Genomic DNA, 70,382 nt, shown 5'->3' with positions numbered 1-70,382 from the left:
CAAAATGGACTCACAGCAGAAGTGGTATCAGAGGATCCTGTGGGTACAGGCTTTGATGCCCTGCAGCTGAGGGAGCTGAGTTCACCCATTTCTGTCTTCTAGCTTGGTAATCCCCCATGCCAAAATGTAGGTAGGTTCATGTTGGCATCACTGGACTGTGAGTGGATACACTGCTACTGAGTTTATGGCCTTGCATTGAGCTCCAGAGTTTTGTGACCAGCCAACAGTAATTTTCATCAAGGCATTTTAGTTCTACAGATGGAACTTGTAGTCAAGAGCTAAAAGCCACAGAGCACCAATAAAATACTCCTATTATAAAATAAAATATAATTATATATATTTATATATATACATATATTATACCATATAGACATGTGGTCTGTGTCCTGAGGCTCACATTGCAGGAAATCTGTAGCCCTTAACTTTCATGTGAACATTACTGTACTGAAACAAGACATACCGGAAAAGAGTTTCTGTTTGGGCAATGGCTTTGTTGGACAGAATACTTTTTGGAAAAATGTGATGCAAACACAATGGATAAATAAGCATGTGGCTCCTTGGGCTCCTAAAATGAGTCTGGGATTCCTTTCTTGCTGCTGTGCTGTGCTACGTGGCAGTCATCTTGGTCATCCTGGCAGAGGCTGGATGAGGTCCCTACAGCTTGGTATCCAAGCCAATCCAATTTACTTTCATGTACTTCAGCCTTCCATTTTGAAATTAATATTACACAAGAAGCAAAGAGTATGTTTCTTGTGGTTGGTGGTATATTGTGTATTATGATTAATAAAGGCCTTAAATAGTCCTACAGAATTAAGAACAAAAATAATGGGTGTAGTATTGAAGTTTCAGTTCCTCTTTACAATTACTGAATTAGAATGATGAATTATAATTTTATTCTATTTTCACATGGATAGAATTGGTACATTCATTAAATAGGAAACTACATCCCTCCAAAATTACGGAAGGTAAGCATTATGTGCCCAGGCAGAAATACTTTTACAATAGCTGGTAGCTGTTAATAGTTCTTTTTTGTGTGCTCCCCATTACAGAATTTCATGATCACTGACACCAGAATTTTGTATTTGGCAATTGTTTCTCTTTCACCCACATAGTCACGCTTACCTTCAGGAATACTACTTTTTTTTTTACTCAGCCCTTCTAGTTGGTGATTTGTTATTCTTGAATTTGGCTTGAATTTGGCTTACAGCTTCAATGAGATTCTTTTTCTTTTCTAGTTTGGTAGCTTCAATCACAAGAACAACTTCATGGACAGCATCTCCAGGTTGTTCGTGCATCTTTATGAAATGCTTAAGTGCTTGAAAGTCTATTTAGTCAAACACAAGTATTACTGGAATCTAGTTTTGATAGAAAGGTTGATTTAACCTAAAAATATCAAGATTATCCTGTGCAGGGTATTTAGAACAGTTAACCCAGGCACCTGCTTATGTATGGTAATTTGGCCTTCTGCAACATCTTTTGAACTCCTTCATTTAGGGAGAAGAGCAGAGCAGGATTGTCTCTTTTCTCATGAAGCTGTCTAGAGGCAAAGTTGCTTTCAGTAGTTCCACCTGTCTTCCTACACTCCATCAGTGTCCATGGGCACTTCTTTGCTGAAGACCATAACCACCTCTGCCTTCGTCAGTGTAAAGTACCCTGTTGTAAACTGGCTCTGTCAACTGATCCAGGTTCAAAACATACACATGATACTTTTAACACAAATCTTCCATTAGGGGACCTCAGTAGGAATGTTTATTTTTGTCTTCAGATGGTCAAACCCTTGATAATCCTTTTCAGTGTATGTAGAATCCTACACAGTTGATGCTCCCTTTCTTTCCGAGTAGGTTTCTTCTGTGTAAAATTACACTGTAAGGCTGCTTGTGGTAGTAAATCTGAATTATGTAATCAGAATTTGGGAACCTCTTCTCTCCCAAGTCTAGATTTCAGGAGGTCATTAATAATGAAAGCAAAGAGAAACCTGTCCTTTTAATCCGTGTGCCCTTCTCAAGAGCCTATTTCCCAAATTGTGGGAATCCACATACAGAATTTTCCAGTTACCATTCCTTAAGGAATTCCTTGGAGCATTCTTAGGACTCTTTTTCTAAACTGTGTCATTACAGACCATTGCTAGGCAAGGTAAAAGACTTGCCTCTTCTTTATTAGAAGCTGATTGCGAGCTGTGGAGGAAATGGAAGTAGCTTTGGCATTTATTGTTGGCCAAAACAAAACCAAAAGCAACCACTTCATGCCAGCAGAGTTTGCAGAGGCTGACTATGGCTTAATTGCTCCCTTGAATGAGGTAAGTGGAAATGATATGTTGAAACTTAACTTACCCGTATAACGCTATACAAAGGAACAGATACTGGGACCATGCCAGGGACATATATTACAATGTTCTTCCTTAGTGGGCTTTCTAGTCAAACTAAACCCAGCAGCTCCTGAGTAAGTCAAGACCATCAGGGAAGAAGCATCCACCTCAGCAGCTTTTAGTGACAGGTAATATTTTTGATACAAAGGCCAAGGGTAGAAAAAAGTAAAAATGTCTCTTCTAGAAAATGATTGGAAAAGTCAGTGCAAGATCTGGGGAAAATCTGTTTTAAAAAATCTCATATCAGTTTGGTTTTACCCACTCACATTCCTGCCATAAAGGAGTGGCATGTGTGGTAGGCTATTTGTTTCTGACGTCTCCAGTTCTGCTCTATCCTTTTCAATGCAGTGGAATGTAAACAGCACATAAGATTTAACAGCACACATGCAGGAACAGTGAGGGGTTTCTTGAAATAATGCTTTCTGAAGTCCGTCTTTCTGTTTCTTCTCTAATGATTTCTAACATTTGAATTCCTCAACAACAGGCTGGTGTTTCATGGGTAATCATCATCATTGGGAAGTAATGAACACTAGACCCTACTACATTATTTTTTTCTTTCCTTTAACAAGACATTTCATCTGCCAAGTACAGTCAAGTTTTGTGAAGGTCTTCTGTAGTGTTTTATTACCATCCTTTGTTTTTCACAGGCTGGAAAAGCTTACTCAACAGGGGTTTTTTGCTGCTGGTGCTGTTTCACTGGTCAGTCCCTATCAATGTTAGATGAGGATGTTGAACACCTCAAGGGTGTCTCTCCACAGCACTGGTGTTACACACATGCCATGCTGGGTCTGGGCTGACCAGTACAAGGCATGGACATACTGAACAAGTCCAGCAAAGGGCCTCACCAGTCATTGAGAGACTGGGAATACAAGGAGTCATCTGAAATACAAGGAGAGGGTGAGAGCTGGGACTGTTCAGCATGCAGTAAAGATGACTTGGTGGGGGAGGGAGGGAAGAAGCAAAAGAAGTCCCCATACAGTGCTGGCAATTGAGTATACATTACAGACCTCAAAGTTAATGTATGAAAATGCTATCCAGTGAATACATGTACACAAAAATTATCTGAAAAGAAGCCCAGAAGCCAAAAATAAATGCTCACTCAGCACTCAGCATGGATATACAGAAAGAACATTTGATATGTATCAAATGTTTGAGAGATGTATATGTTTAGACAGAACTCATGCATATAGAAAAACATTTTGCCAGTTACAAAAGTTCAGCAAAATTTGAATATCACCTGATTCAGTATTTTCAGTATTTTGATTAAAATATACTGTCCATAATACATTTTAATATGCACAACTATAGAACAAGCTTTAAAGACTTGAAACGCAGCAACATGAGGAGCTGCTGTGTTACTTCATGCTTGGGATAAACTCAAAATTAAATAATCATGTTTTGTTTTCACATTTTTAATGTTTAGAAAGCCTCACCCACTGCAAATTCTCATTCCACCCAAGATTCCCACAAATGACATTATTTGAAAAGACAACTCCCAAGGAACTCCAGGAAATAAAAGTTCACTTATGAGGAAGGAGGCCCTGATATGTACTTTCCCTGCCATGTGCAATGTCTTTGAGTGTTAATGGGTACTGTGAGCAAGACCTTCTCAAGCAGTGAACTTTTAGTGTATTGCCTTTGATTCCAGCTACAGGAAGAAAATACCTGAAAAAAGATATCATTAAAAAACTATGACATTACAACACACCTTGCACAAGAGCATATTTAGAGTATGTGACCTCTGATGTATCCTGAGTGGACAATGGGGACTGAGGCATTATTTATTTTTCAGAGAATCAGATGCTGTAGGATTGCAGTTTCTCAATTGCTTTTCTAGCCTAATTCTTCCAGCTATTTATAATATTACACATAGCCAAAGACCCAGTCTGTAATATAATTAATGAGAACATTTTCAGCTCTAGAAAGCTGAAAAACACATGGAGATCTCTAAAGAAGTAATTTGGTCTGTGATCCATCCTGACAGCCAAAGGGACAGCAGGCATTCAAGCTACTTCCCTCTGCTAGGATCAAATGGGAAGAGTGAATGCTCAGACTCCCACAGTCTAACAAAGGCACAGACAGTGTCTAAACACAGGCACCACCATACTAATCAAGAAATTATAGATATAGATAATTAGAACAACTTCAATACAGCTAAGAAAAAAAAAAAATGTACACATTTGTCTGTATCCAAAATACCAGTTCTTAAAAATAGTTTTCTAAATAGTTTTTTATTTGTCACCTTGAAACTGAGCTTTATAAGTGACCTTTCTTGAAAAAATACGCTCTGTCTGTTGTTAAACATTGTTTTCTGTCTTGGAAGAGGACACAAGCTCTATCTTGCTTCATGTTTTGAAACATCACTATCATCCATCATCACCACATCTTTGGTAAAATGTTTTATTGTTTTGCCTGTGCTGCCACTATTAGATCTTTCACAAACATCTATGAGGGCATTTATAATTTTCCATCAAGAATGCAGATCATTAATATCAAGACAATAAAATCAGAAAACATTTTAGCCTGAAATACTAGCGAGCGCTATTTTGTGGACATTCACAAAACCAAACACATCCACAGGAAAGAAAAGCAAAGTACAGAGAAGAACATGATAAAAATTGGATGTGACAAGTAATTTTGTCCCTGGTTATACAGTCCCAGCCAGAATAGAATCACTGATAATGCTAAGTGTTTTGAACAAATGAAGTTTCCTAAACTCTGAACAATTTCTTCTTAACTGTAAATGAGAAGAAACCTCTACAAAATCACATTACATGTTTTTTTAATTATTTGAGTGAGTCGTTACAATAACATAGTCTCTTTTCTCAGGGTCAGAACAGTATCTTGTTTACAACACTTTGAATTCCATTACAATCTACAGAAAAAGAAACTTGGTCTTTAAAAACATGAACTGTTCTTCATAAAATAGTCATGGAGTTTCTCTGCATTTTGTTAGAGTGCCCAAATTATAAAATCAGCTCTTGTTGTCATAGTTGGACCCACCTGGGTCACAAGACTGAAAATCCGAAGAGAGAAAACTGTACAAGTACTTCAATGCTGAGAACATATGCTGCTTGCAAAATAATAAGGAAAGCCGGAAAATCTGAGATCAGTGTTATTGATGCCTGCTTATTAGTTTCTGTAATGCAGCTTTTAATTTTTCAACTGTTAACTGGAAAGGGTGACTTTCTTTATCAGTCACCTACAGAAAAAAAATATCAGCAAGAATAAAGACTGAATTTTCAAAGAGGGAGCTAATGTTACACAACTTATGTGACAAATACATCTTGCAGTGCTTGAGGGGAAACATTTGCAAACCAAATTTACTTGTAGTATGACAGACTGAGAGCTGACAAATGTCAGTGCGGAACAGTGCCTGCACAGAACGAGTGCAATCCTACACATCTTATGACACCCCCCCTGCTGCCACTCTGCAGTCTGAGAAAATGATGGGCTGTCTCAAAAAGCACTGCACAGGTCTCATCTCTTCCCTTGGCCTTGGGTTGCAATTTCAGGTTTTTTTGATTGTTCCTTGTAAATGTCTGTTAGTGTATATGAATGGTTCAAGTTCCATCACACCAAAGAAGGGCCTGTGAAGAGGCTATTCCACCCTATAGCCTTTCTTATTCCTTAGGAATTCCTTAGGGAGCTGGAATAAGATACCCATCTAAAACCACTAAGAAGTGAAATTAACATTTCTCATAAGCATTTCTCCCTCCACCTGCCTGCCTGCTCCAGCTGCTTGGGGAAGAAGGAGCACCCTGGGAAGGCTCAGCAGTGGCTCCCAACTATGGCCCCTTAGAACAGATCAACTCTTCCTTGTGCTCCATGGTACAGGGGCCCCGCATCCCTTATGGACCCTGTGTGCGGATGCCACCCCAGCACTCTGCCCGCTCCCCACTGCAAGAGTTCTGCTTTAGACCCACTGTCCTCACCAAGACATGGCTCAGTCAGCAGGACCTGTGGTGCTGGATATCTGCTGGGGAGGGACAAAGAGATCCAATCACCTGAACATGGGAAGAAGGACGGGGATCAGTGAAGAGGCAGATGCTGATATGAGGGAAACCAAGACCTTTTTCTCTCCAGGATCTGTAGAAAAAACAAGTTTCAATATGATGACTTCAAGTGGGTTTTTTCCTACATCTATGTTTTAAACCTGTCCTTAATGTAGGACATTTTGATCTTTTCAAAGAAAAAAAATGTCTTTTAGACATTTAGAAAATGAGCAGATTTTTAACTACTGGAAAAATGGCCATTAGAAAATGGGATAAGACTTAGTTCTCAGCAAACACTAAAACAGTAAACCACCAAATAGCTCCTGTTGTAGCCTTTAAGTATCTAAACAAGGTGACAATGCTCTGGTTATAAAATTACTTCAGCAGTGCTTTGGCAATATACAAGCATCATATTAAAGTAATACATATTATTAAGAAACAATTTTATTATTATTTCCTGAAACTTGGCAATAATTAAGGAAGTGGAGATTAGCAATGAATCTGTAATTAGTTCATCTGAAGGACCCACTTACCTTCCCAACAGAAAAAGGGGCATAAAACCATGTGGATGGTTTTAATCCTCCCGGTGCTAATGCTGTAATTATATAACTTGGCATTGACAGCATTTTGTGGGTGGCTCCAAACATTTTGACATTTTGATTTTTATTCTTTGCTTTTTATTCTACAAAGCTTCTGATCTCTGGAAATAAGGGAAATTGCCCAACACCTGCATGACCTTATTAATTTTTGATGGACCAAAATCCAGTGTCAAAGTCCACACTGTATCTACAAGCTCTGTACTGTGCTACGTGACTACAAAGAGTAGTAATCATTCCTGCAGAATCCTAAGAGCTGGTTTTGTGTAAACAGTGAAGAGGTCATCTTTTTGTACCCAGGAGTCCCAGACTGAGTTTGTCCCTGAGATATCAGTCTTCACTGAATAATTTCAACTCATTCAAGCTATTAAAGACTTCTGGAGGTTGGTGTGGGACAGCCCTACTGAGAGATGCACAATCTGCCCTGGTTACCTAATAGCATCTGACATGACTGCTGCTGCAGAACATTACAGGAAAGCCACATACATGGAAGTCTTACAAAAGCCCTGGCAGCTGTTAGAGGATAGAGAGGATTGATTTTTCCCACTTCTTTGCTGTTCATCTGACTTATGCTTGTGACCTGAACACCAGCAAACTGATTTAGCATTTCTACTACTGCCTGAGCATCTGAAAATATTTAATCCTAGATCTCTTTGCTGCATCACTGCAACAGCAGGCTAAACCTTAGTCAACAGATTTCCATTTCACTGTGCCTAAAACAGATTGTTACTGTTGTTTGGGCTATTCCAGAAATGGGAAAACTCAAGCAATTGAACCTTAAAGCCAAATTCTCAAGTGGTGGCTGTAAATGGGTTATTCCCAAATGATGCCTGAGAGAGAAATGAATCCTTACCTGCCAACTGACATTGATAAATTGTAATCCAGTCTCCTAACTTCATTCCACGGGATTAACTCTGCAAATGTCTGCTGAACTCATGCAAGAAACTCTGTTCTGCCTCTGGTCTCTTCAAAGTTCCTCCACAACTTACGGATTTATGATTGTTATCTTAACTTCTTGGAAAGTAGGCTTCACTCCCACCCTACTGCATGAGCTTAGGAGCTATTAAATAATAAACAAGGAGTCAGATCCTCATGCAATGATACAGCATGCATGGTTTTTACTGTTTTCACAATGACTGGGAGTTATTAAATAAATTAGGCAAAAACTCAAATCATAAATTATATTAGTAAGATTAAAAAGTCAATTACACATTTTAATAATTTTTAAATATATGTATACACACACACAGAGTTAATTTGAGTAAAATAGCCTGTGAAAAAATCAGGTTTATACAATGCTTTTGTTTTGAAGTTGTATTTTAAAACATTTGTTTGCTTTTAGGCTGGAGAAATTGACTGTTTCCTTAATGCCATAAGAGAGGGATGGAGAAACTCCCTGTATGACATTAAATGCATATATTGGTCCACACAAAAGTTAGACTCATTTGGTGAACTAAAAGCTGAAGTACATTTCAAATCTAATATAAATTATAAAATTAATGTGTTTTAACCAGGCTGTTAACTGTCATGCTTAAAATATTGTCAAGCAGACTTCTAGCTGGCGACATCTTCTATGAAACATAAGGCTAAGTAATTTAAGCCTCCACAGATGTTGCTTATCTTTTAACTTCAAATGGGTTAAGAAATCTTTTCCATTTTTCTCTTTGAAAATGAAACAAAGTTTGATTCCTTAAGAAATTAGACAGTCAATGACATTGTGAAATTTTTACTAAACATCAGAAATACTGTTTCCAAAAGAATAAATGTGATTTATGGAAGAATACTATTAAAAGGGCACAACATATTGGATGGGATTTAATGTGTCCCAATGTCCCCAATTCTTGGAAAACCAAGTCTGTAAGATCTTCATCATTAAGAATTACCATATGTCCTCAACATTCACACATACAAGCCTCTCAGTAGTGTTAATTGCACCAATTAAACCAGGATTTAAAAGAATTGACCTGCTACCTCACTTTTTTTTCTTCCCCAAACTCATTCCAGTCAATACTCAGTCTATAATGCCAGATCACTTTCCAATCAGGTACATTTTTCCAAAGCATTGTTTGAAAAAAAATACCAGCTAACCAGCTGAAAGAAAATAGCTTCAAACATAAAATCCATTTTAAGAAAAATTATTGAATACTAGTGGAAAACAAGTTCCTATAAACAAATTTAAAGAACCTGTAGCACAACAGAAACAGGGTTATTGCTTATATCATTTATGTTTAGCACTTGTTTCTTCAGAAGTCCTTCAACTATGGAGAAAGACTGGTAGGCAGTGGAAGAAAGAGCAGTGACAGCTGACAGTGTTGGTGACAGCAGAAATGAAAGAGAAAAGCTATCCCAGGTTATCAAACCTTTATAAGGGCTGTAGAAAAATGGGACATCATTATCCCTTAAGAGAGGTAGGAGTAACATGAGAACTAGTGGGGAGGCAGAGGATTTGTTCATCTCTAGGCTGCTGCTTCACAGAGCTTGTTTAATTCTTGACTTGATAGAGGAGACATATTTGAACCTTGAAAACAGGTTCAAACATGACACACACTGATTGTCTGCCTGGGCTATCATCATGAGCCACTGCGGCTAAATCCTACTGCCCTACAGCATGTGAAACAAATGTCATCAGTCCCTTTTCTCTTGGAGTGTCTCTCCCTCCCAGGCCTCATGCAAGAGTCTCCACAGACCAGCTGATCCTCACTGCACAACACTTGAATAGAAGGGATTATCCTCCTCTGAGCTACTTGCTACTTAATGCTCCTTGTACATCAGACTTATAACAGATCTTAGCTAGGCTTCATTTACATTCTCTACCACCTTCCAAGGTGAGATGTCAATGTAACTCAGAATGCAGCCAAAGATCTCTTAACAGCAAGTAGTTATTCACTGACCTCCTTCTTGGATCACATGAACTTGCCCTCAGCATCATCCAGGTTACACATGAAGGGGAATGTCTGAACTAACACTGAGCTTGTTCACTGGTGAAATTCCTTACATGGAGGAAGGAGGAAAAACAAAGATTTGGAACCTAGGCTTCCTGGGTTTTAAGAACATTTTCCATGACAATATAATACAAAATTTTGGTTGAGGACTGATAAGACCCTGGCATACAGCAAACCTTCCTTTTTAACTCTGCAATACTTTGCACTGAATACAGTATTCCAATTAAATTATTCCCAGTGTGAGGGACAGTACAATAATCTATGGAATTGTCTTTGCTACAATCACAATTAGCCTGTGACTGGTCCTTTCAGATTTAAGTATCAGTGCATTATGAGATAATCAGTACTAGGAAGGTTAAATAATTTCCATTCTTAATGAATTGTGTACAATCATTATCTAGACCCAAACTGAAGAACAGATGCTGCTGCTAATTTTGGCTAATCTGGATGCTTTTGTAATATGTGAAGATTTCTATACCAAGTGAAGAAGATATTAAAAAAACACAGTGTTCTTTAAACAATTTTGACAAGGACAGAGCTGGAAGGCCACCTTCTTATAGAGGCTCTGGGTGTAGGAAAGAACCCTCGACTGATAAATCTTTAAGTCAGTACATGAAAAAGTGAAAACTTCTATGGGTACCTGAGAAACTGCAGGAACTAATTAAGAAAATTAACTGGGCTGAAGTTTCAAATGCAAGTATTTGAACTGGTGATAATATAGTATTTCCTTGGCTTAGAGATGAAGACTATTTTGAAGGGAAAGCAAAATGCTGTGCAAGGATTGAACAGACTCATGGGAAACATCTTTAGTTTTCTTTCCCGCCTCCTCCTTCCTTCTGCCTCATGTTAAGATCTGGTTATCTATGTATCAGTTAAGGAACACAGCTCTTTAACAATCTCCATGTAAGACAACAGTTGTGAATAATTTCAGGATGTAACATTAGAGAGCTTCCATGCATCCGAAAGATTTTTAAGCGGGAAGAAAAGGTGGGGAAGAAAAGGTGGGGTAAGAAGGTGCAGTTGTTGTGAAATGCAATTTGGTATTCTTCTGATTAACAAACAGTGGCAGAAAAGATGCAAGTATCTTGGTCTTGTTTTTCCTGCTATAGCTGGAAAAGTGTATTCTGGAAGTATTAATCTAATTGTCTGAGAATATACATATGAAGTACCACACTCCTCTAAGCCCTCCAAAGGCCATTAGAGAATAGCTTTATAGCGTATTTTAAAAACATATCCCCCATTAATATTACAGTCTATTTGTTGCAAGGGAGTAAGCAGGGACAGGAAATCATTGTTGGATTTTGGCAAGTAAATTGTTAAAACCCAAAATTTAAAAGTTTATACGATAAACAACTGGACAGAACGTAACCAATGTTCTCTCAAAAAATTTAATATCAATCTAAAGGAGGACAATTTTCTTCAAAATAAAATGTGACATAATTTTACAGCATGTAAGTTTAAAAGAAACTTATCTTCACTGCTGCATTAATAAATCAATATGAATATAAATAATCTGATTTCATCATATCTGTAATTTCCAGTTACAGTTCAGCAATTACAAGCAAACACAAGTTACTAAGCTAGAGTAATTTTTTGTCCTGGTCTGAATGTTGCACCAATCTGTACTTTCCTCTTCTTGGGATTCTGAAAATTATCATACCTGGAAACAAAAAAAAGACATTAGCAAATTCTTACAAAATGTGGTTTTTGTGTCTGCCTCTTCAGATGCATATTAATGCAGCACAGAACTCCAAATGTTTAAGTAAATGTTTTTGGAAATGAAGAGTGCCCATCTCCTCAGGCCTGGGGACCCAGAGGAGTTATCACCCGTAAACCTAACTCAGAGAGCTCTCTGCCCTGCTTTCTTTTTTTTTTTTCCAGCATTTTGATCTCATTCTCAAGACACATTATCCTTTTCAGTATGTTTATACCTCTACAGATTATTGCCTTTCCCAAATATAGCAGCTACGAAGACCACTAAGATCACTATAAAGGGCCACACTCCAGCATTTTGAAAATACAAGGAGTTACTAAGTGGAAGCAGGAAGGACCTAGAACTTAAAGAGCCTCTTTGTACTGTTATAGCTCTTAACATACTGGTCTGTTATGGGGGTTCTGGTCTGTTATTTCTAGGTCCTACATGAATAAGACAATTCATTGGTAAAACAGTTTCCCACTATGTAACTTAATATTTCTTTAAAAACTGCTGTCAAAACCTATCAGCTATCTGCTGCCCATCCCCACATTTAATTAAAATCATTGTGCTTCTGATGTATAAGAAATGTGGTAAGACCACATCTCCACTGAATTCAAAATTACAAAAAAAATACTTACAGTTCAGTGAAATGCTTCCAGTCATCCTGACTAATGGATGGTCTCATACCCTCAAGAGCAGTCATCAGATGAGACTGGGTAATAGTTAAAGTGGTCTTGGGAAGCATTGATTGATTAAAGGTGCTGTCCTCCTTGAAAAGAGAGCCATGAAGAGACAATGAAAAGTTTCTACAGAAACACAGTGCCATCAGTAAAATTAACTATGGAACCTCCCCATCAAATGTACAGACAAATGTATTAAAAATACAGCCACAACTTTCCCCCCTCCATATTAATAAATAACAGAAATAACTGTTGAATGATATAAATGCTAACATCTGGCTTATTTTCATCAAACTAAGTTTCATTTATCTTTGCTACTTTTGTTACATAGTATTTAATATTATTGCAGAAATTATTTACTGAAATACCAATAAGTGCGGAAAAACAACAGGGAAGTGTTAAGACTAAATAATAATTTTAGAAAGTGCCATACTCCATTCTTGCTTCTGTAATTGGCCTTGCTAGCATTGATTTCTGTCCTCGGGTGCTCTGCTTGCTGCTCCTGGTTCTCCAGGGATCCTTCTTGAGAAGCTTCTCTAAGCATTGCAGGTTGTGAGGATACAACATCTCTCTGAGTGATGCTGGTAAGGTCATAAGTTATGGAGTTTGGACCGGACAAACACAGAGAGCTCTAAATTGATCACAAGAGGAAATACATTAATTCATTATGGATCCAATGGAACAACTCCATCATTAGGAATTATACAATTCAATATAAGCTTACCTCCAATGGCTAAGAGAGTACTTCCTGTTTACAATATATGTAATATGTAATTTTTTGAACAGAAAGTTTTAAGTTAATATGCCAAAGTGTTTGGGCAAAAGGCCAAATTAGAAAATCAAGTGTTTCATGTCTGGAAAATACGTAAGTATTTTTGTAATGGCCCATCTAAAAAAGAATAAAGGTCTCCTAAGTCCATTGCTTTAATTACTTAGAAAAATCAGTGGTTCTGAAATCTAGACAAGTTTATGTAGTTAGCTTTGGAACTTAAATGTTCATCACCTCCAAATTCTCTCTGTACTTGATAAGTAAGCACCTTTCCAATTCAACAACTTTAAGAGATCAAAGTCCTCGTAGAATCCTTGCTGAAGAATTTTCATAGTCAGAGGAAAACTAAGTCTTTGAAGTTAGATTAATCAAACACTATCACCCATAATGCAAGATAAAATATACCAAAGCACCTTAGCAGTCAGTAGTTACTTCTTTAATGTCAAAGTTATTTTTGGCTTTAAGAATCAATGCAAACCGGTTTTGAAAACATGAATCTAAGAACTTTGATTACTACTTGTAGTAACAGTTCTACAACAGACTGAAATTAATTTTGAAAATTAGTTTCCCACAGATCACACACAAATTCTGAAATCATGTGTTCACTGTAAGGAGCTCAGAGGCAGCATACTCTGTTCTGCTGACCTGCCAGCCAAGAGAGATCAGCTGATCACTGTGCAGGTGCTGGGCAGCCAACCTGCACATCCCTACCTGCAAACTGGCCAGAGAACATGCTGCTTTCTGTGCAACATGATGCATCAGGAATTCTCCTTCTTAAAGACAATGATGGAAGTTAAGGTTTAGTTCTGTCCTTTTTCAAAATTCCATGGTCTGATTATTCTATTAATGCACATTTTATTGGGAATTGAGGAAGGTTCACTGATTCTTGAAACTTAATTCTTGAAAGCTGGGTTGTCACTCTTTAGTAATAAAACTAAGTTAAAGAAAAAACAACAAACAAACCAACCACCAAGAAGTCGAGTACTATTTTAGTGTTGAACTTTGTAAGGGAACAAGCCTTTTGACCAGAGAGTAAAATCTAATATGAATGCAATTTGCTTAATTATAAAGTATTAAGCAGTATTTTGGGATTTTGATTTTAAACTCCTGCAAGGTTGCAGAGAAGTCTGTATTTTATTTTCTCAGATCACATCCTTCCACCCCCTTCCTGACTGTTGACTACTAAGTATAATGAAGGTCAAAGGAGACATAACTGTATTTTTAACTGAACCAGGAAAATTACATGTTTATTTCTGCTACTCAACTAATAATATTTAAAAAACTCAAAACATTAAGTGAATAATTTACCAGCTCTGAAGGAGTTCCATTTCCCAGCTCTGATTCATAAGAGCTTCCAAAATAAAGGCGATATATGTTGGACCTTGGATCTTCAGGAAGCAAGTCAGACATGTCTAAAGAAATAAGAGAGTGCTCTAGCCCCGCTTCTCCATCTATTGCTGAATCATCTGAGCCACTGCTGTGGTTAAGAAGAACCATGGAAGAGAGACTGAAGTCACTATCAGAACTAGATCCAAAATCCTGTAACAAAGAACAGAACATTACTAGAGTTAACTTGTAACAAACTACAATTAGAAATACATGAAAGGATTTGATATACAGTGCAAATGAGAATATCAATTTACATTTGATTCCAGTAGTAATCTGTCTTTCTCTAGGAGTGTATTTCCATATATTTTGTTAAGAAAATTTAATACGTTTAAGAACTTTCTGTCTTCATGCTAGAAAAATAATTTCAGTAGATAATTTTAAGGTTTTGTTGCTCTCACTGCCTCACACTTTCACTAATAGCAAGTATTGGGAAAGTTCACGTATGTGTTGTGTTGTAGAACTGTACTACTTCTGTCTCAACTTTACCCACCAAACAAATTAGTATTTTGTGCAAAATGCTCTAGGAGGCTGAAGTGAGTCTACTTTTATAGTGCCTAACTGCTGTACTTGTTTTAAGTCATAGCCACTACACTTTAAATGCTGATGTGGAAATCAGAATTGCTGCTTTAGACTGGTGTCTGCAAACCTCTTTACACCTCTATCAGTCAAAAATTTCTGAGTGCACTCTACCAAGCATATGGATATTGTAAATTATATACATGTACTGCTGAAGTTCTAATATTTTCTTCCTTCACATCAATGGACTGCCTTGTGCTCTCTCTGGGGTGGGTGCATACCACTCTGGAGACCACTGCTTCAGACAACAATCTCTTCCTACGATGGATAATCATGAGGTATCAATCAACTACTTACTTACTGATGTTACAAGTGAAGGCAGTGTTAGGGAAGACATGTTGGAAATCCCTCTCAATACTAAGAGTAACGTCCTTAGAACCCAATTCCTTGGTAACAGCTGGGGCAAAAAGAATTCAAGAGTGTCTCCTTCATTTTGCACCCCTGACCCAACCCGTCCCCTTTGGCCACCGAGTAGTGGAAGCCATGGCAGCTCCCTTCCAGCTAGAACCAGAGGACAGGGGACAGGCATTAAAAATATGAAGAGAGGTGTCTGAGCAGAGGCTAGAAGAGGAAGGATCTGTCAGTTACATGAGGGGTACAAACCAAGGGTAGAGTCCTGCACTTGGGAAGTTCAAGTACTAGCTGGTGCCTGGAAGATACGGCAGAGCTGGCCATTTCAGGTATTGCCACTTCTCTCCTGACTTCAGTCATACCCAATCTACTGGAACAATTCCCCAAAACCCACCAATTTCTTGTTTCCTCCATCATCCAAAAATCTGTCATCTCAAAATTGAATCTGCTATCTGCTCCTAAGAAATTCAGTGTGGGATCCTTCCTGTCAATCTGTTAGTTATTCCTCACAACTGTGATAAACACATTTGGGCTTACATATATCTATTTAACAATAAATACCTATTGTTAAATGAGAAAAACCTGATGTTTAGGAAGTATTTAAACCAATCGATTATTCTTGTATTTTTCTACAAACATTTTAAAATGTTAATCCTCTGTATAAAAATGTAAGAAAACAAAATTTTGCTAAAAAACTAAGGATTTATACAATTAACTCTTTCAAACATATCAACATAAAAATAAATAGGAAAGACTTATTCTATACCAGTTTTATTTACCTGTGTTAAACCTAAATTTAAATTAGTATGGATTGCTTCTAATTGGGCATTGTATAATAAAGCTTTTAGGTCAGCCCCTGTGAACTGTTCTGTTTTTGATGCCAAATCCTGAAAGTCCACATCATTTGCCAAAGACAGGGAATGACTGAGAGCTTTTAAGATTTCATAGCGTGAGTTCTGGAAAAAAGGAAAAAAAAAAGTGTCAGTAAAGCAACCTGTTATTTTCCTTGTCCTGACTGCTAGATGGTGCTTTGGCCCTGTCACCAGCCACTTCCTCTCTGAGGAAGGATGGATCTTTTTTCAAGAAAATACTGCCCTAATACTAGAATGATACTACCCTAACCAAATGTAGTATACAGAGAATATATTTCTCTAATATACTGAGCCAGTATCTGGGATTTTTATACATAAAAATATGAAGGTGAGCTCTGCTCCTCATATGTCCTTTTGTAAAGAAAAGTATGATGGAAGTTAAATGCTTCTGTTTACCTGAATAATCTTACTCTAAACCAGAAGTTTAAAATAGGAAAAAAAAAAAAAGAAAGAAAGAAAAAAAAAGAAAAAAAGAAAAAAGAGAGTACATCTATGTTTTTAAGGCACAGGATCATCATATGTGTTTCGGAATGAAATGATGTGGTAGTATTTGTAAAATGTGTGAACTAATCTGAAAATAAGCAGTGCTAATGTTTTCTCATGAAATGGGTAATCAGGGACACACACTGTAGAAACATGAAGGATGGGCTATGGCTTAAGGAAACGGCAAATCCACTGGACTCATATTTCAAAGAAAGATGGAGAACATTATACATACTACATTGCACCCAATTTCTTTCTGCAGACTAGTTCCCTGCTTTTTAGATTTTTTTCTTTTAAGTCAGCTAGATCCACAGAATATGACTTGATCCAGAAGACTGTGGTAAATAGCCTTTTCTTTCTCCAGTTTTATGTGAACACATTGACATTAAAATCAGTGAAATTATCCTGGCTATAACTGGAGCTGGGAAGTCAAGTCCACTATTTTCAAGTTTGAAATGCCACTACATATAAAGAAAAGGAGAATAAAACTCTTTAGTCTGTTTTTTTTCCTTGCCTCTCATGTGAAATTAATTGTTTCCTCACCTGATCAGGAGGTGGACAGTACAGGCATTTATCCAGTCGACCAGGCCTTAACAAAGCAGGGTCAATCAAATCTGGGCGACTGGTAGCAGCTAGCACATAAACTCCTTAGGAGAGTGAAGAAAAATGCCATTAACATCTGCCAAACTTCTGCATAAAAAGGAGCACACAGGTAGATTAGTACCTTGCAGGCCTTCCACACCATCTAACTGAGTCAACAGCTGGTTAACCACTCGGTCAGTAACTCCTGTGTTGTCGTGACCTCGGCGAGGTGCAATAGAATCAAACTCATCAAAGAAAACAATACAAGGCTTAGCTGCCTGAGCTCTAAAAGGGGAAAAAAAAACCCAAAAAAACAATACTTATTTTTCTGTTTAAGTTTCATTCACAGATATAATTGCTTAGAAATATTGAAAGTAATTGCTTTTTGCTTCAGAGAACAGTTGTATTTAATGATAGAACAGAAAATCTGCTTTCTGTGGAATTTAAAAGGTTCTGAAAACTGGACTGCAATAGAATCACGGCTCATTTTTAGGACATACTTTGCACTCACTTTATCATTTCTAAGTGCTCAACTGTCATATTAATATACATGAAAGCTCTAAAATCCAATCACTGCAGATGAGTTCTTGGCTGACAGACAGCTAACAAAAAGACTGCCTACATGGTAAGTTGAGAAGCAAAGGTGTGTAGGATATGTTGGCAATATTGAGCACTGAGGGCCAGTAGGAGCAGATTTGTAAAAAAAGAACTACTGGCATTGAGGACTTCAATACCAAGTTTAACATGACCCTGGGTACTGAGTGTGCATTACTACTTGGAGTACAGTCAACTGTCTTTGGAATCATCTGAAAAGAATTCAGGATGTGTTTTCCAAGATATTTCTATGATGTGAACCAATGCACTGTAGCTGGAGAGAACTGGGAGTTCAGCTTCAAAAGCAAATTCCTCATTGGAGCCAAAATGTGCAGTTCTTTAACAATGATGGCCAGGTTGATCCTGCCAAGATACACCCATCTGGTTCAGCACAACTGATTATTTCAGATAATCAAGTTTTTATGATCTGATGCCATATCTCTCCTCAGACAACAAAATTATTTATTTGTGCTTCAATCAGTGAAATTTATTGATAACATCACAAATCTCTACAAAACACACCTGTTAAATATATCTCGAACTGCTTGTTCACTTGCTCCAATGTACTTGCTGAGCAGCTCTGGTCCCTAAAAAGATATAATCAGAAAACAGTACTCATAACATGTTTCTTAGTTTTAATGTGTAATTCAACATCAGCATACATTTTGCATACTAGACTGAATTTTCTTGTAACCAAAACAGTTTCATCTCTGAACAGAAGAGCCAAGGGGTCTAGATAAGCCAGCAGTTTTTTTCAAGCATTCCAACTTGTTTAAAAGTAATCATTTCCATTTTTGTACCATAACTGAACATGTGTTACATTATCTCAATGCAAAGGTTTGCACTGTATTTTAAAAATGTTTAAATATATTGCTCAATTGTCCAGTGGAATAAAAAATGGTGTCTTTTTACAAAAAAATGAGAAAGTAAGAACACCTAATTAAATTTTATAATTCTGCCTAATGAATAAGCATACCAAAAAAAGAAATCTCAGTACTAAGAAGTTCCAGGAATCAGATGTCCAGAGGGATATCCAGAGAGAGACAAGCAAAATTTTACATGTGAGTTTCTTACTTTAGTACTTTGCCCTCACCAGCACATGGTTTCAGGTATTATGTAAAGTTATTTCATATAGTTAATACAATTAATTAATTAAGCTTAAACTCTTGCTACCTTAATGCTGATGAAATTCATTCCACTCTCTCTCGCAACCACTCCTGCCAGCAATGTTTTTCCTGTTCCAGGTGCTCCATACAGCAAAACTCCTGATCTTTGTCGTATGGGCAGGCTTGCAAATAATTCTGGATACTGGAAAAGAGTTTCAATGTGATATATTCTAAAATAAGCAAGTATTCTGTAATGTACTGTAACTTCACTGACTAGTGATGATTTCTGTCTAAACAGAATACATCTAATTTATTATATCCCCAATATTATCCCAACAGCTCATATGGACTGTTTTTAGTTTACCTGGGGCTGAACTAGATTCCCAGGTTTCACAGGCACCTAAAATACAAACAAGTGGGATTTTCTACCAAGAGAAAACAGGCCAGAATAGGGATGGACTAGAGCTTTATATTCTCCATCCTGGTAGTTCTAAATTCCTATTTTAATCACTGAATGATATGATCAAATACATCATTCAGTCATTTTTTTGAAGAGTCAATGCTCAATGGCTCACCTCAACATTCAAGTTTTAAGCAAGGCAGAACGGCCAAAGTAAAATAAAGTGAGATAGATGGATTATCATTCATCTGAGAGAAAACACTCCCCTAGCAAAAGCATTGCAGAGAACAGCTGGAAATGTTGTCTTTACAGAGCCTAATCAGAAGCCCTGCAAACAAGTGTGGCAATACTCAAATACTGTAGAGAAACACTTGCTCTGTAGTAAAGCTGAGCCATTGCCTTTTGTATTTGGAAGAGAGAAGGAGAAGGAGAAAGTGTTTTCCAGTAGCTGAAAACAGTTGAAGATTGGAAAGTTAGAAAATCATTCCTGTCATCTTTCTATCCAACACTTTCCAAACCTTAAAAAAATAATTCTTCCCTACTAATATTATGTACAAAATTCAAATAACTAATTTAAAGGAACTTAGTACCTTTGCAGGTAACATGATGGTATCCCTGAGCATTTGCTTCACATCTTTTAAGCCACCAATCCTATCCCAGCCAAGGTCTTTGGGTTTATGAAGACTGACATTTCTCAGAGCTAATGGAGTAAAATCCTTTAGAGCCCTTTGAAAATCCACAGTTGACAGGTTCAAATCTGCTAAAAAAAAAAAAAAAATCCTGAAAAAACCCAAATGACACAGACTGCCAGTAACAAACTCCTTACAATATGTAACAATTAAAGATATTTTAAACATAAAACATAAAAACTGTGGGTTTCTTTCTGTATTATTCCACCAGTTCTGGATAACAGAAGTAAGACTACAAAAGAAGAGATTTTGTTGTCAACATACCACCATCATCTGATGCATTCTGGTTAGAAGCACAGGTATGAATGGCACGATCAACCAGCATAGTGAAATCTCCAGCAACAAAACCTTCTGTTTCCTTTGCAATACACTGGAGGTCAAGATCAGAGAAGTCCTTTGGATCAGATTTCAGTTTTTTCTTTATTATGGAATACAGCATTTCACATCTTTGGTTCTGAAAAACAGAATTTTAAGTCAAACTCAAGTGTGTGTTGAGTTTACTATTTATATGGAGTTCAGGAATTCAGAGAGTAAATAGGTATGACTTACTAAAATTTCCCTAAATATTTGCATAACACCAACCCTTTAAATAACAAAACCTAAGCAATATAAACAAATGCTAGTTCTTCAGGTGAACTTCAATAAATTCACCAGTTTTATGATTTTAAATATTCACCTCACCAGAGTTCCTTTAAATTCAACATTAGTAACTAAACATCCCTCCTTCCCCAGATTCTACTGTTTTACATCTATTTTTAATGTTTCACAGGAAAAAGGACATATTTCATTTTGTCAGTATGAGCAGAGAATACGTTTGAGATGCAATACATCGCGCTAGATAACAACACTTCAAATAATTTGGTATCTTTTGAGACCGTGACCTTTCCAGTGATATCTCATCCTTACTTTAGTATTAGTATTAAAAACAACAAAACAGACTTGCAGGAAGTGGGAGAAAGTTAAACTGCACCTAAGACAGCATCCCCTCCTCAGTGGCTTTTAATTGCTGGCTTGTGACTGAAGACACAGACAGGAACAACTCATGTTAAATACAAATGAGTCATCAAGGTACAAGGGTTTCAAAGTATCTGCTTTCTCCTGCATCAGTTAATACTGTTCATTCTTCTCTTTATTCATTTCTCTTTTCAAATTGAACTATGTTCAAAAGTAGAGGGACAATATTAATATGGAAAAAAAATCTGAAACTGTCCTATAAAATTGACATTTAATTTTAATAACATTTTTAAATACATGTTCTAGGGACACTCTTACTTCACTGAACTGTGTAAAAACACACATTTGATTTCATTTCTCTACCTTGATGACTTGTATGTTCTACAAAGCTGCTCCTTCAGCATCCCCTTAGAGATAATAAGGAGACATGCATATCTCACCTGTGGTAGACAACTGACTTACGTTGAACTAAAATGTCCTCTGAACACACCCTTCTCTTACCACTGAAGAGTGAGGCCAACTGTGAGTTTTCACTGGATTACTTTTATATTTTTTTAACTTTATAATGACTGATATAAGTTCTGAGGTACTTAAGTATCAAAAAAGAACTCTTAAGATTTCCGGATTTTTTTCTCATCTTCAAATGTAACCTATTATTTTTTCAGCTGTTACAGCATCATATTTGAGGCTGCTGGGAAGGCAAACAACATTTTAACCATTTTTATTTGAATTTACCTGATCTGGAGTTCTAATACATTTGAAGCACTGAAATACATGAGTTCCTTGTGCTGAAACCAGGGAAGCATGAAGGGAATGTTCAGACTGACTCGTAGCAATTAATGCAATCAAACTCCCCATGGAAATAACTTCTTTCATCAGATCTTTCAAAACTAAACACAGAAGATATTGCTGAATGAATTGCAAAAGAACAAAAATAACACTAACCCAGAGAGCAACATTAGTGCACACAAAATATAACAGCTTTGTAACACGTTATTTTTATTCCCATGTTTACAGTTGTTTTTTTTAAACTAGGAAAAAAAAGGTATAGTGATTCTCTCCAGGGCAGGACATTCCATTAAGAAAATCCCAGCAGAAGTGCTTTTTAAAAACTGATTTTGTAACGTCACTGATGATATCTACTTTTGTGTGCTATTACTCCCTCCATGCAAACAAAAAAAGGTTATAGGAAAAAAATCAGATCTTAAGCCTAGAAAATAAGCACTCCAGGAGAAAGGTAACATATAAAAATAAAAAAAAAAATAAGGATGCAAAGTAGATTTTCAAGGAAAAAAAAATCTTTAAAACTCTAAAGTTCAGTTGTATGCATTATACCTTAAGTAAAAGCAATAGAAAACCAAACAATTCTGCATGTAACTTAGCACACTTTTTCAGGAAGAAACTATAGTAAGATTTTTCTGAATTTCAAAACTATTTCAGTAAAAATTATGCTAACTCCCTGAAACTGAGCTAAGAAATGGAAGGTATTTTTTGCCATGGCTGTATCACTCTTGGTGATTTAGATGTAATTTGCAATTTAGCATTGTCTAGACTTTCAGGAATAAAAAGGAACCATATACAGGAATACAAACTACAACTGATCATCTTATTTTTAACAGTTTTGGATTGTTACATTGTAAAACAAAACAGAAGTTCTACAACATATACCAAGTAGGATGATAGAGAAGTTGGTACGCATCTAAAAGAAGCTGGTTCTCAACATCAGTAAATATCAAACTGATGTATCACTGTAGTTATAAATATTAATTATGGAAAACAAAACATCAATTTATTAGTAATTATCAGTTAAAGATTTATCTAGATTCATCTGCAGTTTGTAATCAATTGCAACATATTTGAATGTATGAGTAACTTAAAAAAGAATGGAGAAACCTCAAACACTGGCAGTGGTACTGACAACAGGCACTACCAAGCAGCAGCAGTGGTGGATGCACACTGAATCCAGAGTGCATTATTTTGATTCAACTAGGGGTCCACAAAGGCCTACATACCATAATTTGTGAGTCTCTGCCTGAATATCACATGGTCCAGAGGCAAAAATGATACAGACAGAATTGTTCAGGTAGGACAGTACAACTCAGGTGTAAGAAATTCTAAGTTGCAAAGGCAGAACAGTATTACCATAAGCAAGTCTATTGCTTTGAACAGTTTCAGGGCTGTTCTCATGCTCTGGTGTAGAAGGTACTCCAACAATGTGATCAAGATCATCCATCAGAAGAATGGATGGCTGTCTCCATGCTGCCTCTAAAAAAGCTTCTTCCACATGTTTCCTTATGTTTACTAATCTTTTTCCTAAAACAAAATACTATTAGAATGACACAAAATATCAGGAAATAAATCAGACTGAGTGCATCTTGATCATAATGTTTTGTCTATTTTGACTTCACATCTATAAATCCAGATACCAAGATTAAACCAGAGTCAAAAATCACTAAAGAGTTCAGATCTTCAATCAAAAAAGTACTAGAAGATTCCACATGTTCTAAAATGAGATTAATCATCTTTTACTAACCACTATAGAAGCCTACAAGTCTAATTTCCAGACAGTTAAAACCAGAGAAATATGAGCCACATTCTAAAATAGCTACTAAAGAATTCTGCAATTGGAAGAATTTTCCAGAGCAAAGGACCTAGCTCATTATCAATCTTTCCCCTTTTCTCTGGTGCAAGGAGCTCCAGCTTAAGCAGTGGTTTAAGCAAAAGAAATACAGTGAGGAAATATAAGGGCTCCAGAAGAAAACAATTGAGTATTTTCTGCCCTTGTGACAGCAAGACTATTTAGGAAGCCAGTGAAATGCAAGAGCAGAAAAATGCCTCCTTTGTGCTCTTCCGTCTTTGTGCAAAATCATTATTTTGAACTCACAAAGACTAAGGAGTCATCTCATTATCTATAATCATGAGTGTTAGACGCCTATTGCCAAATACACTAGATTAGTAAATATGCCACCATAAATCAGGTTTCAGTTAGTCATTTGATCCTTCTTTGGTGCCCGTGTTATCCTTTCACTGAATGTACATATTCTTTAACACTTACGGTTTGTTAACAAAATATTTGTTTCAGCTAGCAGAGCTGAAAAAACACACAGTTCAATTTTTGCAACTTCTTCCTATTTTGTAAGAATTAGAAATTAGCATGGCAAGTATGGTTTGAATTGGTGGAGGTATGTGGGACAGAAACTGATAAGAGTGTGAAATAAACTTACAGTAGCTGTATTTTCATCAGACTGTTGAAGATACTAACTGTCAGGCATCAAACATCCTTGCAAAAACAGCAAAAATGCTAGAAAAATTATTCAGACCAAATATAGTAACTTCATAACTGCGCCTCTTTATTGTACAGCAAACATTCAAGATTAAAAGAAACTATTATCATACCTCTTAAAGTTTTACAATCGATTATTTCTATATGAGCATCCAGTTCAGTGAAAGCTTCTTTGCAGATGGCCTTTGCTAATGTTGACTTTCCACTTCCCTACAAAAATAAATGTGAGCTAAAGTAAATTGACAGAGCCAATGTGTTTCTGTGTTTTTGTCACAGTATGCACCAGTCAACAAGCTAGGGAAGCTGTACACACACTGGGTTTATTCCTCAGTTAAACTATATATGTATTCTGCATCTGTATCACCTGGCAGGGACCAAAGCTCTAGAGTGAAAAAACAATAAATTCAGAGTGGATACATCCAGTACAGTGTTCTGATTCCATTGAGTTCAATGTTAAGACATCTACTAGGTTCAGTGACATATGGTATTAAATGGATCACTCTAAGAGGCAACAGGAAAATAACAGTATCAACTCCAAATTTTATGTTAGAACACAAGAGAAAAGATATGCTTTATTTTCATTTAAATACTTCAAAGACAAGAGGTGCTTATTATAATATAAACAAAAAGTAGATTAATCCCCTATTGAAATGGCATTGGTAATCTTCAAAATGTGTCTGTGTGTGTGTGATAATATTTTACTGAATTATCTCTGTTCAATTAACAGCTCTTTTTTTCAGCTTGTTCTTTATTCTTTGGAATGCGCATAGTACCAAAGAAAACTAACATCAACCAGTTTGTAACTATGGAAAACAATGTGCAAGGGTTTGCAGGTGAAAGCAGAAGTGAGTACCTTTCCTCCTGTGAGAAGCACCCCTCCACTTCGCAGTCCCACAGCATTAGCAGCCAGCTTTTGAGATAAAGGACGCCCCAGAAGACTGTGGCTTATGTGTTCAAATAAAGATGTTCCTAATTTGCCCACTCCTCTAGAGGGGAAAGGAAACATTAAATGGCATAGGGTAGTATCAGTGCACACTCTGTAAGCAGTAAAGCTTGCACTATGGGGAAGTTAGAATGCTGACAGACTGTATTCTTAGCTGCCTTTCCCAGCACTGACAGCTCACTATCATAACACTCCAAGCTGCTCACATCTCCTCTGCCCCATCCCTTCACATCTGCTACACAGTACCACTGCTTTCCCTTGGACTTAAGACCACAGCACTCTGCATTTCTCTCCTCAGCTGATGACTGTGACAAAACTTTTAGGAACTACAGTTCTTTGAGAATCTTAGTTGAACAAGTAAATAGGTAAAGTTACTGGGGAGTATGGATTGGCAGGCTGCAACTTACAAATTTTGTTTCATTTGAACAACCCAGCTAAAATCACACAACTGTCCCTTGCAGCAATGTAGAAGTCTGTTCATACTACTTAGAACAGCAAAAATGGCTGAACTATCAGTATTTCTTCTAAAGCTCAGTTCTGAGTTTCCATGCTGAGGCAGTCTCAGTTCTGAGACCCGCTATTCTATTGGCAGACATGGTGAAACTTTCAGTATATGAGTACCTTTAGACACATGAAGTTTTCTATTCACTGTAGTAAGACCATTCAAGGACAAAACTAACCATCTGCATAAACTAGGATAAAGTCTGAACCTGACACAAGCCAAAAGATGCACAGTTTTGCTTAGAGCTGGCATAGCTTCCAAAAAGTCTGCATTTCCACCAATGTAATTTTTTTTCTAATTCTCATTCCCATTCCCTCACATGTTTTTTTCTATGAAATGTCTCACCCTAAATCATTTAGTTTGTGGTATGGAAGGTTCTTGTCTCCATCAGTCATAGGTGGTTGGTTGTCATCATCAGCTTTTCTACTTACAGGATGTAAAAGAACCTACAACAAAGGAGAGTAAAGGCTTCAGATGAAATATAACTATAGAAAAAGGCTATGGAGTGATCAGGCTATGGAATTGTGCAAAGACAGCATTGCATCATGTATGCTTTGCTGTGCTTTAAAAAAGGTCCATTGGTGAAATGGAAGAGATACAACTATATCCAAAATACAATTTACTGTTGACAGTAATTTAATAATGTAAGATTAGATTCTGGGGCAGCCCACTATGCCTTCCCCTACCTGCAGCTTATTCCTTCTCCTGTGCCTCCTGCTAGCAGGAGAGCTCATGAGGCAGAACAGTGAAACTGATCAGGAGTCTGGGTGAAAAGTAACTTCACAAAACATCTGTCATGAATTTTTCCATCTTGTTCACTAGCTAGTATGCTAAACTAGCTAGTATGGAAAGCTGGGCAAACAAACAGGGGTTGCAGAGGTTCACAAGTAAGAACAGGCTTGTAGAAGATGTTGACACAGCTATTAAGAAATGCATTTTGGTCTTTCATCTTAGTTCCAGTCACTTGAACAATTTCTAGAAGCCTTCTTATACCTCACCACTAGTAAAAGAAGGCTCATTTGATTATTTTTTTAACAGCAATTCTAAATTTTGTAGCCAAGTTCTATTCTAAACAGCCAAAAAAACCCTTTAATTCTCCACCAAACTTCACAGTATGGTTAAAAATAAAAAAAAGAAAAAACACTATCACACTCCAATAACCATAACCCTGAAGTAACAGGCAGTGGATCAACCAGATATTCTAATGAAAGCAGTAATTCCAATATTAAAAAGAAATATTTATTCTCCTGAGAAATGAAATATGGAATAAACAAGGCACAGAAATTACATTAGAAAAAGGCAGGGTGAGTGTGGTAGGTTTGAATGGGGAATATGTCCCTTCTTTGCCAGAACAAGCTACTGTTCCTGCCAGATATACTGAGAAGTGGTTTAGTACCAAGGGAGAAGAAGTATAAGGATGGTAAATATACAAATAAGGATGTTCAAACTTGGACAGTACTGACTTTTCTCTCTTCTAACTGATTTTTCTGAGAGTCTGATGACTCTGTGACATTCAGTGAAATGCATGGCATGCCTGGAATTTCAACAGGTCCTCAAGCTACAAAATCACATAAAGGATTTGCATATAAATTAATGAACAGACTGCTATTATTTACTTTAAAAGGGAAACTAAAATATATACAAAATACAATATATTGTAAACAAGTATAACAATTTAAATTACTTGATACCTGATACTATGTGATATTTACTTGTATATTTGTCTTTTGCAGCAAACTGGGACTCAGCATAAAAATATTCTCAGACTTATTTTCTTCAATGTGCACAGGATACGCTGCACTAAGGACAAACTCCTCCATTCCTGTAAAAACACAATGAACAACTACTAGAACTCCAAATAAATTCAGTTTTCATTCCTCACAAGATAAGACAGATTAGAATAATACTACAATATAATCCAAAATGAAAGAATAAAAAAGGTTAATCATTATTAAAGAGTAACTCAAGTTTACACTTTCAGTGTGAAGAGGTATCAGTTACGTTAAAAGGTGTACACAGAAATTAACTGGCATACTGGCTAAGCAAATTCCATAGTAGACAGGACAGTATTATCCTTGCCTTCTTTAACAGACAGATGTACACGGTCTGTGCTTGACATTATCCATGGATGATCATCAGTAGTGCAATCCTGCAGCCAAGAACTGAATGCACATTTAACATCATCTTCATGTGTATCTTTATGCTAAACAGGAAAAAGGAAGAAGGTAAATAAAACCAGAAGTTCATAAATAAAAATGTTTTCTTCCTGTGCATGAGACATTTTTTTCTTTTATGGCAGCAGAGAGATGGAAGAAGATATATGAGATTTATTCATTTGGAAAACAGCATTTTGCCAACAAACACCATTTCTATCAACTGCTCTAGGGAAAGCATCCGTGCAGCCCCTGCTATGGACACAGCTGAGTATTAGACCACCTCTAACTATTTTTCCCTTAGAACGCTGATCTGAGGGCAAGGAAAAGCTTCTGTTTACGTTTTACTTATCTGCCTTCCCAGATCCAAGGGCACTGCTCAGACCCTGGGTTTAAAAATATGTACTGATATTGACCTGAGACTTATTTCAGGTGCTCACTACACCCCTCTCTTCCTTGTATACCCTTTTCCTATAAAAAGAACCCTGGGCTTATCCAGTTCAGGGGCATCACCAACAACCTTCAACAGGCAGGCAGAGATGAAGCAACTTATCCCAGATCACCTAGATAACCGGAATAGGAAAATAAATTGAGTCCAGATCCCGTATCTCTTAGCTAAGTTCCTACCCACAGATGCCTAATTCCCATGTAGAAAAAGGGGAATCAGTGAAGACGCTGGACACAGTGTTCAGATAGGAAAATTAAAGTTACTCTAACAATTCTTTCTGCATTTGTCTGTTTTCTTTCTAAGAACTAAAAAATCCTTTAACTGAATTAGAATGGAAAAGGAGAAATCTGTATTTAACATATACAAGAGCACACATAACTATTTTTTTTATTATTTTAGTAGACTAATGCCAGACTATCACAGAATTTTCTGAGTTGGAAAGGACCCACAAGGATTATAATAATAATCCTTTTATCTCCAAAATAAAAAAAAAATGCAGTTCTTCTGTAGGTAAGAAACCAAGTTAAAATATTGGGGATGAAGAACTAACCTGCCTAAGCCTTGCTATGATGGCAAGTGCTGCATTTAAAGCTTTGAGGGGGAGATAACATGGGAAATAATCAGGCCAGCATCACACAAGTTATGAAGAAATACATAATTCCAGAGATACATCGGATGGACTCTGAGAACTGGTACAAAGTATGTTCCTACTGTCACAGATACTCACTCAGAACATGTCTCCCTTACAGGAAAACTGAGGGATTCAATGATACAACTTAAAAAATTAAGTATTAACCACGAGGAAAATAAAAAAGAAAGCAAAACACCAAACAGCACATAGAAATGATGATACTTTCACTATAATTGTCTGGGCATTGCAGTGTTGGAAAAATTTAAGCATGTCTTCTCCCAGAAGACTTAAACTGGATATTTACTTCTTAACCCTATGACTCTTTTTCTCTTTTGTGTTTCTTTTGTAGGTTTAAAAGCATGCGCTTAATATGTGCTAGATTTGAACCCATATTAATGTACTTCAAATGAAGGTTTGATGCAAAATTATTATTGATTATTGTTGCTCTTTTGACAGTGATTTTTTTATACTTGAGACCTAATTTAACAAAACTTTTTTTCCCTACCAATGCCATGTCTCCTTCATGTCAACATCCTTTTTAATAAGAAAGATATCAGAAATTCTCAAAATTGGAGAATAATGGAAAACCCTACGATTTTAAATGTGCTATGAGTTAAAAGTGCTATATCCTTCAGTAGCTTCAGGAAAACAGCAAGTCAAAATTCAAAAGTTCAATTTTCTCCATCCTCTGTGGTATCTACCACCTCCTTTAAATAGAAAATTGTTACAATTAGCAGTGTAACTATCTGGAGTTATCTACCAAGAGCAACCCAGAATTTAATAGCTTGATGTTTAAAGTACATTGATCAAAATAAAAATACTAGAAAAGCTGTGTTTAAGTAGATCACAACAACCAATTAACTTAAATTTACACAGTCAAAATAAAAAAACAAGAAATTACACCCCAAAAAATTTCTCTGGAATTATTTCTATAGTCAGCAATAGACAACTTCCAGATCATCATCTAACCAATTAAAAAAACACAACACCCTCCTTCCCCCTCCTCCCCCCAAATTTGACCAGACCAACATTTTCAGCTTCCCAATATATGAACAAGTATATGACCAGTAATATCAACTCACTAAGTTCTGTTTGGGTTGCAGTGTAAGAGATACAGGAATTTTAGGAATAGATTCAACTGACTTAATTCGGACCGTTGAATGTATTTTAATGTGTAGTTTTTTTCGCAGACCATCTGCAATCTGAAATATTTAAAATACAAGAAAAAAAAAAAGTATTAGGAAGCAAACTAGCTATAAATTGCATATATAATACTACATATATAATTTCTTCATCACTAATGGAACCTGAAGAGAATTAAGAAAGAGTAACATTGACAGTGACATCCAAATCTTACTCTTACATGCACACTTCTAGTTACCTTTTATCCTTTTTATGAAAGTGCTCACTACAGCTGATCTTCTACTAACTCAGTAAACCCAAAAGCTCAAAGAAGCAGAAGAAATCCTTAGAACATTGCAAGAATGCTCTTAGTATAGGAGAAAAACAACAATTTAATTTTATTTGCTGATTAAAATTAATTTTACGTGGGCAAGTAAATATACACAGACCATTACAGAGACCAGAATTAAACACATCTGCAACAGAGAGACAGAAAATCCAGTCTCTCTACATCACATTAGTCAATTTGCCCTTTTAAGGAAACTCCTTTTCAATATGTGTTATTTTAAAGCTTACATCAATTTGAAAACATCTCATCAATATTTCTTAACTGTGAGAGACTTTATGATTGGTGGCATTTGGAAAATTGTTACTTCTGTCAAAAGATTTCATGGCAAAGACCACTGCAGACTCTTGCTCTCATTCTTAACACAGCAATGAGTGAATGGTGAGAAATGTATTACATTAAAAAAGTTAAATGGTGATATGGAGCACATTTTGTTTGTTTTTGTTGATCGCACATACTTCCAGGAAAGAAAGAATATAATCAGGCAGTATTTCTATCAGAACTAGCTGAAACATCAGCATCCCCATACCCAGACTTGTGTCACCTGGCAAAATGGCAGATGAAAATAGAACAGTTTAAATTATACAAACTGGTTATTTGATATTAATCTTCAAATGTATTTTTTAAAGAGTGTATAAAAGGACTCATTAGGATATGCCATCCCATTACTTACTGTTTGATGACCCCTAGGTCAAGGCATGTTTCAAAGAATTAACAGATGAAGAGTCTTATTATGCAGTACTGAATGTATGCAAATAAATACTTTTCTCATTAATACAATAGCTACCCACAGATTGTAAAGAAAGCATATATTCCCTTCAGAAACACTGGAATATCTTCCTCATTTGGTGTAAAAAAGCTAAGCATGCAGAAACACAGAGTACACTGTACATCTTGGAGGATGATGGTAAGTAATGTAGTCCAGAATGAGTACAAAGCACAGCTCTAGCAAACAGTATTTGGTTTTAGTAAACTCTACAGTCTAAACTAAACAAAGTCTACAGCCCAAAACCGCACATTAAGTAGTCAATTCACAACTATCCAATAGAAAATATTATAAAATAATAAGCCCAAAATATAGTGTGCTCAAACTGACCCAAACTCTTCCAGCATGCAGGGCTCCCCCATCGTGGCCATACTCTATGACACTCTTTAGGTCTTCAAATCCATTCCAAACGATCTGAATAACAGATCCCTCACTGGATGCTTGGCCAGTATTAGAATTAGAAGGATTTTTTTCTTGTGTACTAGTGAAATGATTTTGCTTTTCAAGTGGCAGATTTTGTTTTGCTTCTTGATGACGCTCTCTTGGGGAAAGCAGCTCATTAATTTTTCCGTAAGATACTACAGGATTTGGATCCAAATCAATATATTCTAAATTCCATGGAAAAACGTGAACAGCATTGCATTTCAGAAATTCATGAGTGGTGGATACATTCTGTACGCTGGGAGGCTGGGACTGACATACTCTAAAAATGGAATCCATGTGAATTAAGTTCAGCAGCTTGTCTTTGAAGGTGCTCATTTCATTATTATCACACGAAGTCTTTTGTTTCTGCTCTGATGTATTAGAGAAAATGTTCCCTATGAAATTCCATATATTTGGGAGAACATTTGAGCCAAATGTCATGTTTGCATCAGCCTTACTCTGTTCAAGGACTCTAGACTTTAAGTAAGGTTGTTTGGCAAAAGGATCCTTTAATGTTTCTTCTTGTTCCATGTTATTTTTCACAAAATTTTTGAGCAAGATGTCACTTTCTGTGGCAGGTGTGCTGGTGATACTCTCCTCAGGTCCGTGTGTTTTGGGACATACCAGAAGTTCCGTGCATGGCTCTAATCTCCCATATGGGGCTGCTGGCACAAGTGTACCTAAGTATGAGCAAAAGATGCCAATGAATGCATCTACCTCTGCAAAGCAGCTTACTGGAGGTGCCTCGGGAGCCTTGAGTACTGCTTACCAATTCTGATGTAAACGTGGGTGTGCTGCTCAACCCAGACAGGAAAGATAGCTCTTGGAAACACCACTCGAATCTGGTCAAGAAGATGTCTTTCAAGGGAGGAAGCGTGCAGTTCCTGGGGAAATGTGATACCATCATAAATGAAATACTGCATACATTTTTAACATTTGTTTAAAGAAAGAAAAACTGTATCAACTGTATTCAAACACCATTTGAAATATAAAATACAATTAAACTCCGTCACATTTAGTATTTTCTTAAAGGCTGGAAAGAATGGGGCATTGTGCAAAAAAATGCAGTCAGAATGTCTGTCATCTGTAAGACAAGAACATGAACAATGAAGGGGTTTTATTACCAGAATTTCCCAATCATCTGCTGTGAGTGGTTCCACTTCTACTTGCTGACAGGAGGACACATGGGAACAGGGTTCAAGAAACACCTGGCAAAAGTAACAGCAAAATACTTAACTCCTTATTTATAAATATATAAAAGCTCCATCTTTATTCCAACTAGAAAATTGACATCTTCATTTCCTGTTTTTGCTACTTGGAACACACACCATCCTAATGACACTATGTAATTCATAAGCAGATGAGTACTCAATGGATGGGAAATGGATCCCATTAGGCTCGGGGATGTCAATAAGCAATGAGTATTAAAAACATCAGGAGTTGTATCAGGTGATAAGAAATAATCAATTTTTAATACTCCTTGATTACATAACCATCTTTCCATTTTTTTAATCTTTATTTTTAAATCCCTAGGATTTTAGAAAGTTGAAAAATTCTTTTACTTGTGCATAAACTTAGAACCAGCTGAAAAATAAAGAAAAAGTATAACAGAAAATTAAGCCCAGCTCCTTAATGAATGGTTTCATAGGAAGCAGCCCCACCTCCACAGAACAGTTTTAATATCATGTGAATCAAGAGGAGTGGTAAAAGCTGTTGTGGCTTAGGTCTTTCAGAATGCATTAAATTCAAAATTTAATTCAACTTCAAAAAAAAAATTCATTCAACTTCAAAAGTCAGTTTTTGCCAAAGGTTTCATTTGACAAAAGAAACCAACAATTTGCAAACAACATCTTGCAATTAATTTTCAAAGAAACATCATTAATTTTTTTTTCCTGAGATAAAACTAGTTACCTGTCCTCTGAGAGAAATGTGTTACGTTGCCTTTAACAAAAGTAACAATCAGTTGTGAAATCCTCTATGTCCTTAGTTTGAAGCAATAATTGAGAGGAATATCTTTTCCCCCACAACAAATAGAAGATCATTCTATTATGAAACACAGAAAGCATGTAACTCCTGAATCCAAAATGATGGTGAAACTATCTAATTAATCATGTATTTATTCGATTGCACAGATGATTATTCCCAGGCCACAGCTGGGTGAGGTTTTCTTAGGTTTCTTTTGTCAATTGTTTTCCTGTTGAAGGTTATTAGTTGCTAGAACTGAAAAGGATAGATGCCTTGGCTGCTCAACTACTAAACTGGAAATTTCTGCAAACAGATACATTATTTCTAGAGAAAATATGTTTAAAAGTAAACGAACAAACACAAAAGTAAGCAAATGTAAACAAAGTAAGATAACACACTGCTCTTCTGAGGTCTTCTACTATGTTGAACAAAATTTTGTATATAAGAGAATAAGTAAATAGGAATATATTGTACAATAACACTGCTTGTGTAAAGCAGTACTTTTGTATTGTTGTTTATTTACATGTCTACCTATTAACAGAAAAAAAATCTTTTGATTCTGAGATTTTAGTAGTCCTGTGTCAGAAAACTGTCTGCCTCTTGGGCATCTCTAACTTGTGCCCAATGAAAGAGTCATTTATGAGAAGTTTAACAAAGTGTTCAAGGGTAAGAAGTTTATGTACAAGAAGTAGATAGATAGACAGACAGACAGATAGATAGATAGATAGACAGATATTCATAAGAGATGAATACAAATATTCAAAGAGAAAGGGATATATGGTGATGGGGTGAAAAAAGGGATGAAAATTTAAACCCCAAGTAAGTTAAACAAGAATATGCAGAAAGCCAACAGCTACTTTAAAACAACAGAAATTCCAAGCAAAATATTCCCATTTCGAATTTTTCAATTGCTTACAAGTGTATTTTCTTAAAATTAATGCCACTGAAGATAGTTGTTCCAGCCCTGCAAAGACCCACCCAAAAGCCTATACTAACGTTGTTTAGGCAATTGTTAATGGTTTAATGAGCAAATCTTTCCATGTCCAAGACATTTCATGACAGTTAACTTTTCTCATGAGCAGATGTAAATGAAAAAACTGTTTAAATACACGAAACAAGGTCACAGCTAACTCATGAAGTATTACCTTTTCACTTATCTTCCATACTCTTTATTTGAATAGAAAACAAAGATAGAATTTCAAACCTGTTCTCCATCTGTGATGCCAAGTTTCTCTGCCAAATGTCTGTTAATCTCTGCAGTATTTTCATCCCGGTGATCTCGATGCCTGGTTTCCATCCAGCTCAAAAATACTGACTGATGACCACAGGATACTTTCACAGCTTGACCCTATGAGTTTCAAAGAAAGAAAATAAATTAATATAAAACCAGCTAAGTAAGATGACTATTGCACAACCTAAAACATATTTGATTAGAGAGATCAAAGGAATTAATCATATTATCTGGATTTTACACCTCGTTTGCACAACTCTCAAAACAGAAGTGAGCATTGGTTTAAGTTCTTAAACACCTTTCTATTTTTATGGACTATTTTTAAGTAAGAAAATTAATTTATTTTCTTCTGCATGATAAGGTATCAGTAAATATTTCACAGAAATATGTAACTGCACACTTGTATTTCACAAATGAGGAAAAGAAATAAGCATATACTTTGATTTCACAAAAATAATACCATTTACATGGTCTCCAAGTGCACTTCCATGACATATTTAAAATAAGTCAAAAATCCCATTAACTCAGACCAAAATGATTTTATCAGTTTCAGAACTACCCAGGTATTTTGATGTCAAACTGAAGAACTTATCTAACATCTTTTGCAATTGGATTTAGCTTTTGATTCCATTTATCCCTTTTTTTAGTATTTTTATTCATGAGATGTATTTAAGACGCTATTTCTATCAAGTTTTCTGAGAGTCTACCTCTTCATTTAGCAACTCAGGTTAAGCAAAAGCAGGAGTCCACCGTGACAAACAATGTACAGAATGACACTATGAGATTTTAAAGCAACTGCACTCCTATTTCTTCTCCCTTGCCAGCAGATGCGTAAAACACTCAGAAACTGCAGCTGAAATGAAGCTCACATTTAATACTTCATTTCTTCCAATTCCACTAACCTCCTTCTACTAACATAAAGATGAAGGAGCAGGTTCATCTTTACGATGATGAAATCGTAAAGATGAACGTAAAGATCGTAAAGATGTTTTCCTGTTGTGAAATGCCCTTTTTGGCCTTGAGAAATCAGGAGGTTACCCACGCCGAGGGAGGCCTGCTCGGCCCAGGGGGCTGTGCAAGGACTCCTGAGCTTTGCTCGCATCTTTCTCGGCTCATTCCTGCCATTTTCCACCCTGTTCTGCTGCCACTCTTAGTTCTGCGTTCATGGCACAAGAGGCACACGGTGTCTCTCCTCCCGTTTCCACGTGTGAAAGGTTATTTACAGTGCAAGGTGCACTCCCTGCAGCTGACGCCTCAGCTGCGTCCTCAGCACGGCTCTGCATGACGGGAGTGCCTTTCCGTAGTGACACGTTTTATTTATGTACACCAAGAATGAGGATTCTGCATGGATTTGTCACCTCTTCTCCTACCCGAGTTAAACATTTACCTATTATTCGCTTAATGACAGCAGGTTACGGGGAAATCTGGTATGAAAAAGGAAGTGTTGAGAGAGACGCTGCCAGACCACGTTGGGGAAGAAAAATTCCAGCGTTTTATTAGGAATGGATGACGATACTGGGCCACGCATGAAGCGAGGGGAGGAGAGGCTCCCCAATGTTTCCCCGTGAGGGGTCCCGGCTGCTGGGAGGGCTGAGTCGTGAGGGAAGGGAGGGCTCTGTATCGCTATGGCAACAGGATGCGGGGGGGGGGGGGGGGGGTGCGCTCACGTAATCCTCCCTGCCTGCCTGAGAGGCGTCCCTGCGCCCGGGCCCCGAGCAGCGCCGCCCCGGTACCTGCTGCAGGCGGAGGAGCGAGGCCAGCGCGGGCGGCAGGTGCAGGAAGCAGTCGCGGGTCCCGCTCAGAACGACGGTGGCGGCGGCGGCTCCACCGGAGTCGCCACAGCCCCACATGGCCGCGGCCACCCGGCCCGGCGCGCCCGCTCCGCCCGGGCACGGACCCGCCTACTCGGGGCGGGCGCGGGGGGGTGCTGCTCCCTGCCACCCCCGGAGCAATGGTCCAACCCACTGCCAGCCAATGCGGGCGCGGCATTTCCCAGCTGCCCGTCTCTGATTGGCTGCTTCTCTGCGGACCGCAGCTCCTACTCCCCGCCTCACGGGAGGAGCCAATGGTGGCTGCGCGTCGCGGGGCGCGGTGGGTGATGGGAAGATGGCGGCCGGCAGCAGCGGTGGCCCGGGCGCTCCGTGCCGGCACCACGCGCAGCTGGGAGCCTGCGAGTCGCGCGCCAAGTACCGCGAGGGGTGGCGGCCGCGCGCCGTGAAGGTGCCGGGGAGGGGGACGGTGCCGGGCGGAGCCGCTTCGGATGAGGGGGCTGGGGGGGGCGGCTGGGCCTGCGCTGGAGTTCCGTGGCTCCCGGAGGGAGAGGAGGGAGGCCCTGGCCCTCGCCAGCTGCGCTTTAGGAGCTTCTCTTTACTGCAGCATAACTGTGAGATTTGGGTATCTCTGTGTGCGTTCAGTGTACAACGAGCTGCAGCGACACTTTAAAGTGCTGGCGTGAGAAAGGAACTGGTAAGGTTGGAAAAGAGCTTTAAGATCATGAAGTTCAACCCACAGCCATTTCCATTCTCTTGTCAGGGAGTTGCAGAAAGCGATAAGATCTCCCCAAACCACCTTTTTTCTAGGTTGATAACCTCCCCCCGCCAGCTCGCCGGGCTGCCCCTCATCTGACTTTTGATCCAGACCCTTCACCAGATCTGTTGCTCTTCTCTGGACGTGCTCCAGCACCTCAGTGTATTGTAGATAGAGGCCCTGAACTGACCCCAGGATTGGAGGTGTGGTCTCACCAATGCCGGAGCAATGGTTACTCCATACCCACACACATAAGACCCATCACTTTCACTATCACCACCCTCCTGTAAAATCTCAAAGCCCTCCATATTTCATGAAGTCTCAAAGCTATTAAGTTCTTATGTTCTTTCAAGTGTATGTGGTGGGGCAGCAGACAGAGAACCTTGTGCATCCACAGAGCTCTGGTCATTACAGGCATCCAGACATCACTAGGCACTGGAGGATACACACAGGAGAAACAGTATGGATGTCCCAAGTGTGGAAAAAACATTTCAATCTTTTTCCTGGACAAGAAAGAGGTAGAAGGACAAAACAGCCAAAAAAAAAAACCCCAAAATTGCATAGTGGAAGCATCAGATTCCTTCAATCCCTTCTTCCCAAAAGAATGTAGGTGGGAGTGTGCTGCTGCTGCTGCAAGAAAACTTAGGCGACCTGCCTGTGGAGACTGCTTTTCATAGTGGAAGTTTTGAGAGTTGATTTCTCAAGCAGTTCCCACTTTGTCCGGAATATTGTTTTTTGAGAAATATGTGTAACCTTTTCAGTCTAAATGTTTGTGTTTTGGTTGGGTTTTTTTTAATCAAACTCAGAATAAATTCTCTTTGATGCCAGGGATGAGCTGCTTAGCTGCCTGTTGTACATAGTGAGCCATCAAAAAGCTTTGCTTAAAGTCTGTTATGTGACAGTCACTACACAAAGCAGAAGAGAATGCTTGATTTGGTTTTTAACCTTCTGGGAGAAGACCATGTTTCTCTCAGCATCCAGATTTTATCTGTGTGTCCTAAAAATGTAGGCTGTTGGATCACCCTGGCAAAGAGACTGCTCTGCACACACATGATTTGCCCCAGGGAGTTGTGGTAATTGTTTTTTAACTCCCTATGTGGAAAAAACCAGTTTTCTTCACCTGCTCAACTCCTTTGCCTATAAAGAAGACTGTTTTTTCAATGTTTTTCTCTGTATTTTGACAGTAGCTTCTATGAACTGGTCACTAGAGTGTATCTTGTGTGGAAGTTGGCCAGAGACTTAAGATATTTTACTCAACAACTGGCAGTAATACTCTGTGCAGAAAAGTTAGGTCTCATTTGTGTCTTACTATGCATGAGAGGCTTCAGTTCAGCTCTTGCTCAGTGACTTGAAGAGGTCCCAAATAACCACACACTTACTGCCCTACAAAAGAGAGTACATAGCGGTTTTCAGCATTCTGAGAGGATTTGGACAACAACCAGAAAACAGAGAAAAAAGGCCTGCCTTTTGCAATAAAGCAAGAATTGGAGTGTTTTTGAATAGTCTTTGTTTTTTGTTTTTTTCAGGTTTACACTATCAATTTGGAATCTCGCTATTTACTGATACAAGGAGTTCCTGCATTAGGTGTTATGAAGGAATTAGTTGAACAGTTTGCATTATATGGTGCCATTGAGGAATATCATGCTCTAGATGAATATCCAGCAGAGCAATTTACTGAAGTGTATCTTATAAAATTCAAAAAACTGCAATGTGCAAGGTATTGAACAGGGCAGTATCTGCCTCTTGCTGTCTTAATCTTTTACACCTTCTGTACTTGCAATGTGTTAAGTTTCTAGAGAATTGGAGTAAAATCCTTAGTTTTGTTGATACACTTTAATTCCCTTCAGGGTGGCCAAGAAAAAAATGGATGAACGAAGTTTCTTTGGTAGTTTGCTGCATGTATGCTATGCTCCAGAATTTGAAACAGTCCAAGAAACTAGAGAGAAGTTGCAGGATAGAAGAAAGTATATAGCAAAAGCAACAAATCAAAGAGGTTTGTGATAAAATTTCCTTTAGAATCCTGATTAAATTTCCTGTAAAATTTTAATGTTCTTCAGGGCTGGGTGGGGTTTTGCCTGAAGTGCCCATTAAAGAAAACACTTTTTACCTACCTCTTTTAAAGGTGCTATAGTGTGTTTATGCTGGCCAGATGCCAGGCACTCACCAAAGCTGCTCACTCACTGCCCTCCACAAACTAGATAGAGGGGAGAAAATTTAACGAACGGTTCATGGGTTGAGATAAGGACCAGGAGAGATCATTCATCATCAAATACCATTGAGGGCAAAACAAGCTCAACTTAAGAGACATAAAGTGAATTTATTACTAACAAAATCAGAGCAGGATAATGAGAAGTAAAATAAGCCCTTATAAATACATTCCCCCCACCCCTCCCTCCTTCCAGCTCTAGCCTGACCCCAGCAGTGCAGGGGGACAGGGAATGGGGGTTATGGTCAGTTCCTCACCCGTGGCTTCTCCCGCTGCTCTGGGAGAGGAGTCATTCCCCTGCTGCACCGTGGGGTGACACAGAGACAGTTCCATGTGAACCTCTCCAACGTGAGCTCATCTCATGAGCTACAGCTCCCTGTGACCTGCTGCAAGGTGAGTCCATCCCGTGGGGAACAGTCCTCCCCAGACTGCTGCAGCGTGGGTCACTCCTCCACGGGTGCAGTCCTTCAAGGACAGGCTGCTCCAGCCTGAGAGCAGGGCCCCTCTCTCCATGGGTCTCCCACAGGATCACAGCCTCCTCCCAGGCATCCACGTGCTCTGGTGTGGGGCTCCTCCATGGGCTGTGGGTGGATCCCTGCATCCCCCAGGCCCTCCATGGGCTGCAGGGACACAGCTGCTGCACCATGGGCTGCACCACAGCCTGCAGGGGAATCTCAGCTATGGCACCTGGAGTGCCTCCTGCCCCTCCTTCTGCACTGACCTGGGTGTCTGCAGGGCTGTTCCTCTCACGTTCTGGGTCTGCTCTGGCCATAGTTACAACTGCACAAACACTTATTTTATCTTCCTTCTTAAATCTGTTACCACTGAGGCATCACCACCATTTCTAATCAGCCCAGCCTTGGCCAGCGGCACATCCATCTTTGGAGCCACCAGGAATTGGCTCTGCCAGCACTGAGGAAGATTCTGGCAGCTTCTCACAGAAGCCACCCCTGTAGCCCCCCGCTACAAAAAAACAGGCCATTCAAACCCAATACAGAGGCATTTTAAGTATGTTTACAGGGAGACATCTCTCAGTATTTAGAGAACTATATCCTTTTCAATGTAATTTTTTTGGCTTTGATTAAGACTAAAGTAGTGAAATGCTTAAGCTTTAATTATTAAGTATTTCCTTTACTTTTTGTGTTCTTTCAAAGTGTTACCAGAAATTTAAAGCACTGGCAGGAAACTTGGAATCACACTTTCACCCTTGTTCCAGCCTCCTAGGCATACCAAAGTGAGTTTTGGAAGGAAGATGACTTATACCAGAACCTTCAAAAAAATTTCTCCAGCCCACATGTTTGCACTGAGGGAATGTTAAGAATGGACTGTGTTTACAAAGGCTCCCCTACCACAAATTTCCCAGGCAGCATTGAAGGCTGGGCAAGCTGATGAATATGAAAATTGCTGAGCATAAGCTTCTTCCCTGTGCTCAGATACTTGGATATCGTTATTCATTGCATGAGGATTGCTAAAGGGAGTAAACCCACTGATTTTTAACATCAAAACATCTGGGTTTTTTCAATGTTACAAGCCAGCAAAGGCACTAGATTGGAAAACTGGTTTGAAAGTTGAATTTGTTATATTTGAAGCTTAAAAAATATCACAGAAAGGTAGCTGGGAATCAAATATCACTGGTATTGTTTCTGCATTTATATCAAAAGTTTTGTTCTTGGGTGTTAAAACTAATAATGACATGAAATAGTGAAGATGCTTCTTTGTTGTTGTTTTAAAGATTGCTTTGTGTTAAAGAAAGTAGAAGGCCCTAAGAAGACAGCCTCAAAGAGCTCTGAGCACGACAGTCCTTGGAGTACATCGGGATCATGTGTAGCCAGTAACTGGGATCCATCCTGCTTTACAAGTTCTCCTGGGGTATCCCACAACACAACATACCCATCTGGGAATCAGAATCAGAGCCTGTTAACATCTCCACACTACGATAACAATTGTGCTGGAAGTTCTGGGTACTTTGGTCACAACACATCTTTAACTCCAAGTGTACATCCAGGAGGACATACTCCAACAGCTTCCTTAATGCAGCAAAGAATGGTTCCAGCTTACAATGGAATTGACAGGTTTATGCCTCGTACAACTCACCTGCAAGAACGTAAGAGGAAGAGAGAAGAAGGTAACAAGTTTTCCCTCATTGGAACAAGTGAGGACAATACTGAAGTTATTATTGGTCCACAACTACCAGAAATACCTAAAGTGGATATGGATGATGAGTCTTTGAATACTTCAGCTACATTAATTCGAAATAAACTGAAAGAGGTATGGGTTCTTAAAGTTCTGATAGTTCAAGCATAGGTGCTTGTTATCCATTAAAATAGTGATTCTCTGATAGCTTTATTCAGCATTTATTATCAGTTTATCTGCCACTTAAAGCTAGTGCTCTTACTATTTAACTTTTCCACAATCTAGAATATTGCAGGCCAATTCTATGGCAGACCTTTTACACTACACTTGAGAAAGTGTAAATGTCAGTGCATGATCATACATGATTTTTAGTAAAACACTTTTTTTTCCCCACACGTGAAGGCATGATAAATTTGGAGGTAGTCCTGCTGACTCCAGTGTACTACTTGTATCTAGTTTCTGAAAAGAAAATAATGGAAGTCAGAGTTCAATGTAATTTCGCTCCACCATTTCTTATGCCATTAAAAGCTGTACAGAATCAGTAATTCCATGCTGAAAAGCATGTGTTAAGCTACATAACCTTTTATGAAGGATATTAATCAATTAGCAGGTCAAACATTCCTTGATATAACATTTCATTTACACTAAGATATGAAAAAGCTCCCTTGACTAACTAGAATGATTTGAAAGTGTGTATTTTATAAATAAGCGCCCTTTATATTAAATACATTTCTTAAATACATCACAATACATGTTTCTGCTTTCCCTTTGTTTCCTGAAATACCTGAGTTTATAAAGTACATTAAACCTTGCTTGAAAACACCTCTGTTAGGAAGAAGGGAGATGACACTCTATCACTGATTATCTGAAATCAGTTTGTGTAGTTAAATACAAAGATGGTAGTGCTAAGTCTTCCAAGTTTCACCTCTCTTGTGTTTAATGCTGCCTTTGCTTTTACTTTTTTCCTCTAGTCAGCAGGAAAATTCAATACAAGTGTGATGTTAGTAATAAATCCTTCCCAATACTCAAATCTTGGAGATGTGGTCTTACTCTAAAATGAGCATAAAAAAAGTGCAGTTACAGGTTACTAAATTTTTTTTCCCCTCCAATTTAGGTAGCAGATTCTGTTTCAAGGACTGTGGAAAAGCCAGAGAGCAGCTCAGCCAAACCACTTGTAAAGCAGAGAAGAAGAATATAGATACTGCTGGCAGCATCTTCCAACAGTCCTTTTGTAAATAATATAGTTTAAAATACTTTATTTTTTTATGTAAAAAAAATAAAACTTTCTTTGTATTGTATTTGCCAGTGATTCCCTGTTAAAAATTGTATCAGTTTGTTACTTGGAATGAAGAAACCAATATACTGTATTATTGTTGCAGTGTTGTCCTGTGTACCTCATATTGTAACATATTTTATAACTTAGGGAAGAACTCTATTTAGGTAGACTTACAAAAGTAAATTAATTTATTCAATAGCTGTAACACAAAGGACTACTGAAGCTTAGGAGCAAGTTGAAATTATTACTGTTTTTACTGTATCACGAAGAATGGTGAAGACAAAGACCCCTTTTAACAGTACTCAGCAATGGAGTTACAACTTGGAGTTCTTATTTAGGAGTTTCCCGGAAAACTTTCTGTTCAAATGCGATAATGCTCTGTTTAAAAAAAGAAAAAAAAGAAGAAGTTAATTTTCAGTTAACTACAGGATTTTTATTTACTCAGAAAGGTATTGCACTGAAAGGTACTGAACTGAAATGTGTATGCAGTGAAGACTGTCTCCTGCTTTTTAGCTTAGGAAAGGTAAATCCATAGCATTAACAGTGTCATCACTGGCAGATCAGCCAGAACATTCAAAGTTACAGTTGAAGGGGAAATTATTTAACTGCTCAGCAGTAGGAGTGCGTCACCAAGGAATGATGTGGCATGAGGACAAGAAGGCCCAGCTGCAGAATGAGATAAACTAGATGGAAATAGGAATGTTAGAGACTGGAATGACAATGTCAAGGACTGAAATTTCCCTTAGTGATGAGATTAATATCTGCAGCATTCTGTTGCGACAACCCTGGAGTGGGAGTGCTCAGGGGCCACCTTTGGGTAGCAGAACCGGCACTGAGAGGATGAACCCAACAGTGGCCTAAGATGCTCCATGCTGACATTGACAGGATTGGTGCAAGTGTCTGTAAGGAATTGGCTTGTGCATTTTTTAACGCAAGGTTAATGTACCTTTATGTCTGGCAAACATGGTCCAAAGGCTTCCAAGAGAAGGCTTTCTTCTCTGACTGCTTTTTCAAAGTCCGTAAAAGAAAGCTTGCCATCATGATCATAGTCCTGCAAAAGGAAAGGAACACTTCAGGAAAGAATTATTGTATTGTAGTTTTGTTTAAAAGGTGTTTAAAGAACACAGATTCTATTTTTAGTTTGATTTGCAAATTGGAGGTCATTAGTCTCTGCTCAGAAAAGATTTGTGTGACTTGCCTTTACCTAAGGCAAAAAGGGTGGGATTGAAAAATTGAAAAGATGGGCTTGAATAAAAGGGGTTGGAACGAAGGATCTGGTTTTAAGTGAAAATTTTTGTCCACTGCCATGGAAGGGGAGAGTATGTATCTTGATTTGATTAAAATATTGACAGACAGTCCCCAGCTGATATTCTGGATTAAGCACTGTGAGACAAACTTCACAGTAAGTGCTTTCCACCTTTTTTCTTAAATTCTAACACACCTTGAGTTTAGTATTCTAATAGAATACATAAACTGGATAAAGACATTTCATGATCAGTTGATAAAACACAAATGTACTTAAAAATTAAGTGACTGCAGATACCTGTACTGTTGGAATAAATGCAGCTTACACTTTTGAGTTTTCCACTTCTGACTGGAGTTTTGCTTTGACTGGGCATGCACAAATGTGTATGCATGTATACACATGCTAGTTTATACATAAAGTTTGTAGTACATTCACATACTAAATTAATAGTTTCATATGAGAATACTGGACTGGGACTCATTAAATCTGGATTATATTTCTGGCTTTCCTCAGGAGACTTGCAGAATTCCACTGTAAATAAGACATCTTATTTTGTTACCTCATAGAAAGGTTTTAAGTATCGGTTAGTGAATGTTTGAAAGACCCTCAATATCACACAAAGTAAGTACTTGCCATTTTCTTCAGTGCTATCTCTACCAAGTCCTTAACTCCCTCATCAGGCTCTTCATCTGCTGGTTGTATGAGAAGGCTGTTTTTCAGCATTTGAAACATTTCCTCTCTTGAAATGTATCCATCACCATTCAGGTCATAAATGGCAAAGCAGTCTTTTGAAATACAAATAAATTTCAAATTGATTACAAACCATAATCACATAGCATTCAAGTTTTTACCTACAGACAGAAAATGTCAACTGTACATTGTACAGCATTATCAATTGAGCCCAATTTATCATGTATGTGCTGAAACACTCCTGACAAACACTTGTGACAAACAACACTGCATCACTACACACTAGTATCTTCTATAGTCCTTAGAGCAGGAATGTGTATTTTACTGTTTGTGGTTGTACTGACACACTGAATTACATCCTGGACACACATTCTAATGCTGTACCACCCCTGACCACTTCCCAGATGAATTTATATAATGCAGTAGGGATGGCTAATGCTGCAACCTGGGAACTACGAAAACAACATGTTGTCATTCTCCTTTCTCTATTGTGGTTTTTTTCACCCCACATGCTCTGTTTTCTTCCCTGCTGCTTAAAATTCTAGAGTTCTTGCTATGTTTTCTCCTCCATCTTTATCATTATTATGGAGGTTCTCATTACCATCTTATATTTTTTCCATTTCTGCTTCCAAGCTGAAGAACTGCTGGAGCTAATGCAACTGCTACTGTGTCCCCACTGTGCTAGTAAATGAATGTTGGCACTGGTCTTGCTTGGCTTGAGACTGTTAATTAGCCAAGACTAACGCTAGAGATTCATCTGCTTCTTTCTAATTTTGTGTCTGAATACAGAAACACGTATTCTGTAAAAAGTGTATGCTGTAGAATAAACTTCAGTTTAGATGCAAGATTTTGTAAGCAACAAAATAAGGTGGTGCCTGTGGTAACAGCAGTTTACACAGAAAAAAAAACCCACCTCTGTCTCAAAGCCATTTCAGAATTCAGTTTCATTGCATTAAACCATACAAAAGAAAACTTTTCAATTACCAAATACTTCATAAGAGTAACTACTAAATTATAACAAAATCAATGTGTTATTAATTCAATACTACCAAATATTAGCATACAGATCAATCTTACATTTCATCTTCTCTTCCAGTGTCCCCCGAAGTAACACTCCTAAGCCTTCCACCCATTCCACCACAGTGATGCTGCCAGTGTTGCTTCTATCAAAAGCACTGAACACTGGGAAGTGTATTAGACACAAATTTATATGATAGGGAAACACAAAAAAATAATGTTTTCTTAAATTCAGTAAAATTATAAATTGTATTTCTTCAGATGTTTGTCTGCTTTCACCAAGGTAAGATTACCATTCTTGACTCTAAAATTTAACAATGAAAGGGATTTAGCCCCTCAGTTTACTGATCTTCACTCCAGAATCCTGCCTGGTAAGGTTTTGTTTGATCTGTTGCCTTCCTGGCTTAAATCACTACAGGAAGTATGCGCCCATGCAGATGTAAAGCAAATAAACCACTATCCCTTAAAGTAAGGGATAATTCCACATACAGATTAAGATTTAAATTACTAAATTTTCTCTCAGAAAACCCTGGATAAAGTAATCCTAGAAAAAATATATATTAAATATACAAAATAAAATAACCTCCTGTCTGTCATGAAACAAAATATTTTTCTTTTCCCTTCCCTAAGCACCCTTCAGTCTCATGGCTTCACTATTCATATAGCCTGTAATATAGTAATTCAAATCCAAGGTTGAAATCAAAGCATCCACTAACATCTATAATGATTTGTATTTTAGAATATTAATTAGTTAATTGGCTGAAGGAACACCTCTCCATGAAGAGCCAAGCATTTTTGAGTTAGAAGACAACAGGTTTGCTTTTGCAAACTGAAATCAGACCCTTTACATGTAAGCATTAAAATAATTTTTATGAATGTGTAAGGTAATGTGATTCCAAGATACACTTGACTTGCTGCATAAAATTGCAACAAGTTTTTATTTTATGGCATGTAAGTGGTTTTCCTGCTAGAGACATGGAGAAAGTTGAACCAAGGGTGGCTCTTGGTAGCCCAGGACTGAAAGAACGGCAGACTCAAGCCTGCTCCACAAACTCCTCTAGACACCTCTATGTCAAAGATCATTCATTCAACTTTCACAATGACTGTAAACATGTACCTTGGTACAGGTATCACTATTTCCAAGGGGTTATTTGGCTCATTTCTCTCACTTCCTTGCACTATCTGCCCAGGCCCTTCAATGCTGTTCACAAAGCCTCTATTCCCGAAGTTACCCGCCGTGACGGAATGCCTTCCTGCGACTTCCCGGCCTGAGCCAGAGCTGTCACCCAGCAGCGACCGCAGCTCCCGGCGGAACCACCGGATAAAAGAGGAAGGCGATCCGCCCTCTTCTGTCATGACACTCCAGCGGCTGCGACAGAATCGGCCGCAGGGCAGCACGACTGCCTGTGGCTGGTCTGCCTCCAACCAGAGCGTGAGCTCTCCTGAACTAAGGGAAAGCTGTACCGCTTAAAGAAAAGATGCCATTTTCTCAACAGCTCCCGGGCATTACTCCTCCTTTGCCATCCTGGCCGGGACGAGACGGCGCCGTTTGGTACGGACACACTCGTCGGTCATCCCAACCCCTTCCACGGTGCTGGGAGCTGTGCGCCCGCCTCACCTCGGTCCAGCATCACTTCATCCGTCAGGCCAAAGGCGCTGTGCAGGGTGTCTCGGAACACGGTGCGGTCGAACCCGGCCCCCGCAAAGTGGCTGCTGGCCTTGGCCACCAGCGTGTCAAAGAGGTTCACCAGACATTCCACTTCGCTTTTGTTAACTGCCCGGCCCAAACACAAGCAAACGCAGGTTGTAAGTTAAGCTGGTAAAACAGGAGTCAGGCCCAGGGACACGCCAGGGCCGTGACACCCATGTCCCCCCCCGCCCCACCCGCTGTTCCCACAGGGGCGCCGGGAGAGTGCCTCTCCTGGGAAGCGAACAGGGCCACAGAGGATGAGCACGGAACAACGGGGGGCGGCCGGGCGGCAGCGGCTCCTGCAGCCCGGGGGAGACTCACAGTGCTTGGAGGATCGGGTCAGCGAGTCCACCAATAACTTCACCCGCTTCCTGCTCATGGCGGCCGGGAGCCGCCGCCGCTGCCCCGGCAACGCGTGGGGGGCGGCCGCGGCCTGGCGGGGCCGCAGGGGCGGGCCGGACGTGAACACACACAGGCGAAACAGAGAGCGAGTCTTAATGCGCCTTCAAAAAAACCGCAGTCGTAAAAAATAAAATAACTGCATTTCAAATTTCTAAAAACGTTTGTGAGGAAAAAAAGAGCTAAAAGTTAAAAAAACATACAATACGTTAAACAACATACAATAATGCTTGTTCATCTGCTGTCAGAAGGCAAAAATATATTAAAGCACTCTTACTCCAACATTGCTCGATTTCTACGTTGCCCCTCTGCTGGAACTTGGATGTAGGTGCCACCCAACACCCCCGACACTGTCTCACGACCTCGGCGTGGGCACATCGGGAAAGCTGAAGGGCTGAGACCAGCCTCCACCTTTCCTTCAGGAAAAAGGTCATGCAAGAGCGACTCAACGTATTTGCTAACTTACTGCAAACTGCAGCACTTCCCTTTCAGTCAACGAAGCCCATAAGCCCCTTAAGCGGCTACACCTTTATCCCAAGCATGACAGCAGCAGTCGAAGCCCACAGCTGAGCAGAACAGATAGTGACAGTCACACAATTAAAATGACATACCGGCTTAGGTATTTGGAAGACTGGGTCTCATTTCCATTTTTATTTCTTTCTGTGGCAGGTGGTTGTGTAAAAGTCAAATAAGGTATCACACAGGACAGTGCATTTATGCTATGGTTCATTATGGTTCTTTTACCAAAACTACAACACTACAACTTAAAGAAAAAACCAGCCCCAACAAAACTAAACACAAACCCCAAATCAAACCCCTCTGTTCACTGCATATCACTTTATTTTAACCTCATTGACAAGAGTGTCTGGAACTGGTAACATCAAGCCAAACAGTATAAAATAGTTGATGAAAATACTACTGTTGTTTAGATGCACATTGCTGCAACTCAATGGTTGTATTTTCCCAAGAACTTGAAGACTATTTCTCTGTACAATGGCAATATGGCAATACGAAATCATCTTTCTCCCACAGATTTTAGTTATGGTTTGCAGACTAAGAATCAATGTCTTAAAAGTCCAGAAATTCTTGGCAACACAACATTTGAAACATCCATATGCAATAGAGGTAAGTTCTAAGTTAGCACCTGTGCAATGGAAAAAAGGGGTGGATCAAAAATACAAACTATATTTGACTCCTTGAGATGGATGGGCATTTGTTAAAGGCTAACAGAAGGCCCAGCAATCAATATTTCAATGGAAGATGTGAAGAAGTGAGAATTTAATGTAAACTAAAATCAAATGGTTGCTCGTGTTTTCTTGTGGGCACATTTAATTTAAAAAAGCTTTTTTTCAGTTATATAAAGCAACTAAACTAAAGTAAAACAGCTTTATGACTTAGGTCAACATTCTGTAGCCCTCAAGTACAAAAATATAAATACAAACTGTTTAAACAGTATCTTTAATGAGATTCTGGCAGTAGTTTTTTTATCTAACAAGACATGTCACATAACAGATCTGCCACTGAACTTGCTTAGAGTAAAATCAGCTTCAATATGAAGCTGTTAAGGTATCAAAACCCTGCTTTTTACATGCTAAATAACTTCAGCAAGTGTGCACTTAAACACAGCAATGAACTTAACTATAACTAAATACATACATGAAAATCTGCATGTGAAATGTAACTCATAGAACTGGTTACAACAAATGATTACCTGCATTTTGTTAATTTAAAAATGGTACAAATCATGCAAAACAATTCTAAAGCTAATGCAAAGAAAGCTACCAGTGTTTGCAAGAAGTTTTCAATTAAACCAAAATTACATTAAATGAAATATGCATATTTACTAGCAAAGGTCTATCACTATTTTGTAAAAGCAGAGGTAAAATCTTCAGGTTCTGACTGTCAGTTATACTGAAAAATGTCATTGCTCTTGCTTAATGCAGAAGCACATGCTTGGAAGCTCAAAACTGCTCATTCAGAAAAGCCTGCTGACAATAGCTCTAGCTTCCCAGGAATGCAGAGATGCATGGACTAAAAGGAGCAGAGATTTGCAAGAATCAAAGGCACCCCATTCAGGTAGCCAAAATGGTAGCATTCCCTTTCTCATAAGCATGGAGACGGTAATGGGGCAAATGATACACATTTCTACAAAGGCAGCCTTTTAAATGTTATTAATTTTCCATTAGCAGACACCAGCTTGTAGTAGTTTATGCATAATATTAACCTGCAGGATAAACTTGGGATTTAATTTGTTGTGATTTACAAATAAAGACTATTACTAATGCTTCAAAATACTATTTTTACTATCTAAAAAGTTTAACTCTCATTTTCCAATATTTTACATCTCAGCTGGCCTACCATCTCATATTGTCTCAAACATCTAACACCACTTACTGGAATTTTATAAAAGTTGTACCTCATGTATTAAGCAGCAGGCAACAACAACGGTCTTTCCTAGCACAGCTGCATCTGGCTGGCTACTGAAAGATTAGGAATATTTCTAAAACACAGGAAAACTCATGCAGTTTGGTAAAGTTTGCTGTCATTTCACAGTTTAAGTTTCCTTTAGTCATTGCACTTCTGTTGATAGTCTCAGGTTGTTTTAAAATATTATTCTGAATCTGAATTTGAACCAGCAGTCTTCTTTTTCTTCTTTTTACCATGTTTCTTGTGCTTCTTTCTCTTTTTTGTTTTATCCTAAAAAAAAAAAAAGGAAGTTCTTGTATAATTACAAGTATTGTAGTATTACATTCTGCTAATGCAAAATGACACAGAAAGGATATCTTTTGAAAGATATTTCAAAAGCAGTTTCTACAGAAGCCTATTGAGAAATCACACAAAGAAATACTTTACCAAGCAATTTGCACTACTATGAGCAGTCTTCAATTTCAATTTATCTCCACCATGGTATGGCTATTTGATACCTCTCATCACTGTCACTATTACATTTCCTAATATTTTAAATTATTTTCAGAGCATTCTAGATTACTGAGAAAGTAATAAGGAAGTGCTTTGACCAGTAGTGACATATTTGGGAATAACTAGGATGCATACAGATTTTAAAGTAAGCATTTAAATTCACTGTGTAAAATTAAATAGCTCAACTGCACGTGGTTAGACTATTACTTGTACCTTGTTTAAAATAAAACAATTGTGATCTCAACTCTAAATATAAATACATTCAAATTAACCCTACTGGATTCAGCCCTGAAGGTAGTATGCTGATCACTGTAATACAGAAGCTAAGAGATGAAATCTTGTCTTTTTGCAAGCAGAATTTCAACTGAAATTCTCAAATGGGTGTGGCATTACATACGTGAAACAATCAGTATTAAAGCTTTGTTTTATACATATTCCTTATACATACAAATATTTTATGAAAAAGACCATAAGCAATCACTAGAAATGTTATGGAAAATTGTTCATGAGTCTGAAAAAACAAACAAGTTCCATGGAAAAATGTGAACTAAGTATCACTAATACTCCTATGCCTGTTTTTTTATGTAACTAATGTTGACCTTCCCTTTGCCCTACCTCAAGAGGGCAACTGATAAGGAACACTGCTGCTGACAGGGGAGACAGATACAAACACATCCCAAGTGGGCATTTAGGATCCCAAACCCACTATAATCCTAACTGAGGAACCTCAGGTACATGTAGTAAATCTGCATTCTATATAAATCACTGCTGAACCTTCCTCTCACTTTTACCAACAGATACAAATAAAAAATATAAGAAAAGTAACAGGTAGCTGGCAGCTTTTTATTTGGTTGGGAGAAGAGTTGTAATGGCATTGATGTTGCAGCAATTATGTCCCAAAGCCCTTTCCATGGCAGCAGAGAAGGCTTACCAATGAATTACACACAATGCTAATAAAGGAACAGGCCTGAAGTCTGTGTGGCAAACTGCTCCCCTACTTGATACCACACAGATAGGTAAAAGAGTGAAAAATTCTTCTTTACATAGTATTTATATCCTAAAACTACAGTAAAAGGGATACTTGCTGTTTTCTCTTTTTCCTCATTGCTTTTCTTCTTTTTCGCTTGCACCTAAAGAAAATTAAACCAAATGTAGTATCCATAAGAAGTTGATTCTCAAGAAAATTAATTCAAAATTACTTGTAGGTGATAGAAGTTAAATAATCCATAAAAATTTATTTTAAAAGGAAAAATAAAAACAACTTCTAGTGCACTGCACTCTTCAATTTCACCTGTACAGTGCAGAAGAGTTTTAACAATGCATTAAATCTAAGCTAGTTCATTCACTCGCTGGTGAATGAGTAAGCTACAAGCACTGTAACATCTGAAACTGAGGATTCACACTGACCTCCTCTGTCTGATCCGATTCAGATACAGATTCTGATGATAAAGGTCCATCACGATCTGCTTTCTTCCTTTTCCTGTGGTGATTTTTACCTTCCTACACAAAACAATAATTTGTGAGTAAAGTCAGAGCTTTCACTCACTTTCATTTTATAAAACTTCTACTTAAAATTTAAGATTGAAATATCACTTAAGTTGTGAAATATGTTAAAATATTATTGACATTCAACTAACTGCGTCATCATCATCAAAGTACCCTACCAAACTGTTAAAATCAACCTTTAGTGAAAATAATAATTTTCTGTATATTCCTTTTTCTTATTACCAAGATACAGCCATTGTCTAAAAGTGAGAGGAATAACAACAGTCTCTTATTTTAGATAACAACACATGGAGGAGTTAGCATTTGAAAATAGAACATTTCACCACTTTTAAGTAAATAGTAACTGAAGATGTCTTTATACATACAAACACTATAGCTTCAGACTCTTGTTTTGTTCATGAAAGAAAAAGCTCCCTCTGTATTCATGTTGAACCAGGACAAGCTGTCCCTGCCAGCTGTACTTTCAACACATCATATTTTATTCCTGTGCATTTAAAAGAGTTTTTTTTTAATTTCTGATGCTGTGTGAGATTGTTCTGATGAGCTACTTTTCTGCTCCCTGCACTTGCTTTGCTCTGGACAAGGCAATGTGCTCCTAAAGACTGAAGGTACTTTCACTCATTCAGTTTCTAAGACCAGAAACTTCCCACAACACCTCATGACAAGTACACAGGATGCAGCCCATCTGACACATGGGGGATCTGCAGGTAGGAGAAGACCTCTAGTCCCCAAGTGCCCTTTGCTTTCAAAAGATGTGTGGAAGTAGTGCTACAATAAGGGAGCATGGCAGATACTTGATCTTCAAAGAGAAGCCATTCAAAAGGATGAGATGAGAAATGGACACTGTAAAATAGAAGCAGGAGCAAGCGGGGCAGGGGGCGTAATCAGTACATTTGCCTTATGAAATGGAGAATTTGTACATCAAAGTCAATACTACTGACCAGAGGAGACAAGATAAGAAAGAAAATTAACTGCAGAGAAAGACTAGGGTGGACTCTGAAAGCATTTTTAGTTCATCCACAGTGTATGAATAACAAAAATTGAAATCAATTAGATTGTTTACATTAAAGATAATGGATGGTGTGGGTGGTGGGAAGGAGAGAGGATTTTCATGCTTAGAGAAATGACAGAATAAGGTCATTTTTCTTAAGCTAATACATTTTTCTCTGCAATTCTTCACAGCTGTCATAAGTATAGTATCTGTAATTATGACTGCATTTAAATAAAGAGATCCTCTACTTAAGTTTTCTTAATTTATAGCAACAAGTCAATAACCTACCCAGGTATGCCACTGAAAATACCATCACACACATTTTTAGCTCAACGTGACAGCTAAAAATGTCAAAACACTAAAGATGCAGCTGATGTACTATAGCAGATTAGATACAGTTTTCATTTACCTTTGGAACAAGAACAGATCCAGTGGTTTTCACTAACAATAATTACTAAACAGGAGCTGAATCCAACCAAATGTCTAGTTCAAACTGGGTGCACTGAATACCTTCTGACTGTGTGGGTTTGGACAGATGTAAAGTAAGGCATTCAATATTAAAAAAAGATATATCCATTATGTATGCAAAATGTAGTTCTGATCAAAGGATTTCAAGAATAAAAATACCTTCTCTTTTTCACAGTCCTCCTTTGACCTCTTCTTTTTGGTGCTATCCTAAACAGAAAGGAAAACAAATCACAACAAAATCATTTAAGGAAAAAGGGAGAAATCTCCAAAGCAGTCTGACCAATAGTCTTTTTATGTCTGTTGATGGTAATTCTTCAAGATTGTCCTTTCTACTGTGCAGTTGACAAGAATTACATAAAAAGCTGTAATTTTGATGCAGCTGCTAATCTCCTGATCCAGCATCATGATAAGGTCTGTATGGAATGAGGTAAGAGCATCCTTGCTGGACAATCAGAGTGCCTCTGGGAAGGATATGAGCTGTCACTGCTGTAACCATATGTAACACGTAACAGTTGGGAATATTTTTGCTTTATCCATGTCCATCTCTGCTGATCAGACTAAGTTAAACATTAATTAATTTTCCCTCATGTATCTTCATGAGTTTTCTGAAGTAAGGGTATCTCTGGGTCCCTTCATATATGAAAAGTTTTTAACCTCCCATTAGCATAAATTCATAGGTGTCTGCAAACAGTCATTCATTACAATTTATATCCCACTGAATTAGGTATTCCAATGAAAACTGGTGATAAAGTCTACACAGAGAATCTTAAAAACTCACTGTATTATTAATATTTTAGCAAGAAGTACAGTAACTATACACTGTAAGACAGAAAAATGCTAATGTAACAGAACAAGCTGCCTCATGCATCTTCACTTTTTTGTTCATTCAGTAAAGCCCACTTACCTACATTGCTACACTTCAGAAGAGGAAAAAGACAACTTCAATTTAATATGTATTTGAGAAAGGCTCAGTTGTCCAACAGGAAACTACTCAGTTATTTAGAAAGACAATGTTCTGGCCACTGCTATACTGCATTTTCAGATATGGTGTTCAATTAAATTGTATATTCAAAAGGCATTTTAAGTGTTAATGTAGTATCAAAATTAAACATTTGAGCGGCACAAAAGCTGCATATGTCCGGATTCAAAAAAAAGACTACAAATTGCTGGAATAAAGCATGTTCATCTTCCAAAGATCCAAGGCTTTTGATCTTTACACATGTGGCCAGTGGAGGCAGATTCCACACTGCATGTGGAAGATGCAAGTGGTGCTCAGGCCCTATGAGAATACACGGCATTAAATGTGGAAGATGAAAACCTGTATTAATATATGTTAAAGTCAGAAATCTTTATGGTTTTTTAACACCACCCAAGAAATCTTGCCAGGAACAACACATCTGCGTATTTACCTTGCTGTCTGACTCAGATTCTGAAGTTGTGCTTGCTGAAGATTTCCGTGAGGAGCGATACTTCTTTTTCCTTCTTTTCTTCCCTTGTTTTTTATCCTATCCACAAATATTGTAGAAAAAGAAGAAAAACACAAACTTGAATTTATTCTCACTAGAATTAAAGATTTGCATTAAATGTAAAGAAAAGGAAACATCAAATTCCTACATGTTATAATGTTCTCCTGAAGAATAAAGTACACTACACTTGAATATTTTAGTGGAGGACCTTCATAACTCTTCTGCATTGAAAAAATGCAAACTGGTGAAAAATCCAAGCTCTCTAGATTCTGTTTATTATTTAGATGTGCGCTGTAGAACCTGATTATCTGTAACAAAGATATTTGCTAGAAAGTAAACATGGTATTTTTGCATTTTCATGATTAGATAGGGGATTCTATCAGAAGAAGCAATTCAGTGTTAAAATGGATCTAGTTTACAAGCCAGGATGCCAAAATCTGTAGTGTTCATATAAAAACTTTTGACTAGATATATATGTCTAAAATTCACGACTTTATTATATATACCAAATGCATAAAAACTAAATGGTTTTATCCAAACCAGCCCCTCAAAATATTCTAAAACATACTATCAAAATCTGTGTTAAATAAACCTCATGAATAAAATATGATAGATACCAGTAAGTTAGCTCTTACCTCATCTTCTGAATCAGATGAACTGCTGGAAGAATCAGAGCTTGATGAAGAAGAGGAAGATGAAGACAACTTGACCAAACACAACAAAAAGTGAAGCTTGTGAGATGCAGCATTTTGTCTGGCAAATATTCAAAAACCTACCCAAACACTCTCTTTAAAATGTCTTAATTTTCAAAGCATAACCACTACAATTTTACTTCTAAGAAGCTGGTCTTACATAGATTTTTCTTAAATAAACCTCTAAACCACTTCTAACATTTTTCTTTTAATAATATCTACTTAATGCTCTTTTCCTCCCTTCCATTTTCCTTGTACCGAATGTATGCAAACCCTTTCTAAATAAAAGTAAGTTAATTTAACACCTAAAATCAAAATTAGAGCTATACTTTCTCTTTCCAAGAGAACTTAAATGACAAACAGCCACAACCCCAAAGCAAAAAAGCTCAGAAAACTGAAAATTTTGCTCACCCTATTAGATTTCTTCTTTTCCTTTTTCTTTTTCTTAAAAATAGAACAAAACAAATGTTAGTTTAGCATCATCTTTTTTTGGCATGCACTTAGGTTTACAAACTTTGATGCTAGCTTTTAAAATGTATTCACGAAATTCTGTGTTGGCAACACAGATGATAAATCCAGTTCCAAACACAGAATGTATACAACTGAAAACAACTTACCTCCTTCTTTTTGGAAGAACTCTCATTTCCACCCAGTAATTTCTCCCTGTGTTTTTCCAGTTCTTTCCTCCAATTCTGAAAACAAAACCAAACGGAAACAGTAACAGGAAGGTCATTTCTGAACAGTTCTTTTTAAGCTCTCCTCTACCAGACATTATAATTTTAATAAAACCCACAGAAAATAAACAATATATGATGTTATCCAAAGCTGTAATACACTTGATTTTACAGAAGATTATTATTCAGCAAAATACAGTGTTAGTTCACACTTAAATGTTCAAGTTATTTGGCTTTAAGAGATTGCCATTTATCTTGAAGGTCACCAATTACGGTATTTTTGTTTTTATATCACAGTGTTCTTGCTAGAGCACTTTAGAAAACCAGGGTACCCTATGGATGCTAGCTTTGGAGCAGGCTGCAGAGAGCTGCAGAAACTGTAGGCCCCATGGCCTCTCAGTCCTGCCTGAGAAGCTAGCCTGGGAAATTTAAAGGAGAATTTCAAAACAATCCTCAGAGACAGAAAACAACTTCCAGGTGCTGTTTGTCTGTCCTCTTGTTTTCCTTGCAGGAGAAAGTCAGGGGGGTGTTGTGCCCCACTGACCAATGATGGTGATGTAGCACTTTACTAACCAATAAGAGTTTCCTTTCTGTACTTTTCCACGTATCTGTCTATAAGACAAAGCTAGAGCAATAAACTAGAGAGATTCTCCTGTTGTGACTCCCTTGAGAGTCCGTGTCGTTCTTTATCGCCGTTCCCAATCAGAACGACAGTAGCATACCAGAAAAATGGTGATTTTTGTCTCAGTTCTAAAAATCACCTGAAACAAAACTTCGAGACAACTTCTCCTGGCCCCTCTTCAACGTATGGGTGTCTCTAGTGTGTATTTTGGGCCTTGTTGGTGTCAGCAGTAATTATACCAAATTAATACAGGCATCTTCATAGAAATGCTCTTATTCTGTTATAGCCCAAGTACACAAAATGAATGAATAATAACCTCCTCTCATTCTTCCTTTTCAATTCCCCACCTGGTTTCTAGATTTACCTAAAGTGTCCTCTTAGTGAGCTGTGAAACATCCAGCCTGCCCCCATGAAACTCAAAGGCTGCTAGGTTCAATCTGCACTGTCAGACACATCATGTGCTCCCTTCTTTATTATTCTGATCCTCACAATGAAGCTGTATTGGTACTGAACTGGCAAAACAACGGTGATCCACATGTTGTTTGCTGAGGGGACAGAAAGACCAGTAATCAAGTAACCTGTGCAATACAGGATGATACACAGATCCCCACATCAGCACACTGTAAATTAGCTGAACAGAGCTGCTGAGGGACATGGCAGATTAGACAGGATGCACTGTGTAATGTGCTCCCATGGACCAAAGCAGCATCTGTGGCTGTGTACTTTGATATACGAGGCACCCAGAGCTACCTGAGGGGTCTCTCACAACAGCCTGTGCTTCATTATTTTAAAGACTGTGCTAGTGTTATGTTTTAAACAGAAATGTCTGACAACTGTCAGTAAAATACAGGAGACAGCACCTCATTCAGAGCCTTGTGATCTTTTCAGGCATTCAGAGATTTGTTCTTAGGAGCTTTAGGAATAATTCATAGTCATTTCATGATTCCCTGCATCCTTTCCTACCGTGCTAACCTGAAAGGTTGGTAGCTTCTATGCATGCCAATTTCACTTATTTCATATTAAGCAAAAATAAAGTCAGGAAAGAGTATGATAGAATACTAAGCCAAAGTCACCAAGCTAAAACTCAGAGTGCAGAACAACTGATGCTCTCAGAACAGCACCCCATGGCCCTCCACATCCTGGTACAACTTCTTAGGCAAAAAGGTACAGCAAGAGTATTATGGGTACTATGCCCTTCCAGTAACAGAGGAGGAGCATAATCTGCTTCAACCAGAAATGACCATACAATGATGAAGATTACTGAAGCTTATCTCAAGATACTGGGACCCAAGAAGGAACAGAAACAGTTGAATTCATTGTATACCGATTTTTCCCTTACGCACAACAGGAGTTACACATGAAACTCTCTAATACTGTGCTGATCTTCAGTAGGTACAGAACACAAACATCAGAATAGCTGCATTTATATCAGGAAACCAGCATGTGTTGTAACCAGCTTAGGGTGAGAGAAAACAAGTGCTTCATAGTCCTATCTGACTGAAAGTCATGCTTTGTGCCTTCTTCCATAATATTACATGTATATTCCTTGCTAAAGACATCTATTTCCAGAAACACACTTTTTTTTCACTGTACTTAGATTCTGTGACCTTAAACAAGTGAATATTAGCACAACTTTGGTTTATCATACCTGAAAATGCACTTTAATTTACTGATATAAGCACATGCGTTTGTATAAATATATTTACATTTATGACAAGGTCAAGTTTTATTCACCAGCAATTTAAAAAATGTTTTATATAGTTTTTTCTCTGAACTGAAAGTAGCTCTTCACTGGTGAAGTTGTAAATTCAATTTCCAACATTGAAACATTCCAACTGTTAAAACAGTAACTCATTAAAAGCTCCAGTGAAGTGAAATATTATGGCTAATTGATACTGTAAATGATAACAGAAGTAGCATGTTAGATAAAAAGAATCATGTATTAACTAATACATGCTAATAACATTACCAACCTCATTCATCTTTTCTTCAAATTCAGCCAAAGCCCTGGATCCTTTCTTTTTCTTTTCTAGTTGCTCTTTCACTTCTTCCCTGTATGAAAAGGATGATAGATCACAATTTTTCCAATTAAAAATACATTCTTCAATTTCTAACTTTTCTGTGGAGTTTTTCTGAAGTTTAGCCTTGGTTGAACTTCCAAGAGAAGGAGAATGAAAGCATCTTAGATGTTACACATATGGTAACCTAACCCTAATAACTTAAGTACGGTCATTAAATCCCTCCAAAAGATCTAAAGCTAACTTCACAATTAGGTGAATTGTTCTCTAATGTCTCATGAGGGCAGGCAGAGGGATTGAACATAAAGGAAGTTGTTGATAATATCTCAAAATGATGGTTTTGGTGGGTAGGGTAAACTGGGTTCTAAGAATATACCAGCAAAATGGCTCTTTTAGAGATTAATTTGTTTACAAATTAAATATATCTACAGGGTCTAGGTATTACAATTTGAGAAAGAGAGAAAATTACATTTTCCTTTTCTGAGAAACTGTTGCCAAAAAAATATAGACAAACGTAAAATACACATTTCAAAATTATATCCTATTGTTTTTAAAAGACGAGATTGAATACATGTTTAAAATAGAACACCTTGGCCAGAGACAAGAAATCTTTCAAAATCTATTACTGGATATTCCGGGGAGGAAGTAGGCACCAGTGACATTTTAGTAAGAGGGAACAAATCTTTTACTTAAAAGGTTAAAAGGGTAGACAGGCAGTGCCACTTACCATGTTGGTCTTGGCCTGTTCAAGTAGTCTTGTATTGTTGGTCCTGAATTTGGGGCAGGACCTCGTGCCCTGGCCATAGCTATGGGATTCATATAAGCCTTGAATATGAAACAACAAGAAGAAATACCAAATTCATCAGTTACACTATGATACCAAAATATCTTGTTTTTTATTCACAGAAACTTTTTATCACTCCCTGAAAAATAATTCTGACTTGTTTCTAAGAATATAAAATATTTAGCTAAACTGAGTTGATTCAGTATGGCAGAAAGACTCAGGTAAGTGCTTTCAGCTGGAGTTATACTGTGGCAGAAGGAACTGATCCACAAAAAGACCATGTTCCTTACAATTCCCTTCCTTCAGCAATGATTTTGCAAACTAAGAACAGTATCATGATTTCTGAAATAAGTCTTCCTTGGGATATAGAAAATGTAATTAAATTTCAGCTCTCACTCTCTAGGACAACTGATCCTATGCCTCTAAAATTCTGTTCAAAGTTGTTGACAGGAGTCACTAAATTCTGCATGAAATTTCTTGCCCCAAAACAAGCGAGCAGTGGTACTTTGCTACAATTATACATGTATCAAAATTCTGTGACTTAGGGATATATCAAGGAGGAAAAAACCCACAAAACCAAACATAATCCAACTGTTATGAGGTATTCCATCTTTCAAACCTATGCATCCTCTTTGTGTTATGAAAAATTAAATTAAAATGTAGAATTCATAATCCACCTCACCAGTTAATGGAAAAACTCTTCCATAATTTTTATGTCAACAATATTTTGTTCATGTGAAAAGGAGGTACATATATCCCCTTATTTCATTCATTTTTATCATTATGTCATCCAAACACTTTTTTTCTGCAGAACATAACATGCACTGTTCTTACTGTTGAGCTTGGAGATGAGGAGAAAGATCAAATAGCCAAAAAAAGGACTTGCTTTGGTTGCCCAACCTGAGACAATTTTTTAAATAGTACATTTTGTAGATCCAAAGCAGTGATTTGACCATCTGTGTAGCTCTCACATGTCCAACACTGTTTTTTATCAGGCATTCAAAAACCACCATGCACAGTAAGTGAGCATTTGTGAAAACTGTCAGAAGCAGCAGCTGCTGCCTCCCCTCCTGTTGCTCCCACTGCAGAACCAGTGACCACAGCAATGCTGAGTTTCTGGACCGGACTGCAAGCAGGCTGGTGGCCTTCAGCTCTTGGGGATACATTTGGTCCTGGGAAAGGCTCTTCAGGCTCTGCCTGGAATGAGGCATCTGCCTGGAAGGAAGCACTACCCACACAAATTTGGCTGAGATTCACCAGCTGGACCACTCTGAAGCAATCCAAGGACTCCTTGAAGTGGAGCATTTTTTGACTCAAGTTGACTTTGCAGCTCTAAGGGGACATTTTCTGCCATTTCTTGGGGCTTTGCTTTGTTGCTTTAATTCACACAAAAAGTCTAATTAACATGGGCAAATAAACACGGAGGTGTGCCAATTGAAACAAGTAGCAGATGGATGTATGCACTCAAGTAGTTACAACACTTAAAAAGGCATTCACATGACAAATCTAAAAATGAAGAAAACTTCTGTAATTGAGTTCAGCTTCGAGTGGAAAAGGAGCTCCTTTAGGAATGCAGGACAGCACTATTTTAACACAGTTTTCACTAAAGAAAGGTAATTTCAATGTATTAAATCCACTAGAAACTTGGTTCATTCCAGTGAGCACACTGACTTTTGGTTGCCATTCAAAAATTTGTATCTGAAAGCTCTTCTTACGCAATTATTTTTTAAAAAATGAAATCTCATGCTGCTCTTAAATAAAAATCAGCTAGTTTCCTACCTGAGCTAACAAGTAATGAACACCTTACCACTTCCCAACAAAACTCTCTACCTGAAGAAGAGGCTACAGCTGTCAAATGCTGATTTTCTACTTGCTCAAACTGCCCCTGGATAACTGGCTAGTAAGCTTCCTCCCTTCAGTGATTTGTTTAACTTTACCACAGCAAGTACTTGATGACTGTGTATGGCTCTATATTCCAGATTTATGTCTTAAGACATGTTCTTATAATTTCAACCAGGTTTATTTATGAAGAATTACTTCACCAATAAACATTTCTGAAAAGTATTTACACTACTTTGCCAAACTGCATGTTACTAGCCAGAAGGAGCATGGAAATGCCCTCTCAATAAAAAAAGTGATTGTCTGCACATTCATTTTCTTCTATCAGCAGTTTCCTCATGCAGGTATTAACCAAGGTATTTGCTGCATAGCTTCCTTGCTCATGACAAGTGTAAGACATCTTCTGTCAGGCAGGTTTCTCTGGGCAAGCAGTACTATTACTGCCTTGCAAGTGTCCTGTAGATGTGCACAAAGCATGCTTATTTTCCATCTCCAAAAAGTAAAAAACTATGCTGTATTTAAGAAGGGACATGGCAGAGAGTAACAGGAGAAATCTCTATGATCATACATGAGGAGCAAAGGGTCCTACATTATAACTTGTCTGTAGGATGCATTATACCATGATGGCATAATTAACCTTTTATAGGAAGATAAAGATTTGCTGGCATTGGTAGGTTTATCCCAGCTGTCCCATTAAAAAAAATAAAGAGTAAATAAATACAGACCTGAAAACCTTACAGGACATTTGAATCACAGATCCAGTCTTGAAGCCTAATACATTGTCAACTCTTTCTTAATAGACTGCATTTTTTGATAGATCAGCAAAGCAATCAGAGGGACTCTGCCACCAATCTATACAATATCTGAGTCCTTCATGTCTACTACCATACTAATACACCAAGGTTTGCCAAGATGTGAACAGATCCAAGTACAAATTCATGGCACATACAAGAAATGGAGAAAGGGAAAAAAGTATTATGATTTGTGTTTAGTCATAAAATTCAGCAGCAAACTTACACTGTTTAAGTGATTACGAATAGAAGGTAAAAGGCTAACTGGTACAAAAACATTAAAAGAAAAATAGGAGGAAGGATGAATGTGTTTCAGTTATGTATGAACTCAGGCTCTGCAGTCAGGTGTGTAGAAGCGCATTTTTTGCCTTCTGAGCGCTGGCTCCCGAGGCAGCAGAGTGCGGTGTAAAGCTCAATTTCAGATCTCGGGTACGGATGAACACCAAGTTTAAGGAAATGCGGCTTAGCTAGGATCAGAGCTACTTCAGCGACTGCTGCAACTCCCATTGGGAACATTTTATTTTTGTACGGACCAGGCCAGCATCTTAATCTCCTTCCCTCGACAGATCACAAAGCAGCCGTCAGTCACGATGCTGCCGGATTTGACAAGGCAATCAGAGGTTCTGCCAGGGAGCCTCGAGCACGTGCCGAGGGAGAGACAACCCACCCACACGGGACTCCCGCAGAACCCGGGGCGCCTCGGCCCGGGCGGGGCAAAGCGCAGGGCACGGCCCGCCTTTGTCGCCCGCCGGCGGGGCCCCAAGCGCAGCCGGACCCCAGTCCCGGCACCGCGCACCCAGCCGGCCCTCGGCAGCCTCCGGCCCGCCCCGCCGGCACCGAGCCGCTCTTGTCCCTCCGGCGGCCCCTTCTGCCCCTCCCGGCGGTCGGGGCGCGGCGGCGGCCGGACGGGCCCGCCCGGGCCGAGGCAGCGCCCTGCTCCCCACGGCCTCTGCGCCGGGGCCCGCCCGGAGGTGCCGCGGCTGCGGCGGAGCCCAGCCGGGCTGCCCGCGTTACTCACCACACGGTTATCCCGCTTCCCCATGGTGCCGCCGTGACCCCGCGCCGCCGCCCGCCGCCGCCTCGGCCCAGCCCAGGGCCCTTCCCCGCGCCCGGGAAGCCGCGGCCCCTCTCGGCCCCGAGCGGCCGCGGAGCTGCGGGAGCGGCGGGAGCGGTGATGGCGGCGGCCACACAGCGCCGCCTGCTGGGGCCGAGCGCCTCCGCGCCGGGCCGGCCCCTCGCTGCCAGCGCCCGCCCCGCTCCGCCCAGAGCGGCCCGGCGGGGCCGGGGGGCCGCGGCTGCAGCGCGGGGAGCGGGCGGGAGCAAGGGGAGGGCAGGGGAGTTTTACTGCAGGGCGTTGGGTCGGGCGGTGGCAGCGGTGGGGAGACACAGAATCACAAAATGGGACGGGTTGGAGGGGCCACAGTGGGTCGTCTGGTCCAAACTCCCTCATTAAGCAACGTCGTCATAGAGCACGTCAGATGATTCTGTCCAGATGGTTCTTGAATACCTCCAGTGAGGGAGACTCCACAGCCTCTATGGACAAGTGCGTGGTCACCTGCCCAGTAAAGAAGTTCTTCCCATATTCAAGAGAAACTTCCTGTGCATCAGTTTCTGCCCGTTGCCTCGTGTCCCATTGCTTGGCACCACTGAGAAGAGGCTGGATTCATCCTCTTGGCGCCCCGGTTTCAAATATTTATACACACTAATGAGCTCCCCTCTCAGTCTTTTCTTGAGGCTGAACAGATCCGGGAACCTCAGCCTTTTCTCCCACGAGAGATGCCCTTGTCCCTTCACCATCTCTGTAGCCCTCAGTTGGACCCGCTCCAGGAGCTCCTTGTCTCCCTCCTACTGAGGGGCTGCCGGCCGGGCGAGTGCCGGGACAGCCTTTGGAGGGGGAGCCCTGAAATGTAAACGTGCACTTGTATCCTGCGGCTCTCGTCTGGAATCTGCCTCCCAGGAGAGGGCAGGATTTCCTGGTGAGAGCTTTGTCTCCTCTTGATCCTTCTAGTGGTCAGTTACAGAGGGAACCGCAGTGTTCACTTTTGCTTTCGGTAGATGCATAGACGAAGGTATTATGAAACAGCAGCCTGAAACATAGAATTGGGTCCTATTTCAGGGGGAGGGGGGAGATAAGAAAAAGAGAGGGTAAAAAAAAAAAAAAAGTGTGTACTCATACCTCGTTAGCCATCTGCACTGCAAAATAAAGCACTGTAATATCGGCAGGGTTAATATTACATTAGGTTAATGGAAGTGCCAAGACAAGCCCGGGAGTTATTGGGATCTATTAATGCAGAATTTCAAAATGTCCTTTTCCCAAAGCATTACCATTAAAAATTACTGCGTGTTAGTCACAGCTTTGTAAAAATGGAGAAAAGTAATCACATGTTAATATGTTAATCATACCAAGCACAAATGAGTTTTGTTACTGAAATAGCTTTGCTGTCTTTATACTTGGGAAGAGCTAGAAAAATTGGTGAGCCCACAGGAATTTGTGATACCAAATTGCTTAGTAAAACCAAGAGAGCAGCCTGTGAGGAACTAGAAGGAAACTAAGAAAGTGACTATACTATATTTGCAAGTAAAATTTGTTCACTTGCAAATTAAATTTAGTGTTCAAAATTACATGACAGTGCATAAGGGAAATTTTATTCTTCAGCAAACAGCTGGTGTGTTCTAAAACAAGGCTGGCTACTTTGGAAACACACCAGGCAGAAATTCTCCCTGAGCTGCCTGCAATGCTGGAAAAGTGCATTGAAAACTAAAGAAATAAATTGCATTAAAATACATACAAAATGAGATTAGGAGTATTCCTAAATCTATTTCAATATCCATTTTGTGAAGCGTGGTCAAGTCCTTGCCCCAGATGCATGTTCAGATTTGGGCCATTCCGGAGTTAGGCCCGAGCCATCCAGCCTCAGGTGGCTGCCCCACGGCACCGCACGCGTGTGGGCTGTCCCCAGTGCTGCGGCAGCCCTGGGGGGCTCAGTGCTGGCCCCAGGTTTGGAGCAGAGCTGTTTGTGTGCCCCGTGCTGGCACAGCCCTCGGGCTGCAGGGCTCCAGGGGCTTCGGCTCAGCTGCAGCAGCGGAGGTAATGCCTAGGCTGCATCAAGTCTGCCAGGACAGAATGACTCTTCAGAAATGTTTTGACCAAAGTTGAGCTAAGAGAGTTTATTCATCCCACACTTTGTGCTGTGCAGCTTTGAGCCTGGTGCCTGGAAATAAAAAGACTTGCCATGGCACGAAGGCAGGGGTGCAGGGTCTCTCCCTATGCAAGCACTGGGGAGGAGGGAGTCCTTGGCTAGGCACTCCACAGTATTTTAATTAGACCCCAATTAGCTTTTCTTCCCTGGGCTGTGAAGGTTTGAAAGTCCAGCCAGACAAATCAGATTTCTAAAAATGGATGAAAAAACTTAGGGAAAGGACTTGTTCTAGGAGACTAAAAGGTGACCTCGTTTATCAAAGAGATGGGAGGTGGAAGAGCGAAACACTGATGAGTTCAAAATGAGAACTCATACAGATACTGTAAAAACCTTACTTTCTGTTTTTCAGTAAATGGCAGGCAAATGATAGACAAAGACAATGCATTTAAAATAATTTTTAAATGAGCGTTTGTTTCTATGGTGCTAACAGACGTGACACCTAGTGTCATTAGATAATTTTGAGGACAAGAGTAAAAGAACTTTTATGTGGGTAATGGGAAGAGTAACATTTCTGCTTTTTCCTACCTTAGTAAACTTTCCTTCCTTAGTATTTTGCTTACTGGATTTTTTTTTTGCTATAATTTTCTCTTCCATAATTGGGTCTTATGAACTCACCTTCTCACAGATGAGGGCTAGGAAGAAAATTCCCACATGAAGAATTTATTCCAAAATTGTCAAGAGATTGTTGGACTTGTGTGGTGTCTTACTCTGAGCACTATCAGAAATAAAGCACCAGACAATATCCAGATCCCTATGGTAGCTTTTATGTAATGTTGAGTATTTCCATTATTCCCTTTTTTCACAATTAGCTATGGTTAATATAGGTATTTGTGACTCTGGCCTCACTGCAGCTCACTTTGTGTCTGTCCCTGGCTGGACTGCTGCTCATAATCTTATAAATTAGCCTAAAGGCTAATTTAGAATGTCACATAATGCAAAGGTAATTTTTTATTTGTCTGTGTTGCACCTACCTGCAGTTTATGTAACTAATGCTTGTAAAAGACTTTCTTGGCTCATTCAGGTTTCCAAGGGCAGCACAAAGTTTTGATTCTAAGTTAAAAATCCTTCAAGGCTTTAGTGTCTGTCAGCTTTGCAGTCATTTCTGTCCCTGTGTCAGCTTTCATCCAGAAACTGACATGTCTTTGAATGCTTGAGCTGATAGTTTTTAGATTCCTGGATCTGGTGTCTTGTTGAAGCACACATTAGTAGAAGGTACTTGTATCCTGCTCTAAAGAGAACTTAATGAACTTTACAGTCAGCTGAAGCTGTATTTGAGGTGTTTTGATTTGATTTTTTTTTTGAGAATTTTTTGAAGTAAAACCAGAAAAAATGCAGCTTGTTTTGGAGCCTAATACATCATTTTGTGTTTGACTCAAAACACACACTATTAAAGTTCCTATATACCCAGAAATGTTACTAGTCATATTTATAGCTGTGTTGATTTGGCACAGCCTGGTTTTTGGTAGTGGGGGAGGGCCACTGGCTTCTGTGAGAAGCTGCTAGAAGCTTCCATCATGTCTGACAGAGCCAATCTCTGACGGCTCTGAAGATGGATATACTGCTGGCTCAGTTGGAGAGGTTAGTAATGCCTCTGTGATGACATATTTAAGAAGAAAATCAAAACAGGACTGGGCAGTTTTTTCCCAGGGGTGGGTGGTGAAGTCTGCTGCTGGGGCCATCTTGTCGTGGCCCACAGCTAGCCTTGCCTGCCTGGCCACCCCTAGCCAACTGTGCTGCAGACAGAAGGGCAGGGCAGCAGCGGCTTCTCCCTCCCAGTGCCTCACACAAAGGGAGGTGTTAAATGGCACCAGAGCCGCGGTGGCCGCCACTGCCTGCTCGGTGGTGCCGCATTGCCAGCAGCAAAAACATGGTGAGTGACTCTGCAGTGCGGAAACCAGGCGAGGTCGACCTCTCGGCACTGTGGGATCCTGCAGGAATCTTTGAACTGGTGGAGCTTGTTGGCAATGATACCTACAGGCAGCAGTTTTTCTTCTGGTCAGAGTAGACAAGGAAGTGAGGACATGTGAGGGAAAACAACATGGCGGCACCAAGGCTGGGGGGAAAAGAAGGGGAGGAGGTGCTCCAAGCGCTGGAGCTGAGGTTCCCCTGCAGGCTGTGGTGAGGACCATGGTGAAGCAGGCCGTCCCCCTGCATCCCATAATGTCCATGGGGGATGCAGAAATTCCACTCGCAGCCCATGAGAAAACTGGAGAGGGAGATGCCAGAGAAACACTGAAGAGGATGGATGCCAGAGAAACCTGTGATCCAGTGGGAAACTCGAATAGAGAGAGTGGGCCCTTCCTTCCAAACTAGAACAGCCCATCCTTAGAGGACTGCACCCCATGGACGAGTGGCCCACGCCACAACAGTTTGGAAAAGACTGTTTTTCTATGGGAGGGACTCATGTTGTCACAGCTCAGGCAAGACTGATGCTTGTGAGATTGGAGACACGGTGGAGAAGTTCACAGAGAACCATCTCCTTCAGGAGGGACCCCACAGCATAGCAGAGGAAGACTCCTCCCCCTAAGCAAACAGAAGAAGATCTCCAGTGACAAAGTGACCAAAACCCCCAGGCCCTGTCTCCCTGCACTGTCAGTGGGAAGGAGAGTGAGGTGGGGGAGAAAAAAGGTGTTTTAAAGGCTTATTTTACTTCTCATTATCCTCCTCTGACTCTGTTAATATTAAGTTTACCTTATACCTTTAAATTTGAATCTGTTTTGCCTTGGAGTGTTTTCTCCCAGTCTTTAACTCATAAACCCTTTGTCAACTCTTTTCCCTCTCCTCTGCCCAGCTGTAGCAGAAGGGGGTAAGCGAATGGCTTTTGTGGGTGCCTGGTGTTTGGCCAGTGTCAAACCATGACAATAACCAATCAACAATAAAGTGTGCTCATCTCCTTAAAAGACGAAAACAGCAGAATCTTAAGGAAGACAAAAATACCATGCACATTTAGTACAGCAGTTGGAACAAGTGTCTGGGAAAAATAGTGCATTTCATGGACAACTGAGAACCATTATAGCTGAATTGAAGCACAGTTTGCCTACACCAAAACAAAGATTTCAGTAAAAACAGACCAGTGCTGAATCATACAGCATCCCCAGAAACTGCAGCAGTGTTTTGCCTTTGAAAGAGTGTAAACTCTTAAGATTTTAATTTATTTTAAATGGAATTCATTGTAGGTAAACGAAATATCTAGGAATGAGTAATTGGGATAAATGAGGGTAGATTTTAATAAAATTGGTATATAGGAAGGCGCTGGAAAGGGTGTGCATGTGCATACATTTCTGTGTCTGGTTGTGTGTGTTTGCTGATTTTCTAGAATACACAGGGTGTTGAGAAACACACTTGGAAACATAAAAACTGGAAACCAATGTTGCTAATTTTCTGTATTTATTATACAATACTTACTGCATTTGTATTCATTTTACATTTTTAGATAAAAGAAAAATATAGCTAGAAGGGTGAAGCAGTTTTAAATACAAAACTAATTTTCTGCCTTTTTACTTTTCAATAATTTGGGAACTAAAGAGAACTAGACACTGTGAAAATTTTTATTATATTGATTTTCATACTGAACCCTCAGCACCCAACAATAAATACACAACTTTGCTTTTCTTGCACTGCCAGCAGCAAAACGTTCAGTTCCAAAGGACTGTAATTCTGATATAATACATTATTGATAACTTTCTGTGTGCCTTAATTTAATTCTGCTGTATTGACACATTAGTTTTGCAGTCAACCATCTTTACAAACTTGTAAAAGCTAAAGAATATGTTAATACGGTAAGGTGCATGCTCCGATGAACTTCAATGCAGTCAACGTAAAGTAGCCCCAGCTGAGGGTGTTCTTATAGCAGAAAGCCCCATAGGGTGAAATTTGGGACACAGAGCAGGCATGCAGTTAGATCAAAGGGCTTTGTTTGAAAGCTTGCAAAGGGAGCTCTAGAGTTTCCAAAGTGTCTGTATTACTTCCCAGCCATTCTGTACAGCAGAAACTTACTTTTTCCCAATGTGTATATGGTAATCAGCAGCTGTGCAAGAAGATGAGAGGGTCTGCAAGATTTCCTGTACAGCAATGGTGCAAGATTTCTATATACCACAGTTCACATGCTGTAGCCCCTTGATGTCATATTGATGACTAAAAGGTAAACCAGTATATTTGAGTAACAATTCAAGAAATCGCTGTTACATTTTTCTGTACCTCTGCAGGTGATACTGTATTTCACACACAGGTGATTTTAATGCTGAATGCAAAGAATGTAAAGAACACTGACTAGTAACTATTAAGCACACAGAATAAAAAACAAAATGATGCACCTTTAAAAGAAACAGTAACACACGCACCTTTTCATGTTTGTACCCTGATTAGAAGAACATCATG

General features: G+C 38.8%; 4 protein-coding genes and 1 long non-coding RNA gene across 12 annotated transcripts; 2 read left to right on the top strand and 3 right to left on the bottom strand.

Moving 5' to 3' along the window:
- Positions 1 to 11,270: 11,270 nt before the first annotated feature.
- Positions 11,271 to 36,928, bottom strand: PEX1 (peroxisomal biogenesis factor 1). Of its 4 annotated transcripts, none has more exons than XM_086857511.1 (24): positions 36,586 to 36,928; positions 34,826 to 34,969; positions 32,781 to 32,864; positions 32,426 to 32,540; positions 31,564 to 32,336; positions 30,082 to 30,201; positions 27,847 to 27,970; positions 27,480 to 27,589; positions 26,113 to 26,213; positions 25,176 to 25,308; positions 24,436 to 24,532; positions 23,182 to 23,352; positions 21,775 to 21,929; positions 20,350 to 20,539; positions 19,987 to 20,153; positions 19,064 to 19,198; positions 18,413 to 18,477; positions 17,439 to 17,581; positions 17,258 to 17,361; positions 16,139 to 16,315; positions 14,352 to 14,582; positions 12,708 to 12,905; positions 12,233 to 12,363; positions 11,271 to 11,558 (listed from the first exon to the last, which is right to left on the bottom strand). In XM_086857511.1, exons 1-24 carry the CDS (start codon positions 36,700 to 36,702, stop codon positions 11,474 to 11,476), a joined length of 3,870 nt encoding a protein of 1,289 aa, XP_086713637.1. In that variant the 5' UTR covers positions 36,703 to 36,928; the 3' UTR covers positions 11,271 to 11,473. The 4 variants fall into 4 exon arrangements, with proteins under 4 accessions (XP_086713637.1, XP_023776111.2, XP_023776110.2 ...); XM_023920343.2 differs by having other exon boundaries at positions 19,987 to 20,156; positions 36,586 to 36,797; XM_023920342.2 differs by having other exon boundaries at positions 19,987 to 20,156; positions 36,240 to 36,615.
- Positions 36,855 to 44,580, top strand: RBM48 (RNA binding motif protein 48). 3 transcript variants are annotated; one of them, XM_086857780.1, is made up of 6 exons: positions 36,917 to 36,943; positions 37,229 to 37,318; positions 38,905 to 39,095; positions 39,226 to 39,371; positions 41,317 to 41,852; positions 42,832 to 44,580. In XM_086857780.1, the coding sequence occupies exons 3-6, from the start codon at positions 38,968 to 38,970 to the stop codon at positions 42,913 to 42,915; spliced, it is 894 nt and encodes a 297-aa protein (XP_086713906.1). In that variant the 5' UTR covers positions 36,917 to 36,943; positions 37,229 to 37,318; positions 38,905 to 38,967; the 3' UTR covers positions 42,916 to 44,580. The 3 variants fall into 3 exon arrangements, with proteins under 3 accessions (XP_023776340.2, XP_086713906.1, XP_086713907.1); XM_023920572.2 differs by lacking the exon at positions 37,229 to 37,318 and having other exon boundaries at positions 36,855 to 37,072; XM_086857781.1 differs by lacking the exon at positions 37,229 to 37,318 and having other exon boundaries at positions 36,923 to 37,038.
- CLXN (calaxin) lies at positions 39,676 to 48,504 on the bottom strand. 2 transcript variants are annotated; one of them, XR_015278104.1, is made up of 8 exons: positions 48,313 to 48,504; positions 47,958 to 48,139; positions 47,565 to 47,720; positions 46,007 to 46,111; positions 44,873 to 45,024; positions 43,940 to 44,044; positions 43,242 to 43,371; positions 39,676 to 41,678 (listed from the first exon to the last, which is right to left on the bottom strand). XR_015278104.1 is itself a non-coding variant. In XM_086857817.1 (7 exons), exons 1-7 carry the CDS (start codon positions 48,411 to 48,413, stop codon positions 43,324 to 43,326), a joined length of 849 nt encoding a protein of 282 aa, XP_086713943.1. In that variant the 5' UTR covers positions 48,414 to 48,504; the 3' UTR covers positions 43,229 to 43,323. The 2 variants fall into 2 exon arrangements, 1 of the variants encoding a protein (XP_086713943.1); XM_086857817.1 differs by lacking the exon at positions 39,676 to 41,678 and having other exon boundaries at positions 43,229 to 43,371.
- LOC147655899 (uncharacterized) lies at positions 47,659 to 48,882 on the top strand. Its single transcript, XR_015278111.1, has 2 exons — positions 47,659 to 47,749; positions 47,846 to 48,882. It is a non-coding gene; the product is annotated as an uncharacterized LOC147655899 (long non-coding RNA).
- FAM133B (family with sequence similarity 133 member B) lies at positions 48,656 to 63,990 on the bottom strand. Of its 2 annotated transcripts, XM_086857761.1 has the most exons (11): positions 63,824 to 63,988; positions 60,119 to 60,216; positions 59,347 to 59,425; positions 56,695 to 56,769; positions 56,489 to 56,521; positions 56,021 to 56,089; positions 55,329 to 55,424; positions 54,079 to 54,126; positions 52,362 to 52,454; positions 52,040 to 52,084; positions 48,656 to 50,732 (listed from the first exon to the last, which is right to left on the bottom strand). In XM_086857761.1, exons 1-11 carry the CDS (start codon positions 63,845 to 63,847, stop codon positions 50,646 to 50,648), a joined length of 747 nt encoding a protein of 248 aa, XP_086713887.1. In that variant the 5' UTR covers positions 63,848 to 63,988; the 3' UTR covers positions 48,656 to 50,645. The 2 variants fall into 2 exon arrangements, with proteins under 2 accessions (XP_086713887.1, XP_086713893.1); XM_086857767.1 differs by lacking the exons at positions 52,040 to 52,084; positions 52,362 to 52,454 and having other exon boundaries at positions 63,824 to 63,990.
- Positions 63,991 to 70,382: the final 6,392 nt, after the last annotated feature.

This window comes from Cyanistes caeruleus, chromosome 1 (assembly GCF_971803275.1).
Source record: "Cyanistes caeruleus chromosome 1, bCyaCae1.hap1.1, whole genome shotgun sequence".
Taxonomy (NCBI): domain Eukaryota; kingdom Metazoa; phylum Chordata; class Aves; order Passeriformes; family Paridae; genus Cyanistes; species Cyanistes caeruleus.
The sequence above is the reverse complement of the archived record's forward strand: the minus strand, read 5'-3'. Positions and strand labels throughout refer to the sequence as shown.

Bases quoted from the DNA above. Each gene is read 5' to 3' on its own strand.
- CLXN (XM_086857817.1), bottom strand. From the start codon at position 48,413: ATGTGCCCACGCCGAGGTCGTGAGACAGTGTCGGGGGTGTTGGGTGGC. The intron at 44,045-44,872 runs GCAAGTACTTAC...TTCCTTTTGCAG, and splicing joins AGATAGCACTGAAGAAAATG to GACTATGATCATGATGGCAA. The intron at 43,372-43,939 runs GTACATTAACCT...TTTTTTAAACAG, and splicing joins CATGTTTGCCAGACATAAAG to AGCATTATCGCATTTGAACA.
- RBM48 (XM_023920572.2), top strand. From the start codon at position 36,959: ATGGCGGCCGGCAGCAGCGGTGGCCCGGGCGCTCCGTGCCGGCACCAC. The intron at 39,372-41,316 runs GTTTGTGATAAA...GTTGTTTTAAAG, and splicing joins AAAAGCAACAAATCAAAGAG to ATTGCTTTGTGTTAAAGAAA. The intron at 41,853-42,831 runs GTATGGGTTCTT...CCTCCAATTTAG, and splicing joins TTCGAAATAAACTGAAAGAG to GTAGCAGATTCTGTTTCAAG.
- PEX1 (XM_023920343.2), bottom strand. From the start codon at position 36,702: ATGTGGGGCTGTGGCGACTCCGGTGGAGCCGCCGCCGCCACCGTCGTT. The intron at 24,533-25,175 runs GTACTCACTTCT...TTATTTTTGTAG, and splicing joins TGCTTCTCACAGGAGGAAAG to GGAAGTGGAAAGTCAACATT. The intron at 20,157-20,349 runs GTATGTTGACAA...TTTTTTTTTTAG, and splicing joins GAATGCATCAGATGATGGTG to CAGATTTGAACCTGTCAACT.
- FAM133B (XM_086857761.1), bottom strand. From the start codon at position 63,847: ATGGGGAAGCGGGATAACCGTGTG. The intron at 56,522-56,694 runs GTAAGTTGTTTT...TCTATTTTTAAG, and splicing joins GTTCTTCCAAAAAGAAGGAG to AAAAAGAAAAAGGAAAAGAA. The intron at 55,425-56,020 runs GTAAGAGCTAAC...ATTTGTGGATAG, and splicing joins CATCTGATTCAGAAGATGAG to GATAAAAAACAAGGGAAGAA.